Source organism: Vicia villosa, linkage group LG1 (genome assembly GCF_029867415.1).
Source record: "Vicia villosa cultivar HV-30 ecotype Madison, WI linkage group LG1, Vvil1.0, whole genome shotgun sequence".
Taxonomy (NCBI): domain Eukaryota; kingdom Viridiplantae; phylum Streptophyta; class Magnoliopsida; order Fabales; family Fabaceae; genus Vicia; species Vicia villosa.
In genome coordinates this window covers 45154791-45226879 of record NC_081180.1, presented here as the reverse complement: position 1 = coordinate 45226879, position 72089 = coordinate 45154791, and the positions used below count along the sequence as shown (strand labels likewise).

Genomic DNA, 72089 nt, shown 5'->3' with positions numbered 1-72089 from the left:
CTGAGTCCATTTAATTACAATTAATTTATTAACATATTCTTTAACTTGGTTTACTTATGCTTTAGACCTCTTCAAGAGATAGAGAGAAAAGATTATATGCTATATTGTATAATGGAGACCATAATCTGTAATATTATGTGAAATATTATGTGATGACCAATTAATTTGTTTATTATTTGTAAATGTAATTATAAAATTTTAATTAATTATAAAATATTAGAACCAGGGCTGATCCTTTAAATTTGGGTGTCTTGGGCGAATCAAAAGAATGGTGCTCCAATTTTTTTAATAATAAATACATAAGGATTAAAGAAATAATTGGGTAAAAACACATTTTTATTTGATATTGTGCAAAAAAGAATATAAGTATGGATCCTTGAATCAATGTTTATACTATATCAAAACATAAACCACTACAAAGAGACATCTTCTTCATCTTGATCCGATCTTTTTTCTATAAAAAAAAATTGACCAAACCTTTAAAATTATTTAAATATTATCCTTTTAGTATTTTTTGTTGCAAAATAATTAATAATTTGTTCATAATCAAGGTTGTTCAAAAAATTATTTTCAATTGAAATCAATGTAAGACTATTTAATTAATCTTGTGACATAGTAGATCTCAAATAAGATTTTAATAATTTTAATTTAGAAAAACTTCTTTCAACAGATGCAACACTAATAGAAATAGTCAATATTATTTGATAAGCTATGCATGCATTAGGAAATAAATTAAAATTATTTAAAGAACTCAATATCATATAGTTTGATTTTGATTCAACTCCTAAAACTTCTCTAATAACTTTCAATTCTTCAAACAAAATTTCACCATCAAGATCAAGAGAATTTGATAACTTTCAATTCTTCAAACAAAATTTCACCATCAAGATTCAACTCCTACAACATACTTTCAAGTTTTTATTCGATAATGATCTAAGACTTTCAATACTAAACAAGAATCCAAAAATATTTTCATATGTGCTATACTAAATCTTCTATCAAGTAAGTTAATTGTTTGATCTACAATATATAAGAAATAGTGATTTCGGAAAGACTCTTCAGCAGACTCAAGATTCAGTTGTGTGGGTTGAGATGGATTTTCATCATAGTGTTGTTTTCTATGAATTTTACGTTTTTGAATAAACACACATTCTATAGCCACATCAATACACATGTCTTTTTTTTTTGTTGCAAGCTCTTGCTAATTTTATTAACAACAATTACCAATTCAAACCAAATAAGCATAGCTACTAAAAATTCAAAGTTTCCAATTCCATGAGTTGCTAAAGATTCAACTTCACTCTTAATTTTGGGATCATTATAGTGTTCAACTAGTTAAAGTAGTGCTTCTCTTACATATGAAGTTTGAGATTTAATTGCATATACACTATTCACATGACTTTTCCAACGTATTTGTGACAATGGTTTAATAGTTAAACCTTTCACGTCGTCTCTAAGAATTTTCTAATGTTTTGTCAAATGAGAAAATACATTATAAATACGTTGTAAAACTCAAAAAAAATATTTAGTTTTAGTACAAGAATTTGCAATTTCACAAAGTGTCAAGTTAAGGCTATGACAACCACATGGTGTGTATAATACTCTAGGGTTAACATCTAATAATTTTCTTTGTACACCTTGATATTTACCTTTCATGCATGTTTGATCCATTATCATATCCTTGTCCTCTCACATTATTAACATCTAGACCAAGCGTTTCTAATACATTTTGTAATTCTTCAAACAATCCTTGACCTGTTGTGTCATAGGACTTTCAAAAATTCTACAAAAAAACTCTTCAATTTTTATTGGACTTGTAGAAACACTCACACAACGTATAATGAGACTCATTTGTTCTTGATGACTTACATCAGGAGTAAAAACAAGAATCATATAAAAATATTTTGCTTCTTTGATTTTTCCGACTATTGCACTTTTGACTTCATTACCTAACAAGTTAATCAATTCATTTTGAATCCTATGACTAAGATAATGATAATGAATTTCATTATTCTTAATATGTTCAAAATGTTTTTGCATGACATGATCCCATTCAACAATCATTTCAACAAGAGAAAGAAAGTTTCCATTGTTTTCCACATTAATCCTCTCATTTTTTTCATGAAATGCTAAATTTTGCTCAGCTAGATATCTAGTAACAGAAACTATCCTAAGTAATACATCTTTTATTCTCTATATGATTATTTTAATTTTAGTGTCGCAATTAAACTCTTTAGTTGTTAAAATAATTGATACATTAATTAATTTTATTTTAGGAAAACTAATTGATTTTATTCTATTATTTTTTTTTTGGAGCAAATAAGAATAATTTTATTCCAAAAATTAATCGTTTGAATACAAGCCGATCAAGAAACGATCCAGGCATCAAGCAAGACTAGAAAAGCGAAAAGACAAACACCTAAAAACATAAAACTATCTCAGAATCATGTTACAATAGGCTGCAAGCTTGGGACTCCCATTAATCCTCCATTGGATGCTTTGATTGATACTATTGCTATTCAACTCCTCGTTGTTGTTCACTTGAAAAATCTTATTTCTAAAATTCCATACAGCATAATCGTTTCAGCTATAACAATTTGTATCATTTTATTTCGGCTATTCCTCCTGCTAGCATTCCTGCACAACCAGTCAAGTTCCATGTCCCAATTCTGTGGTCTATGCTGGACTTTGAGCCACTGTAAGACTTGATTCCACACAGTATTCGTGTACCTTCAATTCTATTATATATTTTATTTATGGGAAATTACATTCTTTTATTAATTTTGACTTTGTAGTGCCCCTATAATTTGTTAGCCAATATTTAAAAATAATAATAATAATTCTAGCAATTATTTTTATATTAAAAAATTTTCTTTTAATATATATAGGGTGTAAAAAAATTTTGGGTGCCCTAAAATTTTGGAGCCCTGGGCTCCCGCCCCACGAGCCCATGCTCAGGACCACCTCCGATTAGAACATAATAATTAAAAAAAATATTTCAACCTACTTATCGTACGGTTATTTTTTTTTTTACAGAGACTTTATTATATTACATCTTAAAATATCTTAACAAACATTTTATATGGTGAGAGATAAGACTGAATGATTGTTCTAAATATTCTTGCATTGTTTTCTTTACAAGAATATTTTTTGCAGTTAGTGCATATTATTATATTTATTCTCTCTGAATTTTAAATTGCACATGATACTTATTCTTTTAAAAAGCATGGCAGCCTTTAGCGAAATCGAGCCAGTTGATTCTATATAGCTAAAGCCATACAATCATAGGAATTCTGAATAAATTCTAGGAATGCATGCAATATTGATTCAATACATTTCATTTTAATTAATCTCTTTATTCTTTCAAATGAAATTTTATCCATCTATTTGTTGATACTCACTGTAGTTTTATTAGCAAAATTCATTGAAATAGATAATGCACTCACTGTTGAAGAATATTGATGCTGAATGCTACAGCTTATTCTCGAGGATGTTATTTCATTTCAAGATCAATTTTGTATGAGTGTGAGAGAGAGTGAGTGGGAGTTTGTGAAAAGAATAGATCAAATAAAGAACAAGAAAAGAAGAGGAAGAACTGTAAGTGGGAAGCATCACCATGACCCTGTCACAAACCATTAAAAGATAAGCAATGTTTGGGCCCATGCTTTTGTGTTTCACTATACAATACACAAAACTAGCTTAATTAGTGACCATAACTCTCAGTCCAAGATAATTTACTAGCTTCATAAGCTAGGTAAGGTAGGGCAGAATATATTTCTGTCTATTTGGCCTAATTATGCTTAATTAATTATTTGTTACATAATGGTAATAATTTTATCAAAAATCAAAACCAAAACTTTGACTGGCCTAGTAACATGCAGACCTTTTAGACGTGTGTAAAAGATTATTAACTTTTTAAACACTTTTGATGGTCTTAGCTTTTTCATAATTTAAAATTATAAAATATTAAAAAAAAAAAAAACTCCTCAAACACATTATTTTGTAAAAGAGTTTATGTGCAGTTGAATCAATTTAAAGATTTTTTTTTATTTAAAGGAAGGTTATTTCTTCTGAGCAATCGATTTTTGTTAAGAGAAGTTGGTGGTGAATGGTATGGTTTCGTTTAATGAGATTTTAGATATGGCTAAAGTTTCTAAGAGGGAGGGTTTTGTGTTTAAAGTGGATTTTGAGAAGACTTACGATTCAGTCAGTTGGTCTTTCTTGGATTACTTATTGAGGTGCTTTGGTTTTGATGGTAGATGGAGAGCATGAATTGGAGCTTGTGTTTTTGCGGGTAGTGATTTAGTGATTGTGAATGACAGTTTTACAGAGGAAATTAGTATTCAAAGAGGTTTAAAGCATTGAGACCCTTTAGCTCCCTTCGTTTTTCTTTTAGTGGTGGATGGTCTTAGTGCTTCGTTGAAGAAAGTTGTCTTTGAGGGGGTCTTTGAAGGATTTAAGGTTGGGAATGACGGGGTTTTGTTGACCCACCTTTAGTACGTTGATGATATAGTTATTGTGGGTCTCTCGTCGATGGATAATCGATTGACAATCAAGGTGATCCTTAGAAGTTTTGAGTTACCCTCGAGTCTCAAACTAAATTTTGCTAGAAGTTGTTTGTTTGGTGACAATGTGAGTGGGGCCTTTTTGAATAGGATAGAAGAATATCTACATTGTAAGACATGGTCCCTTCATTTTAAGTATTTAGGTCTTCGGGTGGGTGCGAATCCGAGGAAGTCATGGATCTGGGACCCTTTGGTTAAGCTTGTCTCTAAAAGGCTGGCTTCTTGGCATAATAAGTTCGTTAGTCTTTGGGGATGGTGACCTTGTTGAATTTGGTGTTGAACTTGACCTTGGTGTTCTTATTGTCTTTCATGAAGATGTATATCTCGGTGTGGAAAAAGTTGGTAGGTATGTAAAGGCAGTTTCTCTAGGGGTCTAAAGGAGGTAACAAGGTTGTTTAGGTGAAGTGGGAGGATCTTTGTAAGGATAAAAGGGTGGGGGTTTAGGGGTGAAGGATCTTAGGCTTGTTAATTTGGATTTGTTAAGTAAGTGGATGTGGTGGATGCTCCTGAATCTACCTTCATAGTGGAAAGATATTTGTGTTACAAGGTATGGTGTCCATGGGTTTGGCTCCCCAAGAAGGGTGAGAGAGGTGGACCTTAAAAGGGTGTTTTAGTGGTGGAGAGGGGTTTTGCTTCTAGGATCTCCTTTTGATATGGAGGCTGAATGGTTTGCCTCTTCATGTGTTAGGAAGGTCGGGGCGATCTCCAGACTAGATTTTGACATGCTATTTGGGTAGGTTCAACCTACCTATGTGTCTCTTTTGATCATTTATTTCTTCATTAGGAACATAAAGATAATTTGGTGGGAGTTATTGGTGCTTGGGAGGGGAGTTTGGTTGTGGATCTTTAGGTGGAGATGTTCTCTCCATGTTTGGGATGAGGAGCTTTTAGAGTCTTTAAAAGGGTCATTTGCGGCTATGAGGTAGAAGTTTGAGGATTCTTGGGTTGGAGGACGGATCGAGTTCGTGGCTTCTCTATGAAGGCTGCCTATGATTATTTTGTTTCACTTGTTGGGGTACTGGAGAATAGGCCTAAGGTAGTGTTTAATGGGATTGCTATAGTTTGGAAGAGTTGGGCGCCTTTTAAAGTGGTTATTTTATCTTGGCAACTCTTCCAAAATAGGTTGCTGACTGGGTTAAATCTCCCGAGGTAGCACATTATGTCGAGGGTAGTTTAGTTAGGTGCGCTTTATGTGATGAGCTTGTGGAGTAAGTCAGACATCTTTTGTTTATTGTGTGATGTCGCCTCTGATAATCGCCATTTTATGGTTTGGACTATTTGGAAGCTTCTGAACGATTGTATTTTTATACAAGATTATTTGTCAGTAAGCCTTTGGATCTCTAGGATTATTAGTCTAGCATGGAAGTGAGTCCAAGCCCATGCTCTGGGTTTTAATGTTACTATGATAGATTGGGAGCGGAATCCGCTCAAGTGAATGGGTATTTAGGAGTTAGTTGGGTGACCAGCTGCCCTCCTTTGTTTTAGCAGATGTTGCGTCTTCTTGTAATTCATCATTCATCTCTCACTCTTTGACAGTTAAAATTTGCTTTAATACTAATAATTCTTTAATCAACACTACCTTCTCTATTATTTCACTCTAGAAAGCATCAGATTTATTAATAAATTTTGAACCTTCATCATCATCGTCAGTTTCGACGATCTTTAACACATTTAATGACCTTTTAAGTTGTTGAAACTCAAATTCTAAATTGTATACAAATTAGTTTTAAAAGAAATTTGACCCCGAACATTTTTCATAAAAACATGTTTAAACATATCTAATAATATTTAATTTTATGTGATTATTTAGTCTTTTTAAATTTATTTGATGTTTTAATTTAGATCAATTGAAGATAAACTCTCTATTAGTTAATATTTATACAGATTTCGTGATACTCATAATTTGGTATAATTAATATTTCAAAATAGTAGAAAAAAATAGTTGAGGAGTGTGTTGAAAAAGATGTTATTACTAATTTTATTTGATAGAATGTTTATCTAGAAAAGTTTTAACTAATGGAGAGGGTGTTTACATTCAATTTATCTAAATTAAAATTATTTTTATAAAATATAATTTTAAATTTAAATGATTTTTTTTGAAATTTTAATATTTAAAATTTTTCTCTAAATTATAGATTTAAATCTAATTTAATTATTAACATTTTATGCTTATCATTTTTACTTATTTAACCCTTCAATTAAATTTAATTTAAAGACTATCATTTTGGAGTAAGTTAAAAAGCTTACTTGAGTAAGTTTAACCCATATATATATATATATATATATATATTCAAATGATATAAAATGTCTCAAATTTAATAGAGTCATGCTAACATGTGCCATAAGGGCACATGTTAAGAATACTATAATTAGAAAAGCTTAAATGTAATTAAATGCAATAAAGTCATATTTAAAGTTTCGATACATTGAATGCACGCGCTCCAAAAAAATATTTCTATAAATATTCCATTAACTTGTGCCCTTAAGGCACATGTTAGCTTTTCCCAATTTAATATTATGACATAACCATAATTCTTTATTGCATATTCATATAATAAAATATATTATTAGATTAAAAGTTATTATCATATAAATGATATTTATAAAATTTAATATTAATTAGATATCGTTTGACATTTCAATAAGATGCAAAAAAAAAAATTAACGTTTTACAAAATTTCATCAAAACATTTAATTTGATTCAATCTTTTTAACATTTTAAATGATTATCAATTGACGTTAAATTTTATAGACGTGATATATATGATAATAACTGATAGATTTTATTATAGGATTGATCCTTTATTATTTTGGAAAAAAAACTAAAACCTTTTTAACAGAAAATTCACTTTTTGAATTCTAGTTAATATTTTTTGCAATTAGTTATTCGGATATACAAATTATTTTTAAAAGTGGAAAAAATACAATCAAAATATTTTTTAAAAATAAACATGATTTTGTATCGTGTAATAGAGTGACGTAACAGAATTTAAATTTTTTTTTTTAAAAATCCAACAACTAACCTCTTTAATTGTCAAAGGACAAACTAACAAAGAGAAGCTACCGGGCCCTATCGCTTAGATGATTTGTCATTCGTCGGTACATGGTACATACTGCCGTTTATTGACTCTTGACCGTCCATTGACATCACTTAACTTAACGGTATTTATTTCTTACGTCAAACTACTTAGTTTATTTTGGTCATTGTATATTGTGACATATAGCTTTAACATAACTTCACTTCGTTTCGATTTACTCACGGAATACAAAATTAAGTGTTATTTAATGTTATGTTTATCACAAATAAGGAAACTTAATAAATAAAGAGGTGAAAGCAACAACTACACAACTCACTCTATTTTTCTATTTAGTATTAACCGACATTGTAAGTGGGTAGTAGAGCAATTCTTGTATGGACACGGATCTAAATCTATATATTTAGGAACAACCAATAAGAAGAGAGAGAATTTAAATTTATTTAAAATTTAATTTCGTTTTTAATTGCCAACATGGAAGGTGGTTGTGATAATGGAGGAGAGAGATAATTTTAGTTTTATTATTTAATTAATAAAAATATGTGATTGGTTGTGTGTAAATCCAGGTGGTGTAGCTGTGTCCATATAAGTATTTTCCGTGGGTAGTATATACCGTCTTAAATTAAGAGAAATTCAATTTTTTTGATTCTCTTATAATTTTAGGATGGAGGAAAAATGAAGTTTTACTAGTATCAGTTAGTATGAGAATGATGATGTTGGAATAATTTGGGGTTCAACATGAAAGATCGTTTATATATTTTGAGATATTTCTTTTTGAACAACACACATTTGTAAGAGACACACCATATAAATGTTAAGTCTCCATATTTATAATCAATGTGGGACTTCACACTACTCACACTTGCAATTCTTTTTCAACAATGATTCTAACAAGAGGCTCCGTAAAAGACAGGTACATCACATCATTACTAACATCATGTTTTGCTAGATAGTCAACACAAGAATTCTTCTTTCTAAGAGTATTAAATATTTGACATCATCATTCTCTAGAGAGAAGTTCTTTAATATTGTGAAGAACCGCGACATAATGATACCTAATATTAATAGACTCTGAGATAAGTTTGATAGCTGAGTTGAAGTCAGAATAACACATCAGGTCTTTGATGACAATTTCTCAGGTCATACGCAAACCATGATATAACGTCATCAGCTCACCACGAAGGATGTTGGAATAACCAATATTACCCGCAAAACTATGAATCCAAGCACCATCAGCATTTTGAATAAATCTGCCAAAACCCGAGACATCAGGATTACTGAGGCTTTTGCCATCAAAGTTCAAAATCATATTACCACCTATGTGTGTATTCCACTTAATCGTTCTCGTTGGATGAGACAAATTATGTTTAAGAAAACATTTAGATAATATATTTTCACAATTCACTGTGATGAGTTTCAAAGTATAGAAAGATATCAATTTATTTGCAAGACACCGTTTGTTCCTAGCGCGCAACAACCACCACCAAGCAACCAAAATGCTAGAGCCACCATTAATGCCACGTCTAGTCTAATCATATAAAATATCCCCTTGGAAGAATAGCGGGTCTAAGAAACCAATAGATTCCAAAAACGAATAACAAATTCAAATTCTCTTAGGTAATGTAGGTGTTGTCTCAGCGTCATGATTGCATCTGTAACACCCCAAATCTACCCGATAAATTATACGGAAAATCAGAGTATAAATTCCAAACAAGTTCATTTGAGGTATCACATATTCGTCATTTCAAAAACAGTTACGGCTTATTTGCTTTCACATAGATACATAGCACAAAAATTTAAAACGATAATCAAATCATTACTAAAAATCACTTTGTTTAAATTCAATAATTAACTCGCAGCGGAATCAACAAACTTCATAAATATTCAATTCAAGTTGTAGCATCATTACACGGTAACTTTAAGTTACAATTAAAACCAAGACCATATAAAAATTCAGCAAAAGAAATAATAATTAAAACAATCGTTTTATCCCCCGAGTGCTACGTATCAGAGCAAGACACCAACTCGAATAACAACAACTAAAGACTTCATAAAATCACTTCAAAACTTCCACCGCTATCTTGAGTACCTGTCCGTTTCCCACGGTAAGGGAAACATCATTAGAATGGGTGAGATATCGAAAGATATAAACAAAAGTATGATAATTAATATATTAGAATTAAATCATACAAAATTATCACTTTACAACTTTCAGACGGCAGCTATAACAACAATTTAAAATTGTACAGATATAATAACAAAATCAACAACAACATAATAATAGTTATAACAACTATTTTTCGTCTTCCAGACGGTACCTGTCACAACAAGTCATTAGCATAACAACTTATAATTACAACTTCACATTATCAAAATTCACTTCACATCGTCATATTCAACAACAAGTCAAGTCACATCACGTCACAATTAAATCACACTCATGCCACAAATAATGAGACTCTACAATTGCACATGCATGTGGTACCCAGGGCTTCAGCCCCCATCGCCAATTGCCAGTTAACAGAGGCATCAAGGCATAAGCCTTCGTCACTAATTTGCCAATCCAGGCCGTCATCAAAAATGCATATGTATATGAATGCAACAAACACACACAACAAACAACATCATCGTCACAAAGGCATAAGCCTATATCGTCGCTATACCAATAAATAGAGGTATACATCGTCACTGAAACATCCTGCAAATTCGCATAAAACAACAACAATATACACGTCGCTCAGAAATCACAAAGAAATAACAACACAACGTACTCATCATAATTCACAAAACAAGCCTATCACAATCACCTACTAGCATATACGAACTACCTCTACAAGTTTCAATTAATTCCGTATAACTAAATACACCCTAATCCCACATACAATCATCATATTCCTGGTTATATAATTCGAACCCCACCCTTACCTTGGTAAATATGGACTCTTTCACCATAGCTCTAAGCTTTTCTCCAAAAGAAATCCTTTCTAACATCAATTGGAGACACGCCTAAAAACCAGTTCGGGAATCAGCTTATCAGACGAACTTAAAACCCTCAAAATCAAAATCGCTCCGGTCAGAACTTACCTCTATGAGTCAGGAACGTTGTGTCCAAGTACCGCAACGATCCAACGGTTGGATTGAGAGATATGCCCGATTTGCCAAGGTGACTCTATGCTGAAACTTGCTGCGAAAATTAAGGCTTCCTCCATAATTTTCTTCTTCTCTCAAGTGCTACTCCCTTCTTTCTCTTCTCTTTTCTATTTTTCCTCTCTCCCCAAAAATAAGTTACGAGACTCCAACTCTAAAACCCTAATTTTCTACTCTTACTATCTCTTTTCTCTTAATGGGCTTAATCCATAATACATCTATTATGTTTCTACTACTAAGACCCAATTAACTATATCTCTCATACAACTTAATTAACCCAAATAACACAAACACACATACAATTAAATATTTCAAATAATTATTATATCACATAATAACTAAATAAATAAATAATTATTAAAAATACCAAATAGTATAATTACTAATATAATTAATAAAAATATTAATAAAATCGGGATGTTACAGCATCTAGGACAGAGATTCTTCTGGAGCATACCTCGATGACACAACGTCGACCTCGTACGAAGGGACTTATGTAAAACCGTCAAAAGGAAGAATTTCACCTTTTTAGAAACCGAAATATGACACACCCACTTCCGAGAGTTATTGTCTATGATATTTTGAACAAATTCAAGTTTTTTTAGTCAGTTATAATCATCTCGAGAAGTATAAATACCATCTAAATTGACTTTCCAGGTTAATCGATCAGGCACCATAAAATTCAAACAAATGGGAAGCACTTTTAGGCGGTCACAAACAACCGAAAGAATATTAGTATATAATGAATTTAAGTTCTAATTCACATTCAAGTAAACATCATTCACTTGCATTTTTAGACTGTGGATATCCACATAGAGAGCCTACTCTGCTAATTTCCATGTCCCACACAATTGGAAAACCAAAAAAAGGGTTCACATCCCTTAATATAAATTCAAAGATGTCTTTAAGAGCGTAGAGATCTTTCATAATTTCATTCCAAGTAATTGATTCTGGTTTCTTTTTCATATTAAGGAACGTTTTCTCACATATGTACTTCACATTTCAAAATTTGGACCCATAGGGAATCACAATCCAGGCGGAGATCCCAACCCAACTTATCTAACATAGAAGTATTGGCCTCTCTTTCTTTCTGGATTCCAAGACCACACAAATTTTTGGGCTTAGTAATTTTATTTTAGCCAACAAGATGCACACCAGAGTTTGAATTACCTTTCCACAAAAAATTCCTAGCCATCATATCAGTAAATCACAAGTTGGTGAAGGTATCCAGGCCACTTGCATATAATAATTTGGGATAGAGTTCAGGATATACCTAACCAGAGTCAAACAACCAGCCTTGTTTAATGATTTATATTACCAAGATGCTAACCTCTAACTGATTATTTGCTCTAGCAACTCAAAGTCATTGTATTGAAGACGGTCATGCAACACAGGGAAAATCCAAGTACGTTTCTAGAGTAAGAGTTCACTTAATACATATTACTCCTCTTAGTGGAAGCATAGAAGAACACCTTTGATTTATCAACATTCACTTTAATGTTAGACAACATGGAAAAACGATTCAGGATATCAAAAATAATCCCTACATGACATTTAGTAACCTTTGCAAAAAGAAGAACATTATCAGCAAAAATAAATGCGTTAGAGGGGTCTATTACAAGATAACCTGACAAGTTTCCAATGGACTTCATCAATTTCCCTCATGTTTCTCTGCGATAAGAATTCTATGCAGATAAAAAATAGATAGGGTGAAAGAGGGTCACCTTGTCGTAATCCTCTAGTTAGAACAAAATTCGATAGTCATCTCTCATTCCAAAGAATAGACATAGAGGAGCTAGTTACACGGTGCATGATCAAATTTATACTAATGGGATGAAACTGGGTTCGCTTAAAAAAAATTCCAAAAAAAATCCCAAATAGCATGATCATAGGCCTTTTCAAGATCTATTTTGAACAAAATGTCATCTTTTTTTCTTTTTATATTTACAAATGGACTCAATTGCTTCTTGGAGGATAATGACATTATCAATTGTCCTTTTATTGGGAAAAAACTACTCTAGAAAGGTCCAACTATCTGATTTAGATATGGATACAATATTTTAACCATAATCTTCATAATAAGCTTGTAAATAGTGTTGCACAAGCTAATGGGCATGAATTCCTTAAAATTTTGGGGCAGTCTACCTTAGGAATTAATGCAATAAGAGTCTCTGAAAGAGAAAAGTGAAAGCTATTTATCACAAAAGCATTTGATATAAGTTAGACAATGTCGTCTCCAATTATATAAAAAATTACTTAAAGAAAATACCCTGGAATCCATCAGGGCCAAGCACCTTGAAAACGTGCATTTGATTCAACGAGTAAGTAACTTTTTCCCTCGTCAAATGTTGAGTCAAAGACTTTTGGGCTTCTTCAGTAAGGATCAGAGTCATAGTTGAGTCACCAATAGTTGTAGGGAGTATAAGAGATATAGGGTTGAAAATACTTTTATAAAAAATCAGTGCTTATTCCATGAGAATAATATCATCATTACACCAAACATCATTGAGAAAAGGAAGGCCATGGACTTTATTTCTCTTCATCTTGATTATCGTCTTGGTATGAAAAAATTTGGTGTTACGATCTCCAAATTTAATCCAATCATCTATAGACTTTTGATACCAATGAATCTCTTCTCACTAAAGGATCTCATCATACTCTTGTTGAAGCTTCTGTTAGAGAAAAAATAGTCTTGTCGAATCTATTATCTTCAAAGAGCGTTGCATACCACTAAGTCTCTTCTCAATATTGTTCTTTCGTTTTCTGATATTGCTAAAAGTTTCTTTATTAAAAAGGATAAAGTTGTGCTGCATATAGATGATACAAGTTATAATGCCATCTAGGGATTTCCCTCAAGCTTTATAGACTATATTGGAGTATCCAGGTGAGTGATCTAAGCTGCCTCAAACCTAAAAGGATGCGACTTGTGGTCTTGGAGGGGAAGTCTACACCTAAGGATAATGAGGTTATGATCAAAATGAAATTTACACAACACCTCAACATATGCATCAAGGAAAGCCATGCGCCAAGCAATGTTAACCAGAGCCCGATCCAGCTTGTTATAGACCATTCAATTAACAGTGCAAAGCCTATTCCAAGTAAATTTCCCATCAGTCATGTCTACTTCAACTAATTAAAATACATTTAACAATGACATTCAACAAAGCATATGCCCTAAAATGATTAAAAATAACTCCTTTTTGTTCAATCAGATAATCATGTCGTTAAAGTCTTCAATCAGCATCCAAAGACCATCAATAGTGTTCCTCCAATCATAGAGGTGGAGCCATAAGTCAAGAAGAGAAATGTACATGGGACTAGCATAAATTCTAATTAGATATCAAGAGGAAGTTCATAATGATAGCTTGTTAGTAATTGTATCCATAAAGACATCATGCATTACAGTTACAATGTTACTACCATTATGCTTTAAGACCAAAATTCTGCCATGTTGATAGTGTACATACATGCATTTAACACTCACATATCAAGTTGTATCCAAGAAAGAGGTGACAAAGCAATTTCTAGACACTAGACAATTTACATAATCGGCTCCCATTTAATGGTAGTTTCACGAACAACTTCCTTTTCTTCAATAGCACCCTCATACTTAGCACATTGGTTATTTCCATTTGTCTAACTGGCTCTCGAGTTAAAATGCAGAATATTGTGTTATGCTATGCACACCCTTTTGTGTTGGGCAAGAATTAAACATTGGTCCAGTTTTGTGCGAAGGCCTTTTAATAGCAGCATGTGGTTCCAAAATGGTAGACTTGCCCTTGGTGCATGGGTTCTCTCTTCGTGCTGGCTGACGCACGTATGGGTTGGGTACATTCTTCTCAAATTGATGTTTCTTAGAAACTGTGTCAAGTTGATCAGGTCTAATTGTTTTGCTACCAACACTTATTACTTTTAAGGAAACATCAATCCCCTTTATTTTAGAACTCTCCGGATATCTCGATGTATTATTGGATAAAGATTTCCCTTGACTATAAACATCAATCCCCTTTATTTCTGACAACCAGCAAGGCCAGATTAATCTCCAAGCAAATTCTCGCAAACTTTCCCCTCTCTATATTTTGGGTGTTTGTATCTACCTTATATTACACACAACTTATGTCAAACTAAGAAGGACACTTTCATCATAATTCAATAAGTTAAGCCCTAAAAATCGAATCCAAACTAGAGTCTTCTCCACCTTTGCGAGAGGAGTTGCAAAGTCTTGAGTCCATCAAGCCACAATCAAATAATGGTCAGACAACTTCCATGGGCCTTTTGATACAATTTTCTCCCTATCTGCGAGTAGTTTGTACTTAACCATAAAGAAATCATTATCAATGTCCATGATCTTAAAAACTCCGATAAGTTTCCACATCTTTTTCAACATATCCTTCATCAAAAGATAGCCCGTGCTCTTTCCAATGAGTTTAATGACTAGCGCCTCTTTTTAAGAATTGCACCATTCCTGAAAAAGATTTTTATCCATCGTGACCTTTAGTAGCCATCAATTTCATTCTTCAAGATAGATTTTCATAAGTCTCTTTTCAATTAGGTACACTCTCTCCTTTGCAATAGTGGCTCTTCGACCTACAATGAGGATATCCTAGAGAGAATGTCTAAGAGGTTTAAATACACTTCCATCTGGTGTTTTTGATCGGTGGCGGCGATGTGGAAGCGACGAAAACAATAGGCTCCATGAAAAAACTTCTCTGCAATTCATAAGTTGTTATTATTAACGTGGTTGATTTTTTCCTCAAAACTCTAGACGCGAGTATTTTTAGTTTAAAGAAACATATTAAATTTAAAACACAAATATATTCTTAAATAATTTAACTATGGATTTTCTGCTATAATATATTATTAAATATTTTATTTCAATATTTTAAAAAAATGAAAATATTTTATTGCAATATTTAAAAAAAATAAAAAGAGTATTAAGATGAGTTGATTTTGTTATCAATTGAAAAAATATGTTAAATTGATTATAATAATTTAATACATAAATAATTTATATCTCAAAATCATGTTAACATATTTTTTCTTTATACCAAATAAATAATTTACATGTTATATATTTATATTTAAAAAATAATTTATTATAATTAATTATAGGGATCAATTTGACATATTTAAATTGATAACAATTATTGGTATCAATATGTAACTTGATTCGGAGATATACATTATTCATTAACTTTTTATGTTAAATATGTTAAATTGTTTACAATAATTCACTAAAAAATTATTATGAAAATTCAATCTTGAGATGTGTTGGTTCAACCATGTGAATGTTTAGCATGTTTTTATGAAAATTTATTTATCTTTGCTGCAAATGCATTTGTTTAGTCGGTTTATGATTATCATTCTTTCCTGAAGCAAGAAACCATTGTTATGGGGCTCAACTATAAAGATTGAACGTGAGTTTTAGATCCAAGATACATAAGAGAAGGTTTTATTTTTTGTGAAGTTTCGTTGTGTGTATTAGGATAATGAATCACTTTGAGTTTATGGTTTATGGGTATTGACTTCCAACAAAGAGAAGAGTGTTCTCTATACTTCATTGAAGACTTTGGTAAAACTGTGTAAAGGTTGTTGTAGAATGAAATTGGGAGTTTTCCAATAATTCTTTGGTAGAAAAAAAAGGCTCATACAAGAAACCATTAAAACTGAGTAAAGGTCTATGCACAATGGAAGCTTGAATGAGGATATTTGTGTTTAGCCAGATTTTTGGATCAAGATCAAGTGAAGATTTTGAAATATTGGTAGTTCAATGTTATGCTACAATAGAAGGGAAAATCAGTTTAGACATGCGTTGACTAAGCAATTGGATTATTGTGTTTAGCGTTTTTTTATTATTCATTGTACCAAAAATATCTTGTATTAACTTTACAAAATAATAAAAGACCCTACGAAATTTCAATGGAGAAACCAATGAAGAGTAGATTAAATATAAATCTTGCACACACCCCTCCCTCTCTCTCTCTCTCTCTAAGCTTACCTCTTTTTTATTTCTTGCTTAGATATCGTATACACTACAACGCGCAAGGCTTTTAAAAGCGCTTTTTTGGCCTTTAACAGCGCTTTAAAGCGCTGCCAAAGCCAGCGCTGGCATAGGCTACGAAAGCGCTTTTAAAAGGGCTCTGGTAGGCCCCCCTATAAGAGCGCTTTTCTAAAAAAAGCGCTCTTGTAGGCCCCCCTTTAAGAGCGCTTTTCAGGAAAAAGCGCTCTGGTAGGCCCCCCTTTAAGTGCGCTTTTTCCAGAAAAGCGCTGTGATAGGCCCACCTGTGAGAGTAAAAAATAAAAAAAAAACGCAACATACTAAAGCGCTTTTGTAAAAGCGCTCTTATAGGGTGGGCTTTAAGAGCGCTTTTTCCAGAAAAAGCGCTCTGATAGCCCCCCCTATAAGAGCGCTTTTACAAAAGCGCTTTAGTATGTTGTTTTTTTTTTTTTTTGCTTTTTTAGTAATCTTTGGCAGCGCTTTTAAAAAGAAGCGCTTTAGTATGTGGGCCTTTAAGAGCGCTTTTTCAAAAAGCGCTTTAGTAGCTAAATGAGGTATTTTAATGTGCAGCCTGTAATTTAATCCTCCCAGTCGACCTGTAATAATTTCGACCTGTAATATGTTTTCAGCCTGTAATATTTTCGACCTGTAATTTATTTTCGACGATATTATTTCAGCCATCAGTAAGATGTTAGGAGTAAATTAATGGTAAATTCATGTGTTAATAGAAGTGATTTAGTCTCCAAACCAATGCAAAATGTGATGAATCCATAGGTTTTTATGAAGAATTGAACTGAATAAGTTTAGTTCATGTATAAAGCAAATCGAATCACTTGTGGGTGTTATTGTTGCAGGTTTTGAGCTGAATTGGAACTTAAGAAGAACATGAGGAGGATAGAGAGCTTGAAGTCTCAAAGGCAAAGGAAAAAGTTGGTTTTTGCAAAGGTCGCGCCGCGAGAGTTCTTCCTTGCGCCGCGAAAATATCTCTGTTTGAGGGGCGCGCCGCGCCAGCCCGTTGCCGCGCCGCGGCCTCGGCGTTAAAAGCCCAAAAATTCTGTTTAAAAGCCCTAGCTTCCAAGAGAAAAAGGGTGGTTAGAAAACTTTGTGAAGAGCGAAATTAGGAGAGCAATCTGAAGGTGCAGCCACAATCATCAATAGAAGACCAATTCTCTATCAAGCGAAGACATTCCTTTGATGAAGATGAACTCTTCCATTGATCTTTGTGTGTTCTTCATATCCATGAAGAGCTAAATCCCTCTTGTTGAGTCTAAGGTAGTAGTTAACCTATGAATATACAATACCATTGATTAATTCCTGTGAACAATTATTTGAATTCATTATCAATAAGAAACCTTGTTTTTATTCTTAAATTATCGTTGAATCTTTGATCGAAAGAAAGGATTTAACTTTTGCCCTAGGTTACTATATTGATTCAATTGCAATTTGCAGAGATGGAATTGTAATTGGGTTTTCATAATTATCGTTCTTAATTACTATTATCGTTATTGATATTTAGAGAGATCGAATCTCATACCGGTAAAAGTTATCTAATTTGATTTGCAGACATGGAATCTTATTTGAGGATAAGTGAAGATAATGATTCAAAGGATTGTTCTATTGTGAATAATTAATAATTGTATAGGATTAGGTTGATGAACCCTAAAGGCTCAACATCTTTCTTTAATTGTTAACACAAAGTCCTTTACTTGCTTTTATTTTATTATTTGCTTTTGATATTAGAAGTATAAAACAAACCAAACTCAATTTTCCTAACTCAAAATAAACAACTATAGAACGGCAGTGATATTAACCAATCCCTGTGGATACGATATATTACCGAAAATATTTACCCAAAAATACTTTCAACAAATTGGCGTCGTTGCCGGGGATTGGTGTCAATATTGCACGCATTGCAATAGTTCTTATTTTGAGTTTTAATTTTTATTTTCTTATTTTAATTTTGATTTTTTGTATATAAATTTTTTTTATCTTGTTATTTCACTTGTTTGCTAGTTTTGTAGATGTTTGTTTGTCAGAATGTTTGACCCAAATATAAATGCCGCGATTCATGCCCAAAACGAGATCCTTTTTCAACAAATGGAGTATCTCCTTCAAAGTGTGTCACAGTTCACACCTCAAGTTAGTGAGTTTTATGATAGCGGATGGGGCACACCGGAAGATACGATGGAGTATCATATGGCTAACCATGATTATCAACAACAAGCCTTTCAACCTTACACTCAATCATCGCCACAACAACAAGGAGGACAATCTAAGTTGGAAGAGACCATGAATCAGTTTATACAAATGTCAATGACAAATCAACAACAAGGGCTTTCACATTATAATCAAGGTTATCAAAGTGGACCCTCTGAGTTAGAGGAAACCATGAATTAATTCATGCAATTCTCTTTAACCATTCAACAAAACCGGGAAACTCAAGATGCTCAACTTACCAAATTCTTAACCGAGCAAAACGTAAGTCAAGTCTCAACTTTTCAAAACCATGCGACTTATGTAGAAACTTGCAATGCTACTTCTGTAAGGAGTGTAAAAGTGATTGGTGAGGATGATGGAAAGAAGAGATTGGAGGAGGAAGTTGATGACAAAGAAGATGTTGTTGAAAAGGATAACATAGAGTATGGAAACATCAAGAAAAATATAGAAGTTGAGTATGAGCTCTCAATGAAGCTACCTTATCCAAGACCTCCTAAAAAAATAGATGTCGTGTTAGTCGAAGGAACAAAAAAGGAGGATATAATCAAAGAAGTCATGAATGAGTTAGAAACTTCAAAAGTTGAAACTTTTTCAAAAGAGAATAGGGTGGACTTAGAGTTGCAGAAGAGTAGTAATGCAAATGAGCATAAACTCTCATTGGAATTACTTCCTCCACAAGTTCCTAATAAAGAAGGGAAGGAGATTCATTGCTTTCGACCAATGGAAATGTTTAGCCGTTTGCAAATCCCCATCCCATTTTTAGAAGGTTTAAAGTTAAAGCCAACATTTGTCAAGGATAGGTTCTCACCGACGAAGAAATTAACGGGTAAGGAGGTTATCTCTCTTGAGGAGAGGAAAAAACAAATGAAGGAAGAGAGATCGCGAGTTGATGTGGTAAGAATTAAGGATGAAGAAACCAAACAAGCAAACATGAAATACTTTTGGGGTTTCACATTGGTAAGAAAAGTACCAAGGAAAAGAGACAATGGTTGATGATTCAACCATGAACCGTCGAGCCATGCGACGATAAACGAAGCACTTCGTGGGAGGTAACCCACACTTCTAATGTTTTGTTTTGTTTAGTTTTTATTTCAGGAAATAATCAGGGAACCCGTCTGGTGAAAGCTAGGAGGCAGCAATTGATATTGCGTTACTCTCTGTAAGTCACCCTCTCGGATTTGTTACGAAACATTGAGGTCAGTGTTTAGTTCAAGTTTGGGGGGTGGACCTATTTATTTTTGAATTGTTCAAAGTTTCTAGTTTCTGTTTTTTTTTAATTATGTACTCCCAGTTAGAGTAAGTAGTCCCATAACAAAACGAGAATCTCAAGCGAAGTATCAACAATGAAGCAACATGTATGAAAAGTGGTAGGAAGTGAATGTTCAAACTTTTTCAGTTTCACTTTCTTTTTCAATAAGTAACAAACCAGGTATGAATTTTTGAACTCAAACTCCTAATGTGTGCATGAAATTTAGGTTGTTAGTAAATTCTTAACAGAAGTTCTTTATGGTACACTATTTTATTGGATCGGTTTAGCCTTAACCATTGTGAGGAAAGCTTTCCATTGTTTACTATATACAGGAGACCATCAATTATTTTGACGTGTTTGTATCATGCTAAACCGGTTGTTGCATCGTCTGTGGAAATCTGTGAAAGTGATTTAGGCAATTGTTTGAATTTGAGAGTTCTTTGAGCCGACTCCACCGTAAATAATTATTTTCTTCTGTGAGAGTGTGATCCTTTGCTAACCATTCTTTGAGCCTGAGGTCAAGGTAAGTATCATAATATGCACCAAGAAAATAGCTGGTGAGGTTTGATCTCAATAAAAAGTTTTGTTCAGGACCATCAACCATAAAATTTGGTGATGTGTTTTCTCTTTAACCTTTTTTAGAAAGTAGGGGAGCATTCATATAATCTGAATACAGGTTGATCTCCAAGTTGGGGAGAGTCACATTCAAAAGAAGAGTAAGTACTTATGGTAATCGGTGAAAGAAAAAAAGGTCGTAGCTTGAAAAAAAAAAGAGAAGTAACAACGTTTGAATATAACGATTGTTGAAAAAAAAGTGAAAAAGAAGAATCAAGCTACGAATGAATGAAAAAAAAATGGACAGGTAAATGAATTAGAGTTTTAGAGAAAAAGAAATAAGTTATGAATTGGATGCTTCCCTATATTAGGAACAACCCTTGATTATCTTCTTTTCTTTGAATCTAAACCGCATTACAACCCTAGAAAGACCTTCTGATTCTCAGATTCCACACGACTTGATGCTAACAATTTGGTGAACGTATGATATGGATCTTTGTTGACTTAAGTGATTGGATGAGTGTTTAACCCCTCTTTTAGTCATCATACTTTTTGATGAGAGTGATTAGTGCTGATTCAATTCCAATTGTGTAGTGTTTTGAACTTCTGGAGGTAATTTGCTTTCAAAGTTTGTTTCATGTGTATATTCTGAGTTTGCAGGTAGAAGAGGAGTATTTGACTTAGTTACTGTATTGAACCACTTGAAAAAAAAAAAACTTTTTGAAAAACTTGTTGCATGATTGTCGGTAAACTTTGCTGGAGGTAAGTAATTTGTTTAGGGACAAACAAAGCTCTAAGTTGGGGAGAGTTTGTTAGGAGTAAATTAATGGTAAATTCATGTGTTAATAGAAGTGATTTAGTCTCCAAACCAATGCAAAATGTGATGAATCCATAGGTTTTTATGAAGAATTGAACTGAATAAGTTTAGTTCATGTATAAAGCAAATCGAATCACTTGTGGGTGTTATTGTTGCAGGTTTTGAGCTGAATTGGAACTTAAGAAGAACATGAGGAGGATAGAGAGCTTGAAGTCTCAAAGGCAAAGGAAAAAGTTGGTTTTTGCAAAGGTCGCGCCGCGAGAGTTCTTCCTTGCGCCGCGAAAATATCTCTGTTTGAGGGGCGCGCCGCGCCAGCCCGTTGCCGCGCCGCGGCCTCGGCGTTAAAAGCCCAAAAATTCTGTTTAAAAGCCCTAGCTTCCAAGAGAAAAAGGGTGGTTAGAAAACTTTGTGAAGAGCGAAATTAGGAGAGCAATCTGAAGGTGCAGCCACAATCATCAATAGAAGACCAATTCTCTATCAAGCGAAGACATTCCTTTGATGAAGATGAACTCTTCCGTTGATCTTTGTGTGTTCTTCATATCCATGAAGAGCTAAATCCCTCTTGTTGAGTCTAAGGTAGTAGTTAACATATGAATATACAATACCATTGATTAATTCCTGTGAACAATTATTTGAATTCATTATCAATAAGAAACCTTGTTTTTATTCTTAAATTATCGTTGAATCTTTGATCGAAAGAAAGGATTTAACTTTTGCCCTAGGTTACTATATTGATTCAATTGCAATTTGCAGAGATGAAATTGTAATTGGGTTTTCATAATTATCATTCTTAATTACTATTATCGTTATTGATATTTAGAGAGATCGAATCTCATACCGGTAAAAGTTATCTAATTTGATTTGCAGACATGGAATCTTATTTGAGGATAAGTGAAGATAATGATTCAAAGGATTGTTCTATTGTGAATAATTAATAATTGTATAGGATTAGGTTGATGAACCCTAAAGGCTCAACATCTTTCTTTAATTGTTAACACAAAGTCCTTTACTTGCTTTTATTTTATTATTTGCTTTTGATATTAGAAGTATAAAACAAACCAAACTCAATTTTCCTAACTCAAAATAAACAACTATAGAACGGCAGTGATATTAACCAATCCCTGTGGATACGATATATTAACGAAAATATTTACCCAAAAATACTTTCAACATAAGACAATATATATATATATATATATATATATATATATATACTAATATAATACCATTATAATATCCAAAATTATATATATACATCATTACAACATCAATAATATTATAGTACTTCAATTCGACACAAATCCTACATGAAAAAGCGCTTAATATAAAAATGACACAAATCCTCTTTTATTTCTTCCAACTTAAGTCTCGGGTATCCAGCGGCACGGAATTCGTCAAGGTACTACAAAACAAAAACAAAATATGAATGATACATTTAGTTAAATGTAATAAATTATATGAAATTATCTTAAGTTATAAATTCATACCGTGAGCGGAATCTCTAATTGATTTGCCTGAAGGATTTCTTTCATAAACCTCAATACAAAGTATCCGCAATCGTAACTGTTTTTTGTTGCGGACACTACATAGAAAAACAAATAAGATTCTATAGTTGTGCATTGTTTTATCAAGTAGCATAAATATATTATAAGCAACATTGTGAAAAATAATGTACCTGCACTTGGATCCAAGTAATGTTGTTAGATTTAGTTCGGGATACCTGTGCGTCCCGTTGACTTCGGAACACTTGTATTGATCTAATTAACAAATATATAAAAGCATATGTTTAGATCAATCCCACAAATAAGTAAATATATATATATAAATATACACGAATATATCTTTAGAACGATCCCACTTACAAATCAACGATGTCCTTCATGGCCGGATAATTGGTCCATTCACCATTTACCGAATTCAGATAATACACGACTTCCCTTATAGGGTTGATAGCAAGCAGCAACCAGTGTGCTCTATAAATAAAAACAATAGGTTATATGAAAATTTTTCTATACACAAAAGAAACAGAGATTAGATGAACAAAGAATGAGAAACTAACCCTACTGGTCGGGTATTATACGCCCAAAGATGCAGACATTGTGTATTGCCGGTGGACATGAATCTATCGACTAATCGCTGTCTAACTGATTCCCGTTCCGAAGCAATTGCCATTCCGCTGCAGTGGGCGGAAGACACGAAACGGAATCTGTTAGACAACGGAGTCCCGCGCAACACTCTGTCATACAACAACCTTAAATAAAAACATAATAAACATTAGATTATTTTCATTGAAATGTGTAAATAAATTATATTGTGGGACTAATTAAATAATATATCGGATGAGGGAATATTAACGGATGTATGAGTGCATGTTATTGACGCCTAGTTGATCATGCTTAAAAATCTCCTCCAAGTCATCAAGTGTAATAAGTGACTTGAATTCAATACCGAAGACACTCTCATCCATAACGATTTCACGTAAAGCACCATCCTTCAAATCGGACATATCAACCATTGTTGCGAGCGTCGACCGGTACCGAGGCACAAAAGCACCGCCTTTTTTTCCCGCTGGCTTCGGAGGACCAGTGGGTGGTACGGTACGAACTTGCTGCGTCACTTGTTGTGACTCTCGAGCGGATGCCTAAAAATCATATAAGTTATGTAAAATATAAAATCATGCAGATTTAGATTCAGATTAATTATTAACACTTTAAATGTACCTCTTTTAGTGATGCAACGGACTCCTCCTCCTGTAAAATCCCTTTACCCTTAACTGTGGGTTTTATAGGAGCAGTCTAAAATTAAAATGTAAAAAATAATTAATAAACGGTTTAGAATTGACATTCGAAAACTAAATGATTCATAATCGTTTTCAATATACCTCATCACTAATGGTAATGAGCTCCGAGGGCCATGCAACAAATGATCCTATTGCATCTCGCAGCAATGTCGTCTCTGAGACCATGTCAGGTACCGGTAGCATCGCATCATGATCTACTACAACATCCACCGATACTTTCAGGTGTCCATCCGGGAGCAGTCTATGGTGAAGTAAATCTCCCAAAGTGTTGTGCACTTTTCCCTTGCCAACTAGTCGATAACTCGGTTCCGATAAGTATAGTTGGCAAGATGAAATGCCCTAAACCAATAGTAAATATAAAGTCATTATCATTAATAAAATAGAACAATTTAAAAGGAAAGGAAAATTATAATTACCTCGGGAAATTTCTTTTGATAGTTGATACTAGCCTTATCACTAGTTTCTTTCACCGATGAAGTGTTGCACTTTTCTCTCATATACGCCTCTTTATCTCTTTGCAATTCAGAGACTTGTGCTTGCAATTCCGCCAACTTTTGCAACACTTCTTCATTTGAAGGATTTCTTCTCCTAGGACTCTTGTAAAAAGAGGTTGGAGTCACACCATGACCCTTACCCCTCACCCGACCGGGATACTCAGGAGCATCTAGTGCTCTACTAAGTACGCTCCCCTCACCGGTGGATGCCGATTGCGACAAGGTCTCCTGTAATTCATTTACATTAAAAAATCATTTATATATTAAAAAACATTTGATTTAATTAAAGACACAGTATTATACTTACACATTCAGTAAAAACTCTCTGAACTTCGGGATCGACAGCATGATCCTTGCCCACACGAGCTTCCCTCCACAACACATGTTCAGGAAGTGAGGTTTCCTCACTTTTAGTCTCCTCTAACTATGCATTGACACAAATGATAAAATCGTCAAATAAAACACATTTAGACAATTAATTAAAACACATTTCTATTTACTTACAATTTTATCCTCCAAGCGTGCATATCCCAAACGCCCTTTTTTGTATGGATATGCGGGTTTGGATGCTCTCGCACTATTCTTGGCACTCCTTTTCCGAAAATCTTCATCTCTTTGCTCTACAAACTTAGCCCAATCTTCTTCACCAATGAAGATCTCATACTTTTTTGGCCGTCCTGGTGCCTCTTCAAGAAAGTTTCCATATTTATCCTTAAGATAAGTGTTTGTCAAAAAAGCTTTCCACCCTCTATATCTTTTGCCGGCCAAACCAAGTATGTAGCGTCTACGATCATCTGGTATCTCAAAAGTCCTCTGCAAAAAAACATACTCATAGTGTGTTAGTATAAGTAATTTAAACAATTTATCATCAAGATAATAACAACAATTAACCATATATGATATATACCTGAAGCTCGTCCCAAATCGCTTTTTTTTCCGCATCCAAGTCTTCGCTTTTCAGATTCCATTTAGCTACGGAGACCGGAATATGCATACGAACAAGTGTACCAATATAACTTGTCAACTTTGCAGAATTAGGACCAATTGCTTGTTTATCAGAATTCCATTCCAATCGGTATACTAATCCTTGGTCTCTATGTCGAACGATTCCCTTCATGATAGTGATGCCTTGTGCAACTTCTTTTTCTTCAGTATCAGGTGGAGCATTTGTATCCGTGGCATCTCTTTCTTGAGCATCTCTTTCTTGTGAGTTTTCAGGTGGAGCATCTCTATCCGGAGCCATTTAACCTGTATCAAACAAACTAAAGCACATTAGTACACTATTAATAAGCTAACAATCTATACAAGTAAAATGGAAGTCAAACAATGCATGTACAAGTAAATCGGAAACAAAATCGGTACAAATCAAAATAAGCGTCAAAAAATAAAGTTGTCGGAATTGAACGAAATTTACATGGCTATGGTAAAACGTCCCCACGGACTCAAAAATAAAGTCGGTTTTCCGAAATTCAGACCCTAAGCCCGACTTTTGATTACGGGCAGAAGCAAAACCGATAAAAAAACAGTCCCGAAATGAACATATAAGTGCATGAGCAGCTCCGGAATCGTCAAAATAGTATAGTTACATGTAAAGAAGTCGACAAACGGATACATGGTTCAAAAGTTATGTACAAAACGAGAATATGCACCAAAATTGAATAAGTACTATACTATTGATTAAAACAATCGGTACAAATTGAATAAAACAAATTAGTCGGAATATGTATACTATTACCTTTATCACTAACGTCTCTTTCTTTTCTTGGTAGGATTGTGTTCTACGCGTCTCTTAACAACGCGGACGGTTGGATTGATCCAAATACCCTCATTATGATCATTTCTAGTACAAGATTCATTCTCATTTTGATCGTTTCTTGTACAAGATTCAATGCCAACACCAATATCACCTTGATCTTCAATGTTTTCATCTACTATTTTGTTAGATAAAAGCACTATAGACCATTTCGTACTTGTCGGATCATTGACATAGAACACTTGTTTAGCTTGAGAGGCTAAAATGAAAGGCTCATCTTTGTACCCTACCCTATTGAGATCCACTTGCAAAAATCCTGACTTATCCATTCGTATGCCACTATTATTTTCAACCCACTTGCAACCAAATACAGGAATCTGAAACTTCGCGTAATCAAACACCAAAATGCGCTCGATAACCCCAAAATATGACAAATTTGCAAATTTTGGATTTAAGTCATTCGCACTTGATATGTGCATTGCTTCAGCTACCAAGGTAACACCACTATTTTGCATAGTACTTTTATCATCCTGTTCTTTGGTATAAAATGTGTATCCATTAATTGCGTATGCGCTATAAGAAAGCACAATTACACTTGGACCATAGGCTAAACATCTCAACCTTTCTGTTACTGAAGCAGGATCTGAATGATACTTTGAATAAATATGATCCCTAAACCACGGTATGAAACTTCGATTGTGCTCTCGTACTATCCAGTTCTCATTTCTATTTGGATTTAAATCTCGGAGAACAACCTTGTGCATTTCAACATACGGCTCAACCTCAATCTCATTGTGCAGAACATACAAGTGCGCTTGATCCCGTTCGACCATTGATACTGTCACAACTTTATTTCCAATTAGCCTTTTTCCTTCTTTTTTTTCGACAATATGAGATTTGGGGAGTCCAATTGATTGAACATTTGACAGATATTCAGTACAAAACTCAACCGCTTCTTCAACAACGTATCGTTCGGCAATACAACCCTCCGGTCGACTTCTGTTTTTCACGTACCCTTTTAATATTTTCATATAACGTTCAACAGGGTACATCCATCTCATATAAGCTGGTCCGCACAATTGTGTCTCTTTCACAAGATGAACGACTAGATGAACCATTATGTCAAAAAACGAGGGAGGAAAATACATTTCAAGATCACATAAAGTAACAACTATCTCTTTTTGCAATGTTGGTAAGATCGCGGGATCGACCACCTTACTGCAAATTGACCTGAAGAAGAAACACAGCTTAGTTATTGCGCTTCTTACTTTTTCTGGCAGAATAGAACGTATACCTATTGGTAAAAAATGTTCCATTATAACATGACAATCATGCGTCTTCAAACTCTTTAACTTGAGGTCTTTCATGGACACAAGTCTTCTAATATCTTAAGAGTAGCCTTCTGGAACTTTAACTTCACTAAGGAACTTACACAATGTTTTCTTCTCCTTTCTAGATAGAGTGTAAACAGCAGGTGGCAGATATGTTCGTCTTCCTTTCGTCACGGGTCTCAATTCAGTTCTCATCCCCATGTTTACCATGTCATTCCTTATGTTAACGCCATCCTTAGACTTTCCTGGTATATTGAGTAACGTACCTATAACGCTGTCAAATACATTTTTTTCAATATGCATAACATCCAGGAAATGTCTTACGTACAACGACTTCCAATATGGAAGTTCAAAAAAAATGGACTTCTTCTTCCACCCACCCTTGACAAGTGAATGTGCAAAAGGCTTGCCAAACTGAGTGCTCACATCTTTCACCTTTTCAAAAATTTGATCACCTGACAAAAAAGGCGGGGCTGTACCATGTTCGGCCTTTCCGTTGAATGCTTTTCTCCACCCACGGTAGTGATGATTAGAATTTAAGAATCTACGATGACCGAGAAAGACATTCTTCTGACAAAGATCCAATCGTGTCGTATCGGTTTCATCTTCACAAACGGGACACGCCTTTTGACCTTTATTGCTGTACCCGGATAAATTTCCGTATGCTGGAAAATCATTAATTGTTCCAAACAACATCGCCCTCAAGTTGAAACTTTCCTTCCTATACCCATCGTAAACCTCCACACCGTTGTCCCACAAAAACTTTAAATCTTCGATTAACAGTGCCAAGTATACGTCTATGTCATTCCCTGGTTGTTTAGGCCTAGAAATTAGCATTGATAACATCATGTACTTACGCTTCATACATAGCCACGGAGGTAGGTTATAGATCATAAGAATCACAGGCCATGTGCTATGCGAGATACTTTGAATACCATGCGGGTTCATTCCATCAGTAGACAATGACAACCGAAGGTTTCTTGCTTCTTTCCAAATTCAGGATAATCAGTATCAACTTTCATCCATTGTGGTGAGTCTGCCGGATGTCGCAACTTTCCATCAATAATTCTTTCATCTGCATGCCAAGTCAAGTGTCTTGAATCGGTCTCACTACGATACATGCGTCTAAATCTCGGAATTATAGGAAAATACCATAAGACTTTAGCAGGAGACAACTTTTTCTTATATCGAGGGGCACCACATTTAGGACACTCATTCAACGCTGCATACTCATTTCGAAACAAAACGCAATCGTTTGGACATGCATGTATCTTATCATAGCTCATGCCAATAGAGGACAACATCTTTTTGGCTTCATACGTTCGATTGGGAAGAACATTATCCTATGGTAGCATATCTTTCATAAGGGCTAATAACTCTGTGAAACTTTTATCCGACCATCCATTGTCCGCCTTTAAGTTGTACAACTTTAACACCGCAGACAATCTTGTGAATTTTGAACAACCATCATACAACGGTTTCTCTGCATCGCTTACCAACCTCTCAAACATTTTGGGACAATCCGCAAGATCTTCTTCAAGCGCTTCTGCAATCTCTTCGACTCGATCGCAATCGTATGTGTCTGTGCAATCGTCGTTTGAAGCATACTTCCTATTACAACTCGACCCAGCATTCCCGTTACTTTTCTCACCATGCATTGTCCAACATGTATAACTTCTATCAATTCCAAACCGTAGTAAATGGGATCCCAACTGTTTCCCGTCAACCTTATCCCCATAACAGCAACCCAAGCAAGGACACGGCATTCGAAGCGGGTCTTCGGAGTGCTTAACCGCAAACTCAACGAATTCCCATACCCCTTTCTCGTACTCTTTCGACAATCGGTTTGATCTCATCCATGTCTTATCCATGACTTAATTAAGCTAAACAAATGCTTCTTGGTTTCTCTATCAGGTACTAAGGAATTCTGTCAAGATAATAAATAGCTATCATCATAATAGAATACCTAATCAGAATACCTGATTTCTTAAAGAAGACATTACCTTATTTCAAGGTAATATAAGTCCACAAACCAAAAAATTGGTTGAGAGACACTAAATTGATATTAAAATTTAAAAAGAAGAAAATAACAAACTATAACAAACTATAAATTTAAAAAGTGAAATTTCTTTTTATATTAAAATTCAAACATTTTTTATGAAAGCAAATTTGAAAAAAAATAGAGAAACACATGTAACCAAAAAAAATAGAGAAACACATGTATACATATTTTTTATTAAAATGAACTAAAGTGCATGCAATAAAATTATTCATTTTTAAAGAAAACAAAAAGTGTCAAGTTTTAACATTTTAAAAGGATGAATTCAAGTATTTTACTCCAATTCAACAAACCACAACAACCATACATGTGTTTTAACATTTTAAAAGGATGAATTCAAGGATGAATTCAAGTTTTAACATTTCTTTGTATCATTAAAAGTGGTTTTTTTAATGATACAACAACCATATTTCCATCTTCTAATTTTACTCCAATTCAACAAACCACAACAACCAACAAACAAAAAGTTACGCCAATATTATGGCATAAGAATGACCCCTAATTATTTCCTAATTTTGATCTATCACCATTCATGGAACAAGTTATACACATGTTTTAACTATCAAAACACCATATTTCCATCTTCTATTTTTACTCCAATTCATCATTGAATCTTAGTTTTATGTCACAACTCAAACCACCTAAACTCTCATAAAACTAATAAGGAAGATTCAAAACTCATAATCATACATGTAAGATTTACTAAATCATAATTCTACCATGATTATCCAAACAACAACACAAAACATGATCATCCAATTTCATCAATTCACCATAACTATGAAACTCCCCAGAATTTCAGAATTTCCTCAATCTTTCCACCAAAACTCAGTGTTGTTCCAAATGTCAGTGTTGTTCTAAATGTCAGTTCTAAAGATTCTAAATGTTCCATATAAAATTCCAAACAAATTCTCATAAGCATATTCAAAAACATATAGCAGTATGAATAAGAACATATAGCAACCCACATACAGCATATTCAAAAACTTAGAAATTACCTAAAGGGATGCAGGGAGAACGGAGAACGGAGAACGGACGGAGGCGGAAACGGCGAACAGAGGCGGAGACGGAGGCGGAAACGGCGGCGGAGACGGAGGACGGAGGAACTGAAATTGATTTAGGGAAGAATCTGAGATTTAGGGATTCTGGGTTTTGTTCGCGAGGAGAAGAAGAGAAAGATACTGAGAAGCGCTTCTGAAATTAATTGGGGCAAGTTTAATTTGTTTTATTTTAAAACACCTACGAGGGCGCTTCTGAAAAGCGCTTTAGAAGGGCCACCTATGCCAGCGCTTTCTCTTAAAAAGCGCTTTTGTAACCCCCCCTTTAAGAGCGCTTTCAAAAGCGCTTTCATATCCCCCACTATAAGACCCCTATAAGAGCGCTTTTGAAAAGCGCTGTCATACCCCCCCCCCCCCCCCCCCCCTTTAAGAGCGCTTTTAGAAAGCGCTTTCATAGCCCCCCTATAAGAGCGCTTTTGAAAAGCGCTTTCATTACCCCCCCTTTAAGAGCGCTTTTTTAGCGTGTTTTTTTATTTTGTTTTTAGTGCAACCTATAACAGCGCTTTTTACTAGAAGCGCTTTAGTAGGTGTGCTGCTAAAACTTAAATTTGGCGTAGTGATACTTAGGTTTTGTTGTTTTTCTAGAAATTGCATGCAGTTAGGATTTACTGTTTTCGTAGCGATTTCTTGTGTAAAAATAGGTATGTGTTAGAATATGCCTATAAATGATGTCCTTGGTGATTAAACTTGAAATTTGTGTTTGTAGAATCCTTATCAATTAAATAAGTTTGAAATATGTACACTTCTCGTGTACATTCAAATTTGAATTAATTACTAATTTATTATTTTGTAATTTCATCGTGATCACATTCTATTTTTTGAATCTAGTGTTGTTGTCAGGAATTATTCCAATCACATCTATTTTATCTTTCTCATCTATTAAACATTTTACCAAATATGATTTTGAAAAGAAAACATTTTTGAAAATTGGTCTTTATGGGAATTGTTTATTCAACCCCCCCTTCTAGACTATTCGACTACCATATTTTCCCCCTAACAATTGACCTTAGAGCTAGTATTTTGATCAGGTCTTGCGACTTCAAAAAATGATAATATGGGTGATGATGATCCGAAAGGAGCATACAATTAAGAAATTAATTTTTAAGGTGAAAACTATGCATATTAGAAGAACAACATGTACGTATACTTATTATCAATAGATAAAATGCTTTGGTTATCTAAAAGTGATTTCAATGGTGTTTCCATTACAATATCTCCTAAAACATTGAATCAATAATAATCAACTCATACACATTCATAAAAACTTGTTGAATGAGTTGTTTATGATTAAGAAATATCAAAAATTCATATTTTCACAAATCTTTGGAAAAACTCAAGAGTATTCTTCCTCTCAAACACACTCCTTGTTTCAACCTTGTGAAACACTTAACAAAATGTTGTTCTCGTGTGATCTATATTTTGTTGTGTGAGATTCTTTATATACCATCATTTTCTTCAACCTTGAACCAATAAACCATTGTTGTGGTGCTTAGCTGTAAAGATTAAGTGTGAGTAGTAGGTCCAAGGTACATTAAGAAAACTAATGTTTTTTTTAAGTTTTTGTTGTGTGCTTCAGGATAAATAACCACTTTGTGTCTATCGTATCTGAAGATTGGCTTCCAATAAATAGAAGAGTGTCCTCTATACTCCATTGAAGACTTTTGTATAATTGTATAAAGGTTGATGCAGAACGAAGTTGTGAGCTTTTCAATCGTTCTTGGGTAGAACAAAAGATCACACTCTTAACACCCAAGCGTTTCACCGCTAGAGCATACAAACGCACACTCCATATTTTTGTTTGTACGTACTTAAGAAAAATCAAAAGTATGATACTTTAAATAATTTTTATTTTTTTTATCAAATGAGGTAAGAAAAAATAAGTAGTGTATATATGTAGTTTAATATATTAAATGAATAGTAACTTCTCTAGGTAGCATTGGATATAATTATTAGGCATGGTCCATTAAAAGTTGCTTTGATGTTTGGTGCATATAACAGAGGAGGTAGCTCCATAATCATAAAGTCGATTTCTCTTTGGCAGTGTCAAATTTTGAATTGCAATTAATAATACGAGTAGAGGAAAGTAAAAGCAGCTATCACCAGGGGAGAGCCACCACATTATTATTCCGTAGCATTGGAACATGGTATAGGATGACAGCACATAAATCTTAACCTTCAATGGATACACAACAATATTGGAAGCTATGCCCAAATCAAAGCTCAATTAAGTCTACCCTTGTAGTGTAAGGCAATCAATGACTTTCAACCAAACTTCCTTCATACAAAAGTTTAAAATAACTTTGTTCAGGTCGACTTTAAGTGCGTGCTACGACGTGTACTGAAAAAGTATCTCAATGTGTTAAAGACTGTGAGGTTATGTATAAATTATCTTTAACTTCTTTCTCAAATAATGTGAGACTATTTTAGCGTGTCAAAAACAATTATTTGAGAAATCGAAACTAATGAATATGATGCGATAATATGTGTCTGACCCCTCATTCTAAACTCAATGTTTCCGTTGACGTCAAGTCAACGGGAACTGCAGTTACAAAGTATTATCTATTTTTTATATGTAAATCATACGACTTTATTTTTTAAAAAAGACGTTGAGTCTTAGTATTATATATAAATCATTTTTTTCTTTAAAAATTTTAAAAATGTGAAACTATTTTAGACAATTCATTCCGAATTTCTAAGATACTTATTGTAGAGTTACATAGTTGTCAAACCCTTTGGAAGGGTAAATAAAAGTAAATCTTGGAAAATGTGTACAGGGTGTGGGTCTATTTGTTTGCTGTTAGTACTCAAGTTTTTCAAGGTGTGGGAGCAACATATTAAAACCATTATATTTTCTCTCTCTCTCTAGTGAGGACCATTTAGAATAGAAGGGTTGTTTATAGTTTCAAAACAAACTTGGTGTAGGCTTTCTTCTTGGAATTGTTCTTCTGTTTTGTATGGACATGAAGGGATATTATTCAGTTTCCTTGACAAAAAAACACATGAAACACTCATTTTTTTCACCTCAATTCACAACAAGACAACACCAATGCAAACAAGAAAATCATCTTGTCTCAGAACAAACAAGTTTACTAAATCATTCCCTCAAATTGTCTTCTTCCACTTCTTCCCAAAACACTCTACCACCTATTCTACTTGTTTTTGTTACTTTGCTTCTGTTTTTTACCCCAATTTTGTCACACCCCATTGTCATAAATTCAACTTCATCACAACAACTAGTCTCTCACACCAACAATGTTAACCAAACTTTTAGACCAGATTTCGCATTGCGTAAATTGAAGAGAATCAGAGCTCACTTGAAGAAGATCAACAAGCCTCCCATCAAGACTATCAAGGCATTTTATTTTACTTTACTTCTAAAATATTTATTTTAAAACGAATCGAAACGACAAGTGCTGAAGTGCTGAATCTGATGCATTTTTCTTGTGATTCAGTGATATGAATTAAATTCTTTTACTTTTTTTGTTGTTGCAGAGTCCAGATGGAGATGTGATAGATTGTATTATATCTCATCAACAACCAGCTTTTGACCATCCAAAACTCAAAGGACAAAAACCATTGGTAATTATTTCATTTTTCATCCAATGTAACATGTTTAACTTTGTCTTGTAAAAGGACTAAGGTTTTTTATTTATTTAAATAAAATGCTTGAATTGAATTTGAGAGTAAGAGGCTTAAGGTTTACAGGATCCACCAGAAAGGCCAAAAGGGTACAGCAACAACAACAATGGAGAAAATGCAACATATAACTTTCAGCTTTGGACTGATTCTGGTGAAACATGTCCTCAAGGAACTGTTCCAATCAGAAGAACAACAGAACAAGATTTTCTTAGAGCAAGTTCTGTTAGAAGATTTGGAAGAAAACCTAGAGGTGTAAGAAGAGACTCTGCAGGGAATGGTCATGAGGTAATTACAAATTATTACTACTATGAAGCACGGACACTCTGAAAACGATTCCGACACTGATATAGCTACACTTATACCAGTAATAATTTGAAAAAATAAATAAATTAAATGTAATTTCAAGTGTCAGTGCGTCCGACACATATGTCCGACACAGACATGAACACGCCTTTTTTTCAGAGATAGATTATTAGTACTTAAAATTTTCAACATTTGAGTTTCGAAACTTAAAATTTTGAAGGGACACCATGCATCATTACACAAAATTTTTCATTGCAGCATGCAGTTGTTTTTGTAAATGGAGAACAATACTATGGAGCAAAAGCAAGTATAAATGTTTGGACACCAAGAGTAACAGATCAATATGAGTTCAGCCTGTCACAGATTTGGGTTATTGCTGGATCATTTGGTAATGATCTTAATACAATAGAAGCTGGATGGCAGGTATGTTCGCATTTTTCGTTCAGTGTTTAAATATTACGAAGATGTTAAAGAAATTGAATTATTTCTGTTATTAATAATAAGAATGTAAATTTTCTTTCAGGTAAGTCCTGAGTTATATGGTGACAATTATCCGAGATTCTTCACTTATTGGACTGTAAGTATTGCATGCTTCTTTTGATTTTTCCTTGCTTCTAATTTCATTCTTTTCATTTAAATCTTACAAATATTTGATGTTTGAATTTGATAGACGGATGCGTATCAAGCAACGGGATGCTACAATTTACTATGTTCGGGATTTATACAAACAAACAACAGGATTGCTATAGGGGCTGCAATCTCTCCAAGATCAATCTATAATGGAAGACAGTTTGATATTGGCTTAATGGTGTGGAAAGTGAGTATTTCATTACTTCTATTTTACCATCACATTCTTTACTTGTTATGAATCACTGTCACAGGCGCGAGACAGAGATTCAGGCATCAAACATGATACTGATAAGTAAACACTAGTAATGATATAAAAAAATAGAATTAATTGAATGTAATTACGTGTGTCAATGTTATATCAGCATCAGACACTAACATATATAAGACACTAAACACGCATTCATTTAGAAGTGTGGTTGGTGCTTTTCACAATCTTTTTGAAAGTGTTTTGTTGAGCTTTTTTTGCTTTTCAAACTAATTTTTTTAGTATATTTCATAACTAGTTTAAATTGACATGAAAAAGTTAGGCAGGGAAATTGCAATGTAGGATTGAAAACTTTGAGTCCAAGTGAAGCAATAATTTCGTTTACTTTATTTATTCTCCATTCTTCTTTTGAAATTTTCTTTATGTTATTGTTATTCAAATGGAAGATTCCCTGGCTTTTTTCCATGTACGAGTGTCCCTCATTGGGGTAGCTATGTTCCTATCTTTATTTATTTTTTTCTCCCTTTATTAAAGCAATATTTCTCGGCTAACTCATGCTTTTTAACATTGATTTTTCCGTAACTGGCTTCAATGATACTTCTTTACTTTTTCTATTCTATACTTTCATCCAAAATTAGCATTAATTAAGTAATTAACCCTTAAGAGAACATTAATCTTGTTATTAAAAAATTAATCTTCTCCATTTATCACTCTAGCAAATTCTTCAATTACTATAGTTATAAAAATATGAACATTAATGCGACATTATGGTAGAGCCCAATTTTCTGTATACTTTATAATTAAGTCTAATCATGCACATTAGTGAAGTTAGGACACAAAAATGAATTTCGTGCAGTTGGGATATGTCTACATTTACACCGTCTAGGCATTACCAACCAATAGCTTTAGATCGATTGGTTTATAAAATATATAGATTTTGATAAATTTAAACAATATGATCTTAATCTGACAATCACAATATACTAACAACATGAATTAGGGTTATCTATATCCCTTTCGATGACACGGCTATAACATACACTTAATTTTTTTGGGTATATATATAGGATCCAAAGCATGGACATTGGTGGCTAGAATTTGGATCAGGTCTACTAGTTGGATATTGGCCAGCAAACATATTTAGTCACTTGAGAAATCATGCAAGCATGGTACAATTTGGAGGAGAAATTGTGAATTCGCGATCAAGAGGCTACCACACCGGGACTCAAATGGGAAGTGGACATTTTTCAGGAGAAGGTTTTAGAAAAGCAGCTTATTTTAGAAACTTACAAGTAGTTGATTGGGATAATAACCTGCTTCCTTTATCAAATATTCACCAATTATCTGATCATTCAAATTGCTATGATATTAAAGAAGGAAGAAACAATGTTTGGGGAACTTACTTTTATTATGGAGGTCCAGGAAGAAATGTGAGATGTCCATGAATATGAACACATTATTATTGGTACTAAAATAACTACATTCTTCTCTTCTATATGTTTTAAGTATATATTCTTTTTTTTACTTTTTCTCTTATTACAAAGTTTACATGGTTTGAGTGTATTTCTTCCTAGTTATTTCTCAACTAGAATTTTTTTTTTCTATAATGGATTTCAAACATATAATATATACTAGTAACTCTCAACTTGGACATTGTGGTGATGAAGTTGACTTTGACCAATAAACTTGGTGTGCATTGTTTCTAGGTATATGATTTTCTATGTTTAAACATAGTCCAATGTATTTGTAAATTGTGTATTTTAGTGCTAATTAATGCATCCGTTAAATGTGGCTATGCATTTGGGGAAACTGCTAAGCTCGAATAGTTATGTGTTGAAACTTCTATGCTATAAAATCTATCTGTTTTTAGTTAGGAAAACCAAGTATTTTAATTTGGTACCCATTATTTTATGAATGGTGAAGAATCCTATTCCTTTTCCCCACCAAGCATGGGTTTAATCACTACTATTTTTTGTTTATAATAGTTTCTTATACTATTCAATCCATATTGGACCGGACCGCGCAGTTGAACGAATTAGAAAATAAACTCGAGATAAATCACATAAAGGTTTATCGATCTTTATAGATAATCAAATTAAGAAATTTGAAAGAGCTATCAACATTTGTCCAAAGAGATGTTTTAAACCTTAAATCCTTTGGATAAAATCTAACTAATAGTTCAAACTCATATACATAAACATAACCCTAAACTTCTTATTTTGATCTATATGGAATTTTTCAAAGAAATAATAATAAAATGTCAAAAATTCCTTGAAAACTAAAGTCAAGTCAATGTTATAACTATATTATTGTATTAGTCTACAAAGTCTTAGATCATCTAAAACTAGACTACAAAAAAAGAGCACCTGGGTTCATTAGATAAAAGGTACGGTACAAGTTAGTTGCATCCTAGTGTCCTAATGGATGTTGGTAGCAATATTGTAAAATGACAAAACTATGGTTTTTTTCAAAAAATAAAATGAAAAAGAATATCATGTGTACAATAATAACTAAAGAATTGATGCATCCATGCGTGACAACAAAGCAATCCCCACTAGCTTGAAAAGATTATTCTATTGGTTCAAAGTCTTTTTCTTTTAAAAAGGACTTGGGAAAGGTTCCTTCAAATTCCAAAATATATTTTCAGAATGCTAGATAGTGTTGGACAAAAAAAGTCAGAATTTCTGGAGGTGATGGAAGAATTACTTTTTATAAGGAATTAATTGTGAATTATGAAGGCCCAAATTGGAAAGGCCTATGAAAAGAAGATTCCACATATGAAGAAGCAAAAGAGCACTTTGTTGTGAGATGTAAAATGTGAAGTAGTAGCAAGCAAGCAAAAGCTATTTTCATGTTTCTTTGAAAGGAATTACGTATGAGGTTTTTAATTGTGATAGACTGCCATTTATTAACTATGACGGTATTATAGATAACAGAATTTCGAGGAGAAACTAAGCTTCATTATTGAGTGTTAACTAACTTTACAAAGAGAAGCTTCATCCATCTATATAGGTGATGAAGTTTTAACAGAAACAATGCAAGGCCGTTGCAAATTTAATTAGCTTTCTGTTAAGTATCTTAGAAGTAATTCAGAATCAATTTTATTTTAGATTAACATTTCAATTTTATTTTAGATTAACAGAAACAATGCAAGGCCGTTGCAAATTTAGTTTTTTTTTTTTTTTTTTTGTGTGTTTTCGTCATTTTAATGTGTCGTTGTTTGTTTTGATTTTTCGTCTTTGTGCGGTGTATTTTGTTTTTCTGTCTTTGTGCGCAGTGTTCATTTGTTTCATTTTGAAAGATGAGTTTCGATCTAGTGCAGATCCTATCTATGACTTTGGTACCATTAACGCTACAGATCTGGAGACATGAATATTTCAGACATTTCAATATAGTCATAGTTATATTCGTAGGCATATGGAATTTGCTGTTTTATGCTATTAACATGGATGTTGTGAGTTTGTTTGCAGATTCATCCATTTTGTTTTTGGCGATTCTTAATTTGTATTACAACAATGTACTCTATCGATTGGAATTAATGAATATTCTATTTAGTAAAAAAAAAACATTTCAATTCAATTTGAATTGCATTTAAGTTTGGTAGTCTAAATACTGAACTTAAGATTCAATGTGGAAGATAACTCATTTATAAAACTCTCTCTCTCTCTCTCTCTCTCTCTCTCTCTCTCTCTCTCTCTCTCTCTCTCTCTCTCTCTCTCTCACACACACACACACACAAACCATCACCATCAACCTTGTGCACCAATAATTAGTATATATAGTTTTGGTGAAGTTCACAAGGAAAAACGAGTGTACGTGAGGCGTGTGTGATTGATTTCTGCTCATTCAATTCACAATGAATTAAATATTAGAATCGAACAGAATCACATTTCTTGATTCTGCGGGATTGGGAAACACGAGTGTTGGTGAGATCTGAGCGAATTTGCACATGAACAAAGATGAACGGCGGAAACGGTAGCTTGATCACAAAGCTTCTAGTATTTGATGGAAAGAACTGAAACTAGTGGATGAATGTGTTGTTTGACGCTTAAGATGTTCTTGATCTCATCAATGACGATTACAAGGTGGTTGCAAGGAATGCAACGAAAGCGCAAAGAGAACTGAGGAAGAAGGATCAAAAGGCATTTTTCTATATCCATCAGTGAGTGGATACGAAAGTGTTTGAGAAGATCGTTGATTCAATGACGACGATGGTTGGGTGGGATACACTAGTATGGTGCTACGGTGGTGATGTATCAGTGGAGTAGGTGAAGCTTCAGAGTCTACGTAAGGAGAATGAGAATCTCAACATGAAAAACAATGAGAAAGTACCATATTACATCTCCATAGTGATTGTGGTCACCAATGAGATGAAGGCTTATGGAGAAACGCTCTATGAGAAGGTACTCATATCCCTTACACCTCAAATTTATTACATTGTTGTAGCAATTGAACAATTTAAGAACCTCAGCACCATGAGAATTGAAGAGCTGCATAGTAGTCTAGAGGCACAAGAGTTGTGTCTGACTGAGAGAAACTCTAAAAGAGATGTATAGCAGACTCTGAAAGCATCTTCTAGTAAGAAGAATCAGAGGCAATTTTGGTCAAAAGCCAAAAAGAGACATGGTGGTTTTCCGAATTCAGAAGCCTCCAACTTTGATGAGAAGAAACATCAAAAGGGAAAGGAGAAGTGTGACAAAAGAAAGATTCAGTCTTACAACTATAATAGGTTTGGTCATTTTGCTAAGGTGTGTTGGTTAAACAAGGAAAGAAAGTCAAAAGAAGAAAACATAGCCAGGGGAAATTCTGATGATGAACATGTGTTATTGATGGCTTCTAAATATGATGGTGGATATTTGGTAGACTGGTGGTATATGGACATTGGCTGCTCAAATCACCTAACTGGAAACAAACAATGGGTGATTGATTTTGACTATAGAAAGAGGAAAAATATCAGATGTGTTGATGATAAGTATCTTAATGCTAAAGGAATAGGAAATGTCAAAGTCAGGGTGAAGAATGGAAAAGTTGTTCTGATCAAGGATGTTTTGTATGTTCCTGGTATGAAGACCAATATGATGGGTGTAGGTCAGCTAATTGAGAAAAGTTTCTCAGTAACTATGAAGAAGAATCTCTTGAAGTTGTGTGATGTTGATCAGAAGCTGATTATGCAATCTGAGCAAGGAAGCATCAGAACATTCAAGGTGAATGTGGAGACAACTGAAACTAAATGCCTTAGTGTAGAAAGCGTTGAAGGTGACTGTGAGCTATGGCATAAGAGATTGGGGAATCTGAACTTCAAATTCTTAGGGAATTTCAGTTCTAAGAAGATGATACATGTCATTCCTAAGATTTTGAAGCCTACAAAGTCATGTGAGATATGCATGAAATACAAGCAAGCTAAATTTTCATTTGCATCAGAAGAGAAAAGCATGATTTAGGAGTAGTGCATTATAATGTACGCAGGCCATTTGAAGTACCTTCACTGGGAGGAAACAATTACTTTGTGCATTTTTTGGATGAGTTCACAAGAAATACTTGGGTATCACTCATCAAGTTTAAGCATTAGGTGTTTGCTGAGTTTTAAAAGTTCAAAGTGAAGGTTGAAAAATATAGTGGTCAGAAGATGAAAGTTCTCTGAAGTGACAGTTGGAGGTAAGTACAACTTTATAGAGTTCAAAAAGTACTTTGAAGAGAATTGAATTGAGCATGAGGTTAATGCTCCATACACTCTTCAACACAATGGTCTTACTAAAAGAAGAACTATGACTTTGCTTGATATGACAAAGAGCAAGTTGAAAGCGAAGAAGACCCCCCACGCCTTGTGGGGTGAAGTTGTTTCCACTGCAACATATGTGCTCAACAGGTGTCTAACCTAGAATCTGAATGAAACTATTCCTTTTGAGAATTTGACTAGAGATAAACAAAGTGTGAGTCATTTCAAAGTATTCTATTTTTTGTTACAAACATGTTCCAGTTCCTACTAGAAAGAATCTGGATGATAGAAGCAAAGTAAAGTTGTTGATTGGGTACCACAGTACAGGTGCATATAAGCTTTATTGTCCAGTCACTAGCAAAGTTGAAGTCACTAGAGATGTCATTATGAAGGAAGCAGAAGTATGGAGTTGGAGCAAGTCTCAATGCCACTTTGGTGCACTATTGACACCTGACATAACTTCTGAAGGAGAATCTGCTCTGAAGGGCATTTTTTCTCAGAAGATGAGTCAGAGTCTGAAGGTAACTCTGAAGGTGAAACAGACTCTAAAGGCGAGTCTGACTCTGAAGGTGAGACTTATTCTAATCTACATTCTAATGACGATTTAAACTCTGGTGGTAATCTAACCTGTAACGGTGGTCATAACTTTGAAGGTGGATTTTTTAAAGGTAGTTCATCATCTGATACTGTTCCAGAATATGAAGAAGATTCTGAGTAAGTTCAGAGGCCACAAAGAATCAAACAAATATCAAGAAGATTTGCGAGTTTGACATGTTGCAAGTTAATGAGAGAGAATCTTAATGAGAAGTCGTTTAGAGTGCCATGTTAGTATACTCTGACCATTTAATGCTGAAAAAGCTCTCAAGAAGAAAGTGTGGTTGAAGGCCATGAAAGAAGAACTTAAGGCTATAGAAAGAAACAAGACTTGGGAGTTGAGTGAGCTTTGAAAGAACAAGAAAGCCATTAGTGTCTGATGGGTTTTTAAGATAATGCTAAAGCCAGATGGATCAATTGGCAAACACAAAACAATGCTATTAGCTATAGGATTTCTACATAAATATGGTTTAGACTACTTTAAAGTATTTGCTCCTGTAGCTAGACATGAAACAATCAGATTGGTGATTGCTATAGCTGCAAATAGGAATGGGCCTCTTATGCATTTAGATGTGAAATATGTTTTTCTTAATGGTCCTTTACAAGAGGATGTTTATGTATCACAACCTCCTAGATTTGTGAAAAGGAATCAGGAAGGGATGGTGTATTAGTTGCATAAAGCCTTGTATGGACTGAAATAAGCTCTTAGAGCTTGGAATCTGAAAATTAATTCATTTTTCAAGCTTCAAGGGTTCAGAAAATGTGAGATGGAGTATGGGGTTTATGTTCAGCATACCCTGAAAGAAATATGATATTGATATGTCTCTATGTTGATGACATATTACTGACCATTCAAGCAATTCAGTGAAAATTTTATCCTTCCACCCACCTTTAGCCTTAAGGTTAAATACTCTTAACACAGCTGACATTCTTGTAAAACTTTGACATCCTGAATACAACGAATCATCCATGTCTCTTTGCTAAGGTTCTACCACATTAGCTTTCTTGAAAGCATCTACTCCAGTATCACGGATCATGTCTTCTAGAGTATCATTCCTAAATTCTTCATCTTCATCTTCAACTGTATAAAACAAGTGTCTCTTTTTTGTCACTTCACCATGACATACCCATTTTTTGTAGGAGTTGGAAATTGAAGCTTAAAACTTGAACAACTATTGATATCGGTTTTGATAAAATAAAAACCAAAGGGTGGTTTCCATCACAACAATTCCTTATTCATCTGTCGCAAAGGCCCACCACTGATGATCTCTGTAAATAAATCAGAATGGTTCTTGACCACTTGAGAATTCCTTTTACATGCTTAAAGTTTATAAATCCTTATAGAGTTTGTAAAATCGATGTGGGACTTAGTGCTAGTTGGTATTGAAAAAGCTTTTCATTTTCCCGCAGGTTCTTTGAGACAGTGGCGGAGCCAAGAATTTTAGACAGTCTGGGCAAAAACTTTACACCATCGATTACTCATCTGCAGGGCCGGCCCTGGGGCAGGGCAACCAGGCCAACGGCCCAGGGCCTCACAAAATTGGGGGCCTCAAAATCGGGAATCGGGTGAAGGGTAAAAAAATATAAGAAATATTAAGTAGTAAATAAAATGATTGCTAAAATTATAAGAAGTTTTTGCTATAGCCCAGCGGTATTTCTCTTAGTCTAGCAATCTATAGGTCTTTGAGTTCGAGACTTATCAGCCAGTATTTTTTAAAATTCAATTTTTAATGTTTTGGTGATCCAGTTTGCCTTATACTATAGCAATAGCATCTACAGTAGAAACTCTTTATATTAATACTCGATAAATTAATAAACTCTCTAAAATAATAAATTTGTCCGGTCCCGACTTGGGACAATGTAAAAAATTGAAAAACTCGATAAAATAATAAGAAAATAATTTTTCGGGAGATCCCTTTATAATTTTGGGTCCCAAGAAAATCATAAATTAATAATTTATAGAAACTGATAAAAAATATATTACACTCTATTGAAATATGATTCAATAGTTGTCTGTTTTCCTTTAAAATACATTGAACACATTTGTTTCTCTTGTTTATATTTACTGTACTTCAAAAGTCATTATTGATTTCCAATGCATATGAACACAGTAGTTACTAATTTACGCTGAGTCTCAACGTTCGTTGCAACGTAATTCTAAGAGGCATAGACTAATTTTCCCTTTTGTTTGATATGTATGGTATAATTACTTAAAAACTCTTTAAATTAATAATTATTAATTTATCGATAAATTAATAACTCTCTAAATTAATAAATTTCTCCGGTCCTGACATTATTAATTTAAAGAGTTTCTACTGTATAAAGGTGTTTTATGGTTTTTACATTTACACATGAATTTCTAAAAAACACATTGTATTAATATAAACTATAAAATAATTATATATGTATTTTATGAAACTTTTCAATTTTTTAAAAATAAATTTTGAATAATATATATAAATATTTAATTTATATTCAAAAAAATTTATCATATAATAAAATTTAATATATTATTATTTATGTTTAGTTCTATTATTTTTTATAAAAAAATTATTATTAATTTTTTTATAATAATAAATTAAAATATAAAAAATTTAATATTTGTCCAGAACCTCTAAAACGTCGGGACCGGCCCTGCTCATCTGTTTTAATTTTTACAGCCTATGTTTACTAATTTTACTTCTGATTTTGTCTAAAAATCAATAATTAAATTGGGGGGAGTAAAAAAAAATAGAAGTTGAGTCTGAACGTCTACCCGGACTAGCTGGATCTTGGCTCCACCTACTTTGAGACAGAGAGAATGCCTTGAACTTGATTACCGGTGTATTGGATGTGAATCTTTATCTCTTGTATTAAGCTTTGTATAAATTCGGGTAAACTTCTTCTCTTTTGTTTCGTTTCTATCAAGTATATTGGTTGCTGCTGCTAAGCCTGTAACTCAATTGAAAATGAAATATATTTACTGCTACTTTGCTTAAATTTCTATTAAGTACTAAAAACCAACTACAAACAAATGATGTAAAATGACAAAAAATATTTCTAGTAGTTATTAAACTGTTAATTTGTTGTTGCTATTAATGTAGAGTTGTTAATTCTGGCTGCTCGGATGAATAACTTCTTTTCGTACCCTTTGAAACTCTTAGAATAGATAAAAATGTCGTGTGGATGCTAGAGTTTGGGTGCAGTTACCGTGCATAGATAAAAATCTATACACCGTGCATAGATTATTATGGACCCTTGGATCATTGGATCAAATTCTAAACATCAAATGTTATTACTCAATACTCAATACTCACCACTCAATACTCAATACTCAATACTCAATATTGGATTAAAAACATGATCCAATGACTTATATAGACTTATGCACGGTGCATAAGGAAAATCCTTATACATATTAGCCAAAGCCCTAGAGTTTTGAGGTTAAAAAATCGCTTCGAATGCTAGAATTCAACACATTCTCTCTGTCTCAAAGAACTAAAAATAAAATGAAAAGTTTTTTAATACCAACTAGCACTAAGTCCCACACCAGTTGTTTCACAAATTCTAAAAGAATTTATAAACCTTAAGCATGTAAAACAAATTCACTTTAGGTCGCTAGGATGACAACGAGATATTATTAAAAATATTCATTAATAGTTTTTAAATTTTTTTTATACAAATCAACAATGACCTCAATAAATAAATAAATTGGCTTAATTGTAACTTTAGTCCCTCTATTTTAAAAATTACTATTTTAGACTCCTTTTTAAGTTTTTGTGCGATTTTCATCCTTCTATTTTGCTTTTTTCTGCAAAAATAATCCCTAATTTTATTTTTTTTAACAGAAAATTTAAAAGAGAAACCTAAATTGTGGTTTTAAAAATAAGAGGACCAAAATCGAAAAAAAAAAAAAAACAAAATAGGAGGACCAAAATTGCACTTAAACCAAATAAATAAGTTACCCTAATCATCAAAAATTATAATTTCATAATTCGATATTCCTCACATGAAAAAAATATTTCAATTAAAATAATTACATAATAATTTTTTTGGAAAGAAATATTTAAAAATAATAATTGATAATATAATATTATTAAAAATATTGATTAATATTTTTTAAAAAATTTTGTATCCCAGTCAATAATGTTTCCTCAATAAAAACAAATAAATTATCCTAATCATCATTTCCACATATGTAAAATTAGAGGTGGCAAAAAGTATTTTAAGAGAGTAAAATTGAAGGACTAAAAAGTTAAATTTTTTTAAAGAAAACTAAAAAATTAAAAATATGTAAATAGGGAGACCTAAAAGCTAAACTTTTTAAAAAAAATTAAAAGGTTAAAAATATGTAAATAGGGAGGACCTAAAAGCTAAATTTTTTAAAGAAAACTAAAAGATTAAAATATGTAAATAGAGAGGACCAAAAATACATTTAACCCTATTTAATTTTTGAGATTAAGTATTGCTTGAAATGGACATTAGCTTAGTTTAGGGGCGTTCGCGGTGCGGTTTGGGCGGTTTTGACTTAAAAAATATCCAAATCGCAAGAGAAAAAAGTGTGTGGTTCGGTTTGGTTCGGTTGACTTTTAGAAATAAAACCAAACCAAACCAAACCAATGCGATTTGGACTTGTTCGGTTGGTTCAATTTTTTTTACAAAAATTTATTGAGCCATACACACATATTGATGACAACATAACGTTGTATTTAGTCATTTATGCGTTATCAAATAACAACAAAGTTCGTTATATTTGGATGACAACTTTTCATTTAAAAGTGGAATAAAAAACATAAAATAGTAGCATAAAATAATTCGTAATAGTAAGGCTAAGGCATAATAGGTTTGAGTTTGGGTTGTATATAAGTTAATTGAAGTTTGGGGGTTGTAACATAATGCGGTTTGGTTCGGTTTGTAAAATACAAACCGCAAACCGAACCGCACGGTTTGTTAAAAAAATGCCCAAACACATCCGAACCAAATGCAATTTTTTACGATTTTAATTTGGTTTGATTTGGTTTTGCAAAATTTTCTATTGGGCCGGTTTGATTTTGAACGACCCTAGCTTAGTCTATAACAACACCAAAGTATAGAGATGTATTGCTATTGTTTTTTAGTGTATAAAGACTTGAACTATATCATCTATTATATATATATATATATATATATATATATATATATATATATATATATATATATATATATATATATATATATATATATATATATATATATATATATATATACACTTCAAAAAGTCAATCCGTTCTTCTTCAGCTTTAGGATAGACCATTGCTACCTGATCTTTATAGTTTGTTTGACTGTCTTTGGCCTCAGCTTCGTCGACAATGTCAACCATCATTATTTCCACTGGTTTGACAAAGAGAGCTTTCTCAACTTTGGTTTCAGCGTCTCCTTTCGGTTGTAGTTTCTATTTGTCGACAAATTTAAGCCTTTCATTCTTGAGAGTATTTTGCACTAGATCCCTGAAAAGGATCCGTTGAAAATTTTTATGATCCAACAAGTTATAAAATTTACAAAAACATTTTTTCTTCCTTGGTTCTAATAGTGGGGTTTTAGCTCCTTTATGAACAATAATTTGTCCATTATAAATCATCAGATCGAAGATTTCGTCACACTTAATAATGTCAAAGGTATTTAGCTCCTTTAGGAACAATATATTATATTCCTTCCTTCATGTAAATTATTTATACCCACCCATTTCCTTGGACATAGAAACATGAGAATATGAGAATGTAAAAGTTATTTTTCATCTTTATTCTATATCTTTATAATTTTTATATTTCTAAAACTGTTTTAGTAACCTTAAAACACCCACTTTTAATACACCGTATCTTACATTTAAAATTATAACAAAGGAAAATTTGGTTGCACAAAATTCAAGACAACAAAAATTATTTAAAAAATAAAACTTGTGTATTGGGTATATTTAATTACGGTCTAAGTGTAAAAAGTAATGTATTCTTATCATTTCTCTAAAATAAACACCTCATACATTTTTAAAGCTTATCATTTCTCTAAAATAAACACCTCGTACATTTTTAAAGACAAGCCGAGGCACCTCCGATCTTTTCGATAGGATGAGCAATGATCTTTTCGATAGGATGAGCAATTTCATTAAAATCTCCTGTTACCAACCAACCTTCATGAATATTAATTGCAATATTTTTTTAAATTCTTCCAAAGAATTCTTCGATCGTCCTCGTGAGAATTCACATGAATAGGAATAAAGAAAAAAAATGAAAATTGTTTGTTAACTCAATCTTCATTTGCAAGAATTGAAATATTTTAATCAGCAGGTTCACCTTTACTTCATTATACTTCCAAACAAGTATAGTTCCATTATATTTCTTTCAATTATCATTTTTTTAATCTGAATAAAATCTGACAAATGTAATAATTATTTAGTATTGTGAGAATATTTGAATTTCCCTTCTCAAAAAATGTATCAAAGCTGCATGCTATGCTACACACTAATCATATTCACGATTGTTACTCCAGCTTATGCTTTTGCGGTAATCGAATTTCAACTAAAGTGACTTAAATTCATTAGGCCTTGTCTTTTTCAAAAAATTAACTTCAATACTATGAGCCCGTATGATTGGGCCGAACTCTGACCATACTTGGACTGCTCTTTATTCGTTGGAAAATTTGTCGAAAATTTTATCTCGTACCTGTACATAGGAGTGGCAAAACAGGCCGCCCGCCTCGCCTGCCGCCCGCTCCGCCTTATGTCCGCCAAAAAACGAGCGGGGCGGACATGCCCGCCAAGTAAAATGTGCATAAAATTCATGCCCGCCCGCCCCGCCAAGATGGCGGGTTGGCGGGCGGCGGACTTACCCGCCTATTTTTATTTATATATTTTTTAATAGATTATTAGGTTTTTTTACCTTTTCATTAAACTTTTCACTTATTTTTTAAAACAATTTTTTATAAAAGCAACTTTTAAACAAATTTACTTAAAAAATATTACATATATTTATAAATAAATGTATAAAATAAACTATCAAGAATTGCAATTACTATAATTAACTAAAAAAAGAGTGAGTTTTGGAGGAGGGGCGGGCTTTGGCGGGGCGGGTATGGCGGGCGGCGGGTTTTGGCGCGGCGGGCTTTGGCGAGCGGCGGGCCTAAAATCCCAACCCAACCCTCCATTTTTTGGCGGGTGCGCGGGCCGGTCTGGCGGGCCACGGCCCGTTTTGCCACCCCTACCTGTACGATTATATTTGTACCCTTATAATTTTTTAAAATTGTCAATTTTACTTTTTAATATTTTTAATCAATTTACCATTTCCCTTTTTACTATATACCAAAACAATATAAAAGTTGTACCCTTACGCATGTGATCCGAAACAAATTGAAAAAGACATTTGATATGTAAATTAGCAAACTGAAACACTTACACAAAGAGATTCGGTTTTGAATAAACACCTTTCGGAAGACTTTAAAAGAGTGTTATGGTAGGGGTCAAAAATTTTAAACCAAACCAGAACACTTTCTCAAAGTCATCCGGTTTGTGTTTTTGTTAACCAAAACCCTTCATGGAAATTCTGCTCTAAATTTGTCAAAAAAACGAGAAATTTGTAGATACCACTAATGTATTCTCAAATGCTCAAACATTTGATACAGAAGAAGAGGTTATAAGATGGATTAAAGAGGTTGGAATTAGAAATAAAGTAACTCTTATTATCACTCGTTCAGACACCAAAACAGGCAAGAGAGGAAGAAGCAACAAAGTAATATGTAGTTGCGATAAAGGGGGAAATTACAAGGACAAAAGTGAAACTCATAGTGCGACTAAGAGATGTAGATGTCCATTCAAAATTAGGTTGACTCAGCCAAAAGATGGGTCTGGATGAAAGATTGGTGTAAAATGTGAAGTTCATAATCATGGATTACCTGATAGATTAGAAGGTCATGCCTTTAGTGGTAGGTTGACCACAGATGAGAAGCAGCATGTTGTTGATTTGACAAAGAGACATGTTCCACCTCGACACATATTGATTTCGTTGAAAGAGCAAGATCCTGAGAATGTCACTCGGATCATGCAAGTATATAAACACAAGAGTGTGATAAAAAAGAGTTAATAGGTCCAAGAAGTGTGATACAAAATTTGCTTAAACTTATAGAGGATGCAGACTATGTTTACTGGAGTAGAAAAAGAGATGACTCAGAAGTTGCGAGAGATATTTTTTGGGCTCATCCAAATTCGGTTAAGTTGCTGAATATTTTTTCTATTGTCTTAGTTATGGACTGCACTTATAAGACAAACTAATATAGACAACCTCTGTTTGAAATTATTGGCATGCATCGACCGAGTTGACATTTGCCTATATGGAGCGTGAGCAGATAGAGAGTTTTTGTTGGGTCTTGGATAAGTTGATGTAATTGTTTCTGAAGAAAGATTTGTGTCCACAAGTGATCTTGACGAATAGAGATTTTGCTTTGATGAAAACAGTTAAAGTTGTGTTTCCTACGATGATTAATTTGCTATGTCGATTTGACATTAACAAAAATGTTGGTGCAAAATGCAAGCAATATGTGGTGAATGACATGCAAGAGACGATAGATTCATTATGGATGGATGTTGTATGGGCTAGTGATGATGTTGAGTATAGTCAACGGTTGCAACAACTTGAACAGACATGTTTTGATTATAGTGAATTAATTGATTATGTGAAAGACACGTGGTTGATTCCACATAGGCACTGATTTGTTGGAGCATGGATTAATCGAGTACTTCATTTGGGTAACACTGTGACTAATTGGTATGTCAATTTTTTTTACTATTTTTATTATGCATTAATTTTTACGATGTTATATTTTAGTATTTTTACTGTGTTTTATTTTTAGGGTTGAGTCTGCATATTGGAAGTTAAAGCAGATGTTGGGGAATAGTATTGGTGACATGGTCAAATGTTGGGAAGCTATGAATGACAATCTGAATTTACAAATAGGCAACATTCAAGATTCTTTTCGAAAAAGTGTTTATGAAGTTGAGCACGCACACATAAGTCCATTTTATGGTAATCTGCAAGGTTCTGTTTTTAGAGCTGCTTTGAGACGCATTGCTGAAGAGATATCGAGGATTTATTATGTTGGAAGTAACATGAAAAAATGTGGTTGTACTAATATAACAAATTATGGGTTACCTTGTGCTTGTGAGTTAGGAAGATACGTTCTTGGTGGTATTTCGATACCAATAGACAGTGTTATCTTCATTGGAGGAAACTAAGTTTGGAAGGTGATTTGCAGGTAGATGAAGAAGATGGATCAGAGGTGGATATGAGTAGTGCAATAGATAAATTATGGAGAAGGTTTAGATCACTAGATGTTGTTAGGAAAATAGCATTAAAAAGTAGGGTTTGTGAACTTGTTTATCCCACAAAAACTTCAATGTGTCCACCACCTGAGAAAATAAAAACCAAAGGAGGAGTGAAGAAGAAAGGGAAGAAACCGAATGGGTATGATGTTTATAGGGATCCTTCATATCATGAGTATGTTGACGAATCATCTCAATCATCACAGAGACAATATCAACCATCACATACTTCAAAGAAGCAGTCACAATCAAAGAAACAATCCCCATCGAAGAAGCATTAGTTCATTCTTCAGTTTTCAATTCATATTAGGCAATCACACCAAACTTTTGGTTATGCAATGTCCTCACATATGAGATGGTTTAGAGTAGACCAAATTTAGCATATGTCATTAGTATAATAAGTTTGTTTATGGAAAACCCTGACTGATTTTATTGTGACGCTTTGAAGAATACGTTGAGGTATTTGAATGATTCATTTAGGGGTGGTTTAAAGTAAACAAAGGAAGCTCAAAGGATATGTGGGTACAAACTTAACGGGGAATATGGACACTAGAAAATCATTATCGATTTTGAGTTTATATTTTTTAGACTAACTATAAGTTGAAAAGCAACTAAGTTTTATAGTAGTCACTTTATCTAGAACTCAAGAGGAGTATATTTTCCTATTTTAAAGGGCCAAGGAAGCCATGTGGTTAACATGTGTGGTTGTGGAGCTAGAAATCACTCAAGCATGTTTGAAGATACATTGTGATAGTCAAAGTATAGTTTGTTTTGCTAATCATCAAGTGAATCATGAGAGGACAAATTGCATTGACATTTGTTTGCTCTTTATTAGAGACATGAACGAGTCTTAGGAGATTGTGGTGAGAAGGTTGTGTGGGAAGATAGTTCGGCGGATGTGTTCACCAAGTCATTACCTACGTCAAGGTTTAATCATTGTTTGAACTCGATCAACTTTATCAAAGAATGATTTCAGCTTAAATATAACATCAAGGTGGTTAATGAGTAAATATACATCATTTAGTTTTTTAATGGAATGTGGAGATTTGAGGAGTGTTACTTAAAAAAAAACTCAGTAAATTATCATTTTCACCACTGCCGCACCTATGACGCGCCCTGCAAGGCTCGTAGGGCGGTGGCAATGGAAATAGGGGTATTTCATTTCTGCCTCAAAGGCGGAGAGATTTTAAGGAGGCGCAAGACATGTGAAAGTTAAAGTTGAGAAATGTGATATGGATATCATCAAGTGTGAGGCATGTGCCTCGAAACTTGTATCATATATAAACATTTTCTATCATTCGTGTTGGGTTGGAAGGTTCTTCTAGATCGTCAAATAGATAATTTCTTTGAGATTTTTAATCTAAGGGCTTAGTTAGTCACTCATTGCAATTTAAAGGTTGAGAAATACTTCTAAACACAATAGAGTTGAGTGATTCATATATCTAGATGATGAGAAATCTGAATCTCAAATGCATTGAAATTTGGTGATGTTTTTATAATTGTTGAGCTAATTTTTATAACTCATATGTAATCTCTTGATTAAGACTTTTGATTGGAAGTAAACCGGAGAGTTGATTTCTTCCACATATTAGATAATTTTAGATCAAATTGTATAAACAATTTCTTGTGTGTTGATTTGTTATCTTGTTGTCGTTAGTGTAGTTTTGTTTACACTAACACAACATATCTAATTTGCTTTGGATTGAAATATTTGTAAAATAGAAAGGTGGTCTTGAATTTTTAAAATCTATCTTTGCATGATATAGAGATCAGGCTTAAGCTAAATTCATTGAGATATTCATATGTCACACATTGGATTTAAGGCTTAGCTTTCTAGGTCTCTAATGAAAATCAATCATTTTATCTACACAACAATGATGATAAATTGATATAATTATTCTTTCTATCAGTTTATTTGATACATGAAACTAATAGAAGATAAGAATTATCAACCTATATGACACATGACCCTGTAACTTATTTTGTTTTCTTACTTTTTCCAAGATTGCAATTTTTGCTTTTCTGGGCCATACATATCATGTTCAAATTTACTTTCACTAGCGGCAATACCTTCTATGGCTGTAATGAGCATTTAAATCTCCTAAACTCAATCAAAAGCAATGCAAAAAAGAGAAAACATGAACTTTTAAGCACAGAGATGGACACACTAATTTTATGAAAATGATGGACTCGATCACAACATAAAGAACATAACTTGGAACACAAGTTATGTTTAACGTTTAATTTTTCAGTTTTCACGACGGAGAAAATTGTACTCTGGCATGTCATCTATCATTTTCATTTTCTTTATATGATGGAAACTCAAATAACTTGTTCACTGTCTTTGGAAAGAGGGGGCCATGCCAAACACCCAAGAAATGAAACCTAAATATTTGCATTTGGTTGTGAACTATTCAAAGCAAAAGCGAGTTGCTATACGTTGTAATATCGGATAACTTATAATATATACCAGAAGTATACTTGAGATTGCTTGACCATAAGTGTAATGAACTTGAATGCAGAATGATCCTACATCACATGGTGAGGGCCTAGCTAAAGAGTTAGTAGTTGAATGAAGACATGCCAACCCACTTCTTTTCTTGTAATCACCAACAATCATAAAGGAACCTAAAGAGGGCTCCATAAAAGAATCTATTGATAGCTCACCACGTAGCCCAACCTGACATCTCATAACTTTACTCTAAAATTCAGTGTAACACCATTCATTTATTGCCCTCTTTTTAAAAATCGGTTGAACCAACTTCTTACAGAAAGTTCCCCTTTGGTTTTTTGTACTGTTATTACTATGCATAAGCCCCATCAATCATCAAGTACATATCTTATCTAAGTATTTAGATGTGTCAAAATTAATGCCATGGTTTATGCGTATAAAATGCAAACTCGGGTATCTTAAGTTAGGTCTCGTGTTCAAGTCTTGTGGATGAAAATTTGTGGTTAACCAGAACATGAATATATGAAGAAAAGAAATAGAATCATTTGAATTAACTAAGCTGCTGCTGTACACTCAACTCACTTTGCCTTATCTTACCATTAATCAGAATACGCGGAGAACATTTACAGTGCTCACATTACACTAACGTTTAATTACCGCAACTAATTAACTAATCAATGAAAATAAATCTAAACAAGATCTCATCTATGTCCTAAATTACAGCAATCAGTAGCTTTAATCAATCTTGAATTCGTGACTGGTTCCTTGGTGAATGGTATGCTGCTGCGGCCGAGGAAGAGGAATACGCAATTGAGGAGGAATGTGAATGTGAGTTCGATTGTAGAAACAACAGCTGAGCGGGGGTTACTGAAGACGAAGAATACGACGATGTTTCGGATCTTTTAGGCTTGAGAGGCTCAGCACCAGAAGTAGTGTCATGCTGAATTTCTCTCAATAATGCAGCGACATCTTTCATGGTAGGCCGATCATCAGCGCGATTACTTGTACACAATAACGAAATACCAAGTGCTTGTAACATCTCTTGTATTTGCATATCTGGATGACCCTGTAGCTTCGAATCAAGAATCTCGACCGGGTCTTTCTTGCTCTTCAAATGCTCCCTGACCCATTGAATAACATGTATTTCATCTGGAAATGATGGATCAACCGGTCTTTTCCCTGTTATTATCTCGAGTAGGACCACACCGAAGCTGTATACATCACTTTTCTCTGTTATCTTCATCATACAAGCATACTCTGCAAAATTCCAACCCAACACAAAAATTATACTCTAGACACAAAACTAATCATAGGATATACATTATCAAATTATCCATGATGATGATTTGGCTTTTGTGCCGCCATTAACTATTATGTCTTATTAACTATGTTTGTCCAAATGCATGTGAGTTATTTGTGACTTCGTGTGGTCAAGTACATGAGATGTACAGAACTACAGATGTAATGAAACCAAAAAAGAAAAAGCGACAAAACAAGCACTGTCACACTTTAACAGAAAATAACCTTATGGTCCCATTTCCTTCAATCATACACATGCTCCATGAATGATAATATTCACATGAAAAAAACGTCAATCATTCAACCTAACTCCAGCTATAATGTCTCCGGAATTACGCTCTTATATCTGATGTCTCTACCTATCAACTGAGTTGTTTTAACTGGACATAATTTCGATTATTTAAATTGGTCTAAACAAGATTAAGTTAAGTTTGAAATTGGTAAACAAGTGGATTAAGTAATAATTGAAAGAAGAAATTATAGTTACCAGGGGCAATGTAGCCGTAAGAACCAGCAAACTGAGGATTAACTGAAAATGAAGAGGGATGTTCTTCGACGAAACGAGCAAAACCAAAATCAGCCAAACAAGCTTCATATCTATCTCCTAACAAAATATTCTGCGCCTTAACATCCCGATGCAAGATAGCAGGAACGCAATCATGGTGCAAATAAGCCAATCCCTCGGCAACGCCAATTGCTATCTTGAGCCTTGTCTCCCATTCCACTGCTAATCCTGTACACCCCTCGTGCAACATTGCATCCAAATTACCATTGGGTAAATAATCGTAGAACAGTAACTTCGTTCTGCGGTTAGCACCCCAACCTAATAACCGCACAATGTTACGGTGGCGGATTCTTGCCAACGTGGCAATCTCCGATGAAAATGACGAAGCTGAGAACTTCTCTGATAACCTGAACTTTTTAGCTGCAATGGTTAATCCCGTTGCTGGCAAGGTGACCTTATAAACGACACCGGATCTGCCGTGGCCGATGATATTGCCGGCGGATAGACCTTTTGCCACGTCGGATATTGACAGATCGAGTTTCTGGTACAATGTCACTTCCCAAGGAGGGACCATTTCCGCGTCGCTGTCTTTTCCATTGAGCTCCACGTCGTTTTCTTGCTCTCCGCGTCGTTTTGCTGCCACGACAACGTACAGCGCCGCCATGAGTAAAACACACGCGATGCTTAGGAGAATAACCATCACCACGCGCGCTTCCCTCGCACGGCGACCTGATTTTCCGGCACCTTCGTTGTAGCACCGGCTGCCGGCGAAGCACAGCGACGGGTTTCCTGAGAGGACGTTTAAAGGAAGTTTCTCGAAGAACGGCGTGTTCGGAACGCGGCCTGAGAATTTATTAGAGGAGATATTGAGGACCACAAGATTTTCTAACGTGGCAAGATAATCGAGATTTCCGGTGAGAATGTTGTGAGATAGATCAAGTACTCCGAGTTTAGTTAAATCTGAAAACTCGCGGGGAATGTTGCCAGTGAGTTGGTTTGTGCTTAGATTCAGAGCTATTTCCAGAGCCGGAATGTTACCAATGCTACCGGGGATTTTACCGGAGAATTGATTGTTGCTTAGGTCCAATAACTGTAACTTGACACATGAACCGAGTTTAGTCGGAATCGAACCGGAGATTCGATTATTCTGAAGAACCAGTTTAGTAAGTGCGGCGAGCGAGCCGAGAGATTGGCTCAGGGAGCCTTCAAGCATGTTATCTGAGATATCAAGAAATTGAAGTGAAACAAGCTGACTTAAACTTTCTGGCAAGCTTCCGGCAATGAAATTCGAATGCAAGTCCAAGAAAGTGAGATTGCCGCAGCCAGAGATCTCCGCCGGGATAACACCAGAAATTCGATTGTTCCCGAGGTCAAGGAAGTTCAAATTCTTAAGATTACCAATCTCAGAAGGAATGGTACCAGTAATGTTATTGTCGTTGGCTCGAAAGCGAATAAGAGAAGAACAATTTCCAATCTGAGAGGGAATTTTACCGGAGAGATTATTAGATAGAAGCAAAAGCTTGTTGAGATTCTGAAGCTGGAATATACCTTCTGGTATGGGACCAGTTAACACATTCTGTGACAGATCAATAGCTTCAAGGTTTTGACAATTGGAAAGAGTGGAAGGTATATTACCTAATAACTTATTATGCCACAGAAACAACAACGTTAGATTCCCAAGGTTTCCTAATTCGGAAGGTATTGTACCAGATATAAGATTGTTATCAAGCTCTATGTGAGTCAGTTGTTGACAGTTTCCTAATTCTCCTGGTATCTCGCCAGAAATCTGATTCGCACTCAATTGAAGTTCTTCCAGCAAAGTCAGGTTCCCGAAGCTTCTAGGAATGCTTCCGGTTAATGAATTTACTGACGCGTCGATCACTGATAATTGGTGACAGTTTCCAATCTCTTGAGGAATGGTGCCTACTAAATTGTTCTGCCACAGTAACAGGTTTCTGAGATTCTTAAGGTTTCCCAGTTTAGTTGGAATGGATCCTGTGAGTGAGTTTTCGTAAAGGTAAATGTTTTGAAGCTGTGTGCAATCACCAATTTCAGAGGGAATTTGGCCAGAGAGGAGTGAAGTGTAAATGGCTAATGTTTCAAGCTTCTTCAATAGTCCAATAGTTGGTGGCATGAAACCTGAGATACTTGTTTCTGCTAAACCCAACATGATCAAGTTAGAACAGTTTCCGATTTCCTGCGGTAATTGTCCTTCTAGATTCTTGTTTCCACCCGCTCTTATCACTTGAAGGCTCTTCATGTTGCCAATTGTATTGGGAATTTCGCCACTCAGCTGATTGTCGTATAAGATCAACTTTGTCAAATTTGTGAGGTTCCCAATTGTGACCGGTATCGACCCCGTGAGCTCGTTTGAGTTCAGATGAAGTTCCTCGAGTTTAGGCAAATAGCTGATTTCACTCGGGATTTCGCCACTCAATGCATTGTCACTCAAGTCTAAGTAGCTGAGTTCAACCAGAGCACCTAGTTCTTTTGGGATTGGACCGGTGAGATTCGTTCCGGTTAAGATAAGACTTGTCAAGGAAAACAATGAGAAGAAATTTGTTGGGAGTTTTCCAAGCAAATCCACATCCCTCATATCCAATTCTACTACTTGGTTCTTCAAGTTGCAAGTCACTCCAAACCAGCTACACGGTGTCTCTTCAATTGGATCCCAGTTACTCAACATCTCCAAGGATCCATTCAAACTTCTTTTCCATGAAAGAAGAGCTTCTCCTTGTTGGTTCACTGCCAAAGATAGAAAAGAATGGTGTGGAAGTAATAGAAAAATGGATAAGAAAAAAAGGGTCCATGGATTTAGAGGCATTACAACTAACTATGCTGCTACAAACTCCAATGAAAAAAGTTTTGATTGATTTTTGAGCCTAGGGAGGAACAACAAGAAGGAACCAAATCATGTCTTGTGTGTTACTTCAAAATAAAAGAGGTGTATCAACATTAAAAAATAGGCAGAATCTCTAGATCCAAGAAACAGCTAGGCCATGATGTTTTGAAAGGGAGAGAGATAGAATTTTAGATGGCTGTTTATACCTATTTGTTTATGTTCAAGTAGAGTGCAATGGTGGGGAAAAGGATTATAACAGTTTCAAAAAATTTGAGAGTGAGCATCAGAGACAGGTGGCTGAGGGTGAGTACATTTCTTTGTGATGTTTCTTTTAATATCAACTTTATATTTTTGATGTGCCTTCATTTTCATTTATGATAAAATAAGATTTCATATTATTTTCTATTATAGTTAAGATGGATGAGACGAATTATGTCCTGAAAATATGGGCAGGCGCAATTTGTCTGCTATAACACATTCTGCCAAAGGCCAACTAGTTTTGAGCCTGACTCTCTATTTTGTCACTTATATCTAAATACATTTAATTCATGAATAAAGATATATTTTACATTAAATTAATAATTTTATTATGCAAAATTAAAGTTTGCAAACCCTAGCCTATAAACCACTTCATCATAAGTAGTTATTTGTTTTTCTTTTTATGATTTTGATCTATGAAACACGGACACCTCTAAGAGTAGGCGTGTGTCGCGGTGTCCGACACTTGTATGACACTCGTACGACACGTGTCAGAAAAGTCATACAAGTGTCGGAAAAGTTAGAGAAAAGTCACAAAAAACAATAGATTTTTTCATTGTTTCGACACTCTTTAAATCGATGCCGGACACTTGTATGACACTCATACAACACTTGTAGAACAATTCTGACAAGTTTTTCCATAAATAATAGTTTTCAACATACCTTACACATCTTTTAGACATGTTTTGAAACAATATTGTGAGATATTGGATCGAACTCTAGTATAGCCGAAGGGTAGCTTCTTGGTTCGACAGTTCGACAGAGTTAAGCATGAAGTCGAAGGTTGTTCACATGCTTGTGTCGAAGTGTGCATGCTGTAGTCGGAGATGGGTCTAGCATGCAGATGTCGAAGATGCTAGGGTGACTAGCATGTTAAATTAGGTTTTAGTGTTTAAACCCTAATTTGTTAAGTTAGCTTGTGTATTAAGTTGACTTGTGTAATGGGCCTTGCTGAAAAAGCCCATTAGTTAGTATGTTAGGTTTTATTATAAATAGCATACTAGTCTCTCATCATTGCTAAGCTGCAAATCCTGATTTAGGGTGGGAGAGGTTATTTGTTATTTTTGTAAACTTGTAATCTTGTTTTAAGAGAAAGTGAAAGAATAGCAGTTATAACCAATTCTTGTGTTCTTCTTCTCCTCTCTAATTCCCTATTATACTTTGTTATTGGTAACGTTTTTCACAACAAATATTATCAATGAAAAATTAAAGACATTAATTTTCATTAGAATATTTTTAACTCTTCTAACAATATATAGATAAATGAAGCTTAAATACTATCGCATATGTTGGAGTGTCGGTGTCCTGTATTTTTGATATTATCGGTATCGGAGTGTCCGTGGCAGAGTCCGTGCTTCATAGATTTTGATTGAATGAATTGAATTTTACGATCTTGCTTTGTCTCTCGATTTAATAAAATGAATCTGATAAAATGTTTTGATCTCTTACTACCGTTTCTAACATTATAAAGATCCCATTTGTGACAACCTTGTCTCGATCAATATTCACTATTTACTGAGGCTGTAATAAGAATTATGACTCACAGTTATAACAGAAAAAACTAACAATTGACAGAATTGTTAGTTAGAGTAATTAGCAAGCCAAGGCATCCCATTAAAAAGAAGAAAGTTTTTCCTTCTTTTGCCACAAGCACATGTAAACAAAGTCTCACATGCAATAATTAATTACCAAAATTACCAGTTCACATTTTTTCAAAATTTAGAACAGAATATTAAACTTTTTAAATAAAGCTCCCACTATGTGTCTTTTTTTTCTTTTCTTTTTTAACAAATTTGCAATGTGTCTAGATCCCAATCAAATTCAAATTTATTTACAATATACAATTCAGACTTTGCTTTTATTTAACCTGTCATAGATTAACTCTAGATCTAAACCAGATTAAGAAAATTCATGAGGCCAAAAAATCACATACGATGCGATCTATGACACTGTCCATTTGTCCTAAGAATCTTACTTATTAAGGCTTAATTATTTTTTCCTTTGTGACTTGAAATATTATAAAATATGCAAGGTGTCACGTGACGTCGCGTGAGAATAGAATAAGAGTGAATTAGTAACACATATTAGAATTATAATATAATTGAATTATTTGGGAATCTATGCACGAGGTATGTGATAGAATAGGGCACATGAGAGGGATTTAAAAGGGCCAAGACAGGCATGACGTACGACAGCTTTATACAAAAGTAAATATAGTATAGTATTTTTGTGGATGCATAACACCAACAAACATAGCCCACATATCTTATGTATTATTATTAATATTAATTATTAACCTCTATCTAGGTTACTCCTTGGTCTTTATTTACTACTAGAGATAAATCATTGAGGGGATGAAAAGAAAAACATAGATCTATCTAGCTAAGATAGGAAGCAAAATGAGGTTACATTAATTGAAATAAAGAACAAGAAGTAAAATGTTTGGTTGGATTGGATAATGGATTGCATAGGGTTTGGATTGCATTGTCTCACACGGATGGGACTTTTCTCAACCGTTTGCTTTTTGGTGGTTTGGGACCTAAAATTCTCATAGGTCGTTTTCTTTGTTCACTTCTTTGGTGTAACGGTTTGGGTTTTAACGGTTAAGGGTTTTTTTTCCTACGGGTGGAATTGACGATGGAAACAAAAGAGTTAGGGGGAGAATTGATTTCCATGGGAGAGGAAAGGTGAAAAGTTGCCTCAATGATTTATGAGGAGTTTTTTGTTTATGATTATTGTTTTCTGCACTTTTCACCATTTGATCAATATATATCTTGTTGTATCACGGTTGGTCTAATAGTAGGTTTTAATAATTTATTAGTTTAATAGTGGAAACTAACTAGTATCACTTTTGCATTATATAACTCATGAATAGGGGTGGAAATAGGCTAGGTCGAGTTAGGCTTTTTCAAGCCTAAGTCTGACCTGTCAAAAAATCTGAAGCTTAAGTCTAGTGTATAGTCTGTCGTAGGCTTATTTTTAGGCTTGAGTCTGGCTTTTTTGAATGTCTGGTTAGCCTGTTAGTCTACACAAAAGCCTATTTGTTTTAGACACATGTAAATAAGCAATTAAAATAATTGTGTGGCTTAGTCTGAACTTGTGTAGGCTAGCCGGTAGGCCCCTGTTATCGGTCTGTCATATTTCCACCCCTACTGATGAAAGCATCGAGTGACTTTACTATTTAATAATTTGATAATTTTTGTATATTTGAAAGATATATGAATGATAAAATCGGGTTTTTGAAATGGCGAAAAAAATGGTGATTGTCACTGTTGACCTAACTCCCTATTCTTATTTCCATCCATTATTCACTATTGATGCCCTTCTATTACCAGAAACACGACCACACACAAAAGAACAAACACCTATCATTTCAAATACAATTTCAAAAAATCAAAAACCTAACCGATCTTTTGTGGAAGTCGTCTCATACGTCTGCAATATTCCTTTGAGCTAACTCCTAACACCATGCGTTAAAGGAGATAGGTTGTCTTTATCCATCCTAGAAGATGAATACCAACTAAGATTGGAAGCTTGTAAACACAATTTACATGGGAGAATTATCTGATCCAAAGGAACTAATCTTCTCATTATTGTTAGACTGTGCACCAAGCCTACAGAGCTCTATGGAACTCAATAGCCAAGTGGGGAATAACTCCATAGGGAATGGCTATTTCGAATTCACGTTTTTAAGTTTGGAAGATGTTAGAAAAGTTTGCTCTACCAGTGCTTGGAATATGGACCCGAGAGTGTTGAAGCTCTTTCCTTAAACAAGGGACTTCATACCATCAGTACTAACCAAACTTCAGCTCATGTATGGATTCGTATTTGTGGTCTTCCCCTAGGAAAACTAGAGACCAAATATTATTTTTTTTCATTACTAGTAGCATAGGTAACCCAATATGCATCGAATCTACCTCTATTAAGGCCTCATTTGATAGGGCTTTTGGACATTTTGTTATAGTATTAGTCTATATTGACTTAGCAAAAGATCTGAGTTACAAAATCTTAATAGAGAGTAGGTTTTGCTTTCTTTGTGGAAATTGAGTATGAGATACTCTATGCATACTGTAGTTATTCCAATTGTATTGAGCATAACCTAATTAATTGTTAGAAGAAAATAGGCAATCAAGAAAATCAAGACAAAGACAAGGTGACTAAGGTAGACATTGGCAAAGGCCTCGTGCATCCCAAGGACAAATACAACCACAAAATCAATGCATAAGATGAGGGTAATCCTCAAAAGACAAAAAACACCTACATCGAAGTGGTTGGCCTAATCAAAAGCAAAGCAGAACTTGTTGGACAAGCAAGTAGAGTGATTAAACCATCATGTACACACCATTAATCTTTAGTACAATTATATAATGATCCAAAATAGAATACTAAAGCTGCCTTGACCAGTCCTAGGATTAGTCCAACTAATTTGAATAAGCAACTAAATATCACAGATCAAAGAAAGCAGAACAAAACTAATACAAGCTCTGGCCACTTTATCTCTAACGAGTTAGAGTTTGTAGAAATCACCCAACATAATGTTTTAAACACTAAGAAATCTCAAAGAAGGGATGTTGAATTACTCAAAGACTCTTGGACTAACATGGCAAAAAAGGTGGATATGGATTACATATCTAATAATGATGATGCTGGTTTTGATCCTGCATCACTTAAGTTCCAACTTGCCTTGTCTAAATCTCAAAAAAAGAAGCTAAGAAAAAAATCCAAAACTAGAACCACTTATCTCACCAGAGTTCATTTTGGTGCCACCAAACACACCCAATGAAATGCGTCTTTTAGAATGCACGAGGCTTGGCCAATGCCCCCACCAAATTGGTTCTAAAAAACATCCTTAAAATCCTTAAACCAAATGTAGGTATGGAAATGGGTAGGGTACTATAGTACCTGTCCCTTATGACTCTCCATTTCTGCTTTAGTTATTATTTGTTTAACAGGTACAAGTATGCGAGTTATTTGCATTTTCCATACAATTTGAGTGGTTTATATGTCAATTTATTTAATTTCGTATTTGTCTATGTTTTAATTATTCCTGGTATTTTTTATCTTTTTGGAAAGGTTTATGTGTTTTGTAGGTTGGAGGAAGTCAAAGAAATGATCGAAAAAGGGACGCGACGTATTTGCATGATTACACACACGGAGGCATGTTGTTTGTTTTAGCCCTGAGTCTTTAACCACCCCTTTTTAATTGTTTTTATCCCTTGCATATCCTATTTGAGGTTAATTCCCTTTTGTTTAATTTTAATCCTATGTGTAACTCTTAGGCTAATCATTACCCTACCCTACTTGGAGTAGAAGCATTACGTCTCAAAGATGTGTCGAATTGAAGTTTGGGGTATCAATTAGCAATTCAGGGAATCAAATGAATATGAGTAAAAATATGAAGAAAAAAAGTTAGTTGTAAATCAACAAACTTGAAAAGAAAAAAAAAAGACAAAATAATAACAAAGTACTCAAAGAAAAGTGAAAATCAAAAGCCAAAGTGAACTCAGTTGAAAGAAATATCTCCCATTAGTTTTTAATTAGACATTGTCAATACAAATAATATTGGCATACCCTAATTTTTTTACCTAATATCTCACATCATATGCATCGTTTTATTAAGTCTTTTGACTTCATCAATCACACATATCATAGGTTTCATCTACGAATTGTACACAAGTTGATGTTTGAGGTAATTTCATTGTCATGAGCATATAAGGGTTTGAGCCACAAGTATATTGTGACTTAGGTCTTCATCATCTAAATATTTCTTCATATTCATGAATATCTCACTACATTAGGGGTTCATCATGGATCCATCAAGTGTTGAAGCAAATTAGGGTTTTGAGGCCCTCAGTCAAAAAGTCAAAAATTAGGGTTTTCAAGGGTTGAGCTTCAACTGTGTACCAATCAAGGTATTCTCAAGCTTATCATCTTTATATCCTCAAATTTTCCTAATAAGATGGATAATGCATCACGATCACAAGTTCCCATTAAAATTGTAAGTTTTGAATTATTCTGGAAAAGTCAACTGATCAAAGTCAAACTTTGACTTTTGAGAATTTTTTGTAAAACATGAACTTCTCACGTCAAATAAAATGAAAATATGGTTAGTAGTTGAACTTGATCAAGAAAATCAAGAAATTTGAGGTAACTTGTGAAAAGGGCAAAGTTGAAAAGATTGAAAAAAATTCCAAGTTATGGAAATGCATGTTCATATGGCTAACTTTCCAACCTTGTAACTCTTTCCTCAAGCATTCATTTTTCATGCCCAATGGATGTAATTAAAGATGTCACTTGATACTACACCATAGCAATAAGAATAGATCAAAAGTTCATAAGAGTTAAAGATATGGATTGATCAAGTTGGCATCTTGAAGTTGTCAAATACTTACAATTTTTTTCTAAGTGTTTTTCGATTAAATTTCCAATTTTGTTGGCCAATTTTCTCCAAGACACAAGTTTATTAATACCAAATTCCCAACATAAAATTTGTGGAGGGTGATCTCATCTTTCCACAGAGTCCAAGAACATGAATTTATCTTACTTGAGCATCAAGTTTCAAAGATGGGAAGATGGCATGTTAAGACTGATTTTTCAAGGCAAGAACATAAGCAAAATATATTGCAATCCATAGCAAGCCTAAAAGGTCTCACAATATAGGTCCTTGTTTCTTCTAAACAAAGAAATTTGAGTTCTTTATATAAGCCTTTGGTGCTTTGTCCAAGTGTTAGAGGAATTACTGTTGAAAGTATATTGGAGTACTTTTAGTTTATCGTTTCCACAAGGATTGGTGCGATATCACCGCTGTTCTATACCACAAGTTTAGTAGCAAAGATTAAAATTAGGAAAGTTCTAAGTTTAAAGAAAAGTATCAAGACTTGATTTAATCGACCTAAAATTGTATGTCTTCCTATGAACATGCGTATGAATTCGTTATCAATCAATGCTTCACGTATCGTTCGTCTATACCATTCGTTTCTGCAACGTTATAGTAAGATTTGCCTTATTGTTCAACCAACGATTTCTCAACCGATTGAACAATACAAATAACATTTATAAACCGATACAAAGTGATTATCAACCATTAATTCTATGTCTAGACTTAATGTTTGATAGATGATAGAGTTAGATCAAGATTGAAATATTGTATTTCACAACCATTTAAACCATAGAAATTCAAGAATAAACAAACTAGATAATCTATATTGATTAATAACTTGTTCATACACAATATTCATAAGTCACGCACCGTAAACATTGTATACACTGTCATACATAACCTCTCGCCGCCGCAGACAAGCCCTAATCATCATGATCTGTTATACTAAGGCCTCAGACTATCTTTTATCCTTGTAGGTAAGTCACACACACTTATACTTTTTGATATGTATAGGATTCAAAGAATCTTTAAATTTAGATTTGAATAATGTTTATATGTTGTAGTTGATTTAAATCAACATATTTGAACCATGCATGTTTTTTGTCTCTATTTAAAACATAACACATAACTTGCATGATTGGGAGAAAGGTGTGAAACACCAAGAAAAAATTTGTTTTTAGGTGTTTTATATATGTTAGAGAATACTTTATAAATAATACTAAAATTTTTTTATACGTTCTCTCAAATAAATTGTCTCATAAAATATATGTTATCAATTCATTTAGACAATACAAACAAAATTTTAGTATTATTAAATTTTTAATTTATTAATTTATTTAAATATTAATTGAATATATATATATATATATATATATATATATATATATATATATATATAAAATTAACGCTTAAGTAAACTAAGATGTCAACCAAACATTCGCAAAAATCATACTCAAACCTAAAAATAATTTCATGACAAATTACAGGTCAAATTTTAATTTTGACTTTTTTTACAAGACATATTTTGACAAAGACTAAAGGCCCGTTTGTTTTGGCTTTTTTTAAAAATGATTTTTATAGTGTTACATAATTTTGCGTAAAAAAAATTTACAAAGAAATTTTTCATAAAAACTTCAAATGAAAATTTGGTTTGAATAGTTATTCTTACAATATTATTTAAGGTATTTCTTATTTTTATTAAAACTTTTTTTTGGATATCAAAATTTCAAAAAATCACTTAATTTTGAAGCCATTTCAAATAGATTTTCATAAAAATCATTATTGAAATACCATTTTTTTAAATCGCGATTTTGACTATGTTTTGGTCTTCAATAATGTTTGTTGATGTTATAGGATGTCAAACGTAATATTTCAATTTAGAAAAAACGAATATAAAAAACTTGTAATATTTTGAAAAACGATTTTGTAAAATAGTTATGGTTGAATACCACACACAGCAACCAGCATGCAGCTATGGTTGAATATTGAAGTTAACAAAAATAGTTAGAGGACAACTTTTCTACCCATCACAAAAAGATGGATAGTGTACTTTCAGCCAATCACATAACACCATTTAACTTTTACATATTTAATTATTTATAAATAGTGCATTTATTTGTTGTTTTCAAGACATTTTACATTAAGGGTAACCTTATCCAACTTTTTGAGTTGAGTAAATAATAATTCACCAAATAGTTAAATTGTCGCAGCGCCAATATATATAATTACTAGCTATTTTTGTGAAGATTTTTTTTTAATAACCAAGTTTTAAAAAATAAAAATACAAAACAAACTAATATTTCAAAAAAATTACCCATCTAACCGTGTTTGGGGTGTTTTCCACGTAGGCGTCATCCCACATGGTGCCTCCTTTTTTTCCAGTTACCTACAGATTTTCCTGTTGATTTAATGTTACCTGCGAATTTACCTACGAAAATATTTAATGTTTGGTTTGTAGGTAAATCGAATGTAACACCAAATCTGTAGGTAACTGAAAAAAATTTAAAAAAAATTAGAAGGCTCCATGTGGGATGGCGCCTACATGGAAAATATGGATATTTTTTTTAAATATTAGTTTATTTTGTTTTTTTTTAATTTGGTTATAAAAAAAATCTTCTATTTTTGTCACAACACAAACTATTTGATTTATGAAGCAATATCGCCGCCAATTATATTTTCTTCTAGTACTTTTAATTAGGTCGTGTTGTGCAATTTAGAAACCTTAGTGGTTTGAAATAAAAAAAATTATTTATTAATATTTTATAATTGAATAATTCTAATATTCCACTCTCAAAATACAATATGTTAGATGTTTTTAGGTTTTATTAGGGAGAGACGGTTCTTTTAATAATCATATGTTAAACTGTAATTCATAGTGATGAATAGTGTGTGTTGAATTAGATTTGATTTAGTTAGATTTGATTTAGTTACACACATATTTGATTAGATTTAATTTTGTTTTAAAATCGCTATTTTAGACTTGTATAGTTTTGGGCTTTTGTCTAGAGAGCAAACTAACCTAAATCTATAAATAGAGGAAGTAATCCCTATTTTAGTAATCAATTTGTATTCATAGAATTTGTAGTTGCAAGTGAATGAGAAGTTTTCCATAGTTTATGGGCAAAGAGAAACTCTGCAGAAAATCATTCTTTTTCTTTCAAAAAAAATTCATTATCATTGTGTGGTAGTAACAATCTTGTTCACCAAGATTGATAGAAATTCATCATAGATATTGGTAGATTTCCAACATCTGGTATCAGAGCTCCGGTTGATCGGTTCAAGGGAAGAAGAAGAAAATCAGCGGTGAATTATGGGAATGGAAATTATCCAGCAAGTCTATCAATTCTGAAAGTAAATAACTATGAGAATTGATGCAAACAGCTGAAGGTCTTATTCAGATGTCAAGGTCTTTGGTTTCTTGTAATAGATGGAGTAGAACCGCTTAGAGAAGACGTTTCAAAAAATGAAAAGAATGAACACATAGAATCGGAGAAGAAAAGTTATAAAGACTCTTCATAATTCATCAATGTCTGAGTCCAGACAACTTCGAAAAGGTTAATGATTCTGAATCTGCAAAAGAAGCTTGGGAGATTCTTGAAAAGTCTTTTGGAGGCGCCGAGAAGATGAAAGATGTGAGATTACAAACTTACAAAAGAACATATGAATTGTTTCAAATGGAAGATACACTAGTACAAATAAGACAATATAATTTTAAAATTTACACCCGATTTACTAAAAACGGGTGTAATTGAGAATTTTTGGTGGCAATTTTGTAAATAAAATGTCACTTTTGCATTATCTGGTTATAATAAACACCCTTTTTCCTAAAAACGGGTTTAAATTAAAAAATTTATTATAATCAAATTTCAATTACTCCCTTTAAACTAAAAAACGGGTGTAAATTTATATAAAAAAATTGTTTAATTTTATAACTTAAAATATATAATCTATGTGGCAATATTAATGGGTCTATATATAATCTATGTGGCAATACTAAAACTCTTTAATAACATAACTTATTAAAATATACAAAAACAAAATATACTAAAACTCTTTGTTTTTCATCGCATGCATACTGAACCCATTTTCAATCAACTAGTTCACTGAAACTTCATCGCATCGCATGCATACCGAACCCATTTTTCAATCAACTCTGAACTTCATCGCTTTCACTGATCAAAATAGTTTCAACGAAGTTTGATTTCAGGAAGTGTATCGCGTTGCTTCTGTGAATCCTTTCTCATTCGCTCAACTTCTCTTCGCTTCTGTGACGACTAAAAAGGGCTTCGCTCATTCGCTCTCTTCTTCTCCAACACCGCACCGCTCATTTGCTCACTGAAACTGAGAGGAAACCATTTCGCAGTGACGACAAACGAAACTGAGAGGAAACCATTTCACAGTGACGACATTGGTAAGGAAGAATTAGGGGTTTAATACTTTGAGCGACATTGGTAGCTGAAGAATTAGGGTTTATATTTGTAAATTAGTTCCTATTGCTTGATTTTGTTTGAAATGAATTTTGTTTGTGTGAACTTGTTTTTCTTTTTCTGTGACATTGTTTGTGTGAATTAGGGGTTTAGATGTGACCTGTTTTGTTACACATTTCTGTTTTTGATTCTTAGTGATGTGGGTGATTTTGCTAAACCATTGAAGGGGAAATTTGACTTTTTTTTAACCCTGCCATGACAGAAACTATATTATCAGTTTTTTTACTTGTTACAATGGCTAGTTCTTTGGTGCATATGGTTCATCATAGACAAGTTAGATTCCACTGTTGGGCATATGGTGTTTTGCTAATAGGCCTAAGTTCTTTTGGTCATCTTTGCTACACACGCGTCTCATCAAATCTGTGTGATTGTGATGTACTGTGATTCAATTCCATCAGAAGAATAGCATCGCATGAATGTATATAATAATAGAAAATCTGTATGAAGAAAATGGACTATGAAATTTGGAGAATGACCAACCAGTTGTTGCCCAAAGTATCATCCCTCTGTGCTACTATTATCTTCAATTTTCTTGTGCTATTTAAACTAGATTAAATCTCAGTCTTTGATAGCTCAGTTGCTTGTTTCCTAAATGTTTGTTTATTAGTAGCACAGAGGTGGAAACAAAACAATTATTCTCTATTAGGACATAAAAATGGAAAATTTGTTATTGAAGTGATTTTATTACTCTAGAACTTATATTCACAAAGATACAGAGTAGTGGTCTGGTGCTAGTATCATACACCATTTTGATGGTATATAGAATAAGAGTGAAATATACTATCAGCCAAATCTAAACATTAACAATCACTATTGTAATTAACTGAGGTAGTGAACAATACACAGAGGCTGACATATTGGGGAGACCTGGGCATGATACCCTTCAATTTTGTAATGTTTGCATGTATGTAATTCATTTGTAGACGTCGAGGAAATAAAATTTGTTGTCACTTTTCAGATAGTAAAAGAAAATTAGAAAATCTGTTATGTTGTACTCTGGCTTCACCTCTTGCAATGTACTAGTCATTGTAGCATATCTCATGCAATGAGGTTTTGTATGATTGCAAGAGGGAATAGAATGTTTGCATATAATGTCTATGTATAAAATCTGCACTAAAAATTTGTGACTTTGTCTCATGCATATAACAATGCAAGACTCCTACTCCTGTATCATTATTCACTATGAAGGATACTTTAGGTATAACATGTTTGTGAATTATGGATATTTAAACCTTGTACGTTTTGTAGTGACGAGGATGCATTTACTAGTAGTGACGACCTAGAAAATAAGATTATATTTCAGTATTAATATGCTTCATGCTTTTCATTAAGTTCTTTATGATTCATGCTTCAAATTTCTCATTCTTCTTCCGCTGATAAGTCTCAGATTTGGAACCAAATTCAACAAATACTCCATCTCCCAGACTTCAACAATTATCTCGTGTTCATCTTTTCCTGTGCTCAGGTAATTCATTTCATACTTAAGTTTGCATTGGCTTCTGTTGTTCTACTTGAATAGGTAGATTTAACTTTGTAGGTTTGTATGTTTTTGTTTGATTGTTCTTAACTGCTATTGGCCACTATTGACTACACTGCTTTAGTAGCAGTCTAGAATAAATAAATGCTGGTTGATATTTATATCCTAAGTTAATTATGTGGATACTGTTCGATTTCGTAGTAGAACTGGTTTTGATTCTGTTTTAGTAGGTATTGGTAAGTTAAACGAATCAGTACTGTTAGTAATAAGCGAATCTGAAGGCTTGAGTCGTGCTTTGCTTGCTCATTAGTCTCTTAGGTACTGTGAGTGTGAGGCTTTTTAGCCTGCAGTTTTGTGGAGTAGAGACTGAGTAGAATTAGAGTTTCTCCAACCTATTTATTTTGTTAATAAGCGAATCTGAAGCACGCCATTTATTTTGTTACTGACATTTAGATTCAATCATCTTTGTCCGCAGAATTGTAATAGTTTGCTCTTGCTGTTTGTGATCATCAAAATCTTGGGATGTCCATTTTGTTGATATTGATTTTATTACACTTGTGATCTATTTTCTTCATGAGTAGCAAATGTTTATTTAAACTTTTTTACCTCCCATTTCCAAGCACATCAAGGAAGGTGCATCTGTATTCTTGCAAGCACTATAGTCAGATTTATCCAGCAAAATGATTCTAATTGTAGAGCTGCCAATAGTTGTATAATTGTGTTTTTGGGAGTACAGCCGTCACATTTTTGAAAATGAAATTCTGCAGGGTAATTTGAGGGACCTTTCTAATTCCTAGAGAAACCACGAACCCCACCCTCTTCCACCACCTTAGCAGGTATGTTTTTATTGACTATAATGAGTTAATTTTTGCTCTTAGCGGTAGTAAATGCATCCTTTTAACT

General features: G+C 33.6%; 3 protein-coding genes and 1 long non-coding RNA gene across 4 annotated transcripts; 2 read left to right on the top strand and 2 right to left on the bottom strand.

The window, feature by feature from the left end:
- Positions 1-23285: 23285 nt before the first annotated feature.
- Positions 23286-23682, bottom strand: LOC131605241 (uncharacterized). Its single transcript, XR_009284668.1, has 3 exons — positions 23643-23682; positions 23446-23556; positions 23286-23340 (listed from the first exon to the last, which is right to left on the bottom strand). It is a non-coding gene; the product is annotated as an uncharacterized LOC131605241 (long non-coding RNA).
- Positions 23683-33897: 10215 nt separating this feature from the next.
- Positions 33898-37896, top strand: LOC131636153 (protein neprosin-like). Its single transcript, XM_058906813.1, has 7 exons — positions 33898-34431; positions 34571-34657; positions 34784-35002; positions 35279-35443; positions 35544-35597; positions 35691-35837; positions 36923-37896. The coding sequence occupies exons 1-7, from the start codon at positions 34033-34035 to the stop codon at positions 37298-37300; spliced, it is 1449 nt and encodes a 482-aa protein (XP_058762796.1). The 5' UTR covers positions 33898-34032; the 3' UTR covers positions 37301-37896.
- A 4664-nt stretch (positions 37897-42560) lies between these two features.
- Positions 42561-51768, top strand: LOC131624886 (uncharacterized). Its single transcript, XM_058895835.1, has 6 exons — positions 42561-42829; positions 50072-50216; positions 50412-50468; positions 50566-50870; positions 51019-51376; positions 51421-51768. Exons 1-6 carry the CDS (start codon positions 42561-42563, stop codon positions 51766-51768), a joined length of 1482 nt encoding a protein of 493 aa, XP_058751818.1.
- Positions 51769-54462: 2694 nt separating this feature from the next.
- Positions 54463-58947, bottom strand: LOC131636144 (leucine-rich repeat receptor-like serine/threonine-protein kinase RGI4). The gene is made up of 2 exons (XM_058906804.1): positions 55726-58947; positions 54463-55196 (listed from the first exon to the last, which is right to left on the bottom strand). Exons 1-2 carry the CDS (start codon positions 58565-58567, stop codon positions 54679-54681), a joined length of 3360 nt encoding a protein of 1119 aa, XP_058762787.1. The 5' UTR covers positions 58568-58947; the 3' UTR covers positions 54463-54678.
- Between the last annotated feature and the right edge of the window lie 13142 nt (positions 58948-72089).

Bases quoted from the DNA above. Each gene is read 5' to 3' on its own strand.
- LOC131636153 (XM_058906813.1), top strand. From the start codon at position 34,033: ATGGACATGAAGGGATATTATTCAGTTTCCTTGACAAAAAAACACATG. The intron at 35,003-35,278 runs GTAATTACAAAT...TTTTCATTGCAG, and splicing joins CTGCAGGGAATGGTCATGAG to CATGCAGTTGTTTTTGTAAA. The intron at 35,838-36,922 runs GTGAGTATTTCA...GTATATATATAG, and splicing joins TTGGCTTAATGGTGTGGAAA to GATCCAAAGCATGGACATTG.
- LOC131624886 (XM_058895835.1), top strand. From the start codon at position 42,561: ATGCTAAAGCCAGATGGATCAATTGGCAAACACAAAACAATGCTATTA. The intron at 50,469-50,565 runs GCATGCATCGAC...TTGTTTCTGAAG, and splicing joins ACCTCTGTTTGAAATTATTG to AAAGATTTGTGTCCACAAGT. The intron at 51,377-51,420 runs GTTATCTTCATT...GGTGATTTGCAG, and splicing joins TTTCGATACCAATAGACAGT to GTAGATGAAGAAGATGGATC.
- LOC131636144 (XM_058906804.1), bottom strand. From the start codon at position 58,567: ATGCCTCTAAATCCATGGACCCTTTTTTTCTTATCCATTTTTCTATTA. The intron at 55,197-55,725 runs GTAACTATAATT...GGAATTTTGCAG, and splicing joins TTACGGCTACATTGCCCCTG to AGTATGCTTGTATGATGAAG.